The sequence below is a fragment of the Syngnathoides biaculeatus genome, chromosome 11 (genome assembly GCF_019802595.1).
Source record: "Syngnathoides biaculeatus isolate LvHL_M chromosome 11, ASM1980259v1, whole genome shotgun sequence".
Classification (NCBI taxonomy): domain Eukaryota; kingdom Metazoa; phylum Chordata; class Actinopteri; order Syngnathiformes; family Syngnathidae; genus Syngnathoides; species Syngnathoides biaculeatus.
This window is the reverse complement of record NC_084650.1, coordinates 24260949-24333037: the sequence shown is the minus strand read 5'-3', so window position 1 is coordinate 24333037 and position 72089 is coordinate 24260949. Positions and strand designations below refer to the sequence as shown.

Genomic DNA, 72089 nt, shown 5'->3' with positions numbered 1-72089 from the left:
GTGGGTCGGTACACGGAGAACAGAAGTCAGGAAAACAGGAGTGCGGGAACGAGGCATCAAGGACGACGATCTAGCGAAGGATAAGTCGTCCCCCAAGTCCTATATATACTGGGAGGCATCAGCTGGAACTAGGTGCAGGTGTGCTCTGACTAATTGGCTGGCCACGCCCAGCCTGGGCAGGAAGCCAGGAGCATGACAAAACTCTGCTGTTAAGAGGCACTCCCGCCTATTTCTGATTCGACCTTCAGGCTCTTTTCATCATTGTTTCTCTCGCCAGCCAGGCTTACAGGCCTGCCATCCAAATATGTATGGATTTGGGCCCTAGAGTGCCTGCCTGCGTGCGTGCGGGGGTTGGTTGTGGAAAAACTCAAGGACAAATGCAGGTAGAAGAAAACCTCCTACACATTTTACCAATCATCTCTCGGCCTAGGAATCGATGTGGCGTGAAGAGTGGGTCAAAGTCAACTGGGAGCAGAGTCAAAATCTCCTCTGATTAAAGTATCATCCACGGTATGAGACGCTGATATGCTCCCAACAATTTACTGTGGGGAATGTATTGCAACTGTGATGAGAAAATGATCACGTGTGTGTTTGTGGCGCAACATAACACATCTGACCAGGTTTGGGAGTGCCTTTCATTCTATGGTTCGCGTTGGACGACTGAAATGCTGCACTTCAGGGTATCAAAAAACAATGCAATACATAACGCAATGACATTTACATGCAATGGAATTCTATTCCCTTTGAGAGATTTCTGGTATTATAATAACAAACTGTAGTTTGTCTGGGTAAGTCTCACAGCACAAGCACATCAATAATCAACAAGGGCTACAATGTTTGCGTAGCAGACACGTATTCTCTTAACACAACTACTTGAAGTGCAAATATATGTGGTGTTATGTATTGAATAAGGGATGTAAAAAGGAAACAAACAGCATGCAGACAAAAGTATCATTAAGAAGGTTTTGTGTTCTGAATTTTGAAGGCTTCTCCTACAGTTTTTGTCCAGAGGTCACACAGATGCACTGTGACTTCTGATCTGCTGGTATTTTGAGACAAATGTTATCAGATTGGGTGGCTCAGTTGGTAATGGCCCCGTCACACCATGGCATTCTACGTTTGAGGAAACGTTGGTAGGTAAAAAGTTTTGAACATGCACAAAGGTTCTCACCGAGACTAGCGTTCATCAACGTTTAATTTTAAACGCTGCAGAACGTTCAAGAACATCCGTGGAACGTTTTACCAAGGTTTGCCGAGAGTTGCATATGTTTGCTTATCGTTAGTCAGTCGTCACTCTCGCTTTACTTGGTTGTTACTTTAATCGTTTGCTTTGCAGTGAACGACTCACTCGCAACCAGTCAACGCCCACTGAACAATCCCCTAGCGCACACAGCGTGTAACCAAAGTGAAACGAACGTCGTTTGGTGTCCATTGAGCGTTATTCGAGCGTTTCCCGAACTTCCATGCATATGGGTATAAAAACCGATGTTTTTTAAAAGCAAGGTCCATTTAATATTAAGCTACAGTAGAAGCACCTACTATGGAAGATCCAGAAAGCAGCAGTTCGTTTTGGCGGAATAACTCCACAAACTATCTTCAACAGCCCGATCCAAGATCCTGCAATCCTTTCTCTGCTTCTTTTGTCTCTTTGTCGGACCATCCTCACTGGGGTTTGCAAGGTGTTTAGGGTCCCCAGGGGGTGTCACATAGTGCGTGATTTTGCGGACGTGCTCTTCCTCCTGCTGTTATTTTTCCTCCAAACACATTGCTCGTGATGAAAGAGGCTTAGCTTTCTTACTAGCAGCGCTAGTTGCTGAAGTCCGTGCCCTGACTTTTTTTCTTCTCGGCGGCATAATGCTAACTGTTCTAACTTCCGACAACAACTGAAGTGACTATGAACTTTCCAACGTTTTAGTGCCGGTTCCACTGTAAAAATTCCACGCCAGCAAAACGCTCTTCTGTCGTTATTCACCCATTAGTCACACGCTCAACACACTCGTCCTACGTTGACAAATCCCTCGTCGTGCCCCAATGACGCGTTTGCACACGCGAATGGTTTTTAGGGGTATCTTATTTGGTCGCTGTTACATGCTTTTCGTGCATTAGACACACTTTAAGTCATGCGTTAGACACACGTTAATCACACGCCACATGTGTCATCCGTGTTTGAGAACGCTGAAAAATAGAACGATTGAAATGTTCAGAGGATGTTGACCAGAACGTCATGGTGTGACGGAGCCTTAAAGCATTGGCCTTACAGTTCTGAGGACCTGGGTTTGAGCCCTGTGTGGAGTTTGCATGTTCTCCCTGTTCCGGTGTGGGTTTTATCTGGGCACTCTGGTTTCCTCGCACATCCCAAAAAACATTCAACATTAATTGGACACTCTAAATTACCCCTACGTGTGATTGTGAGTGTCTGTTTGTCTCTATGTGCCGTGCGATTGACTGGCAACCAGTTCAGGGGGTACCCCACCTCCAGCCCGTTGACAGCTGGGATAGGCCCCAGCACTCCCTGCATTGCATTTTTAGGTGAGCAGAAAAAAACAGTGCATAGTTAATGATGAGTAAAGTTGTAATGTACTATCTGTTTGGTGAGGCATCTCCAGTCTGGAGTGTGCAAATCTTGGTAATCACGATAATAATTCTAAATATGTCAACTTCTGGTTGTGTCAACCTCCTCAAATGTCACTTACTGTTATGTGGGATTCATATTTATTTAGTTCCCATTTTATGTCTTGCTAACTCCATCAGCTTCCACTGGTGAGGAGATTCATCAATCAGTTCATATTTTCAAAGGTACTACTGGATTCCTGGTTTGGATGGTGGGCGAGCAGTTGTCTAATCCTGTGGGATTAGAGCCAGAGGCGTAGTACACCCACGACTCCTTTCCAGCCAATCCCAATGAAAAACAACAATTCTCGTTCACTTTCACAGCTAAGGGGAATTTAGAATATTCATTCAACCCAATCATTTGAGGGGGGAGACGAGGGATCAGGTACCTGCAAAAATGTGTCATCACTTTGTGTCATCACAATGCTGCAAATGACACTGAAAAGCAAGGCTTCCCATGTGTATTTATTCTAAACCTGATAACTTGTCACAATTTTCATGCAAATATGAAGCATATCTGGTAAAATTTAACAAAGGTTTATTATGCTGTATTAGAGTATATATACGTTGGTTTCCAAAATATTTTTTTAACACATGAATCTGACAGCATTTCTTCAGAGCAATGTTTATTGACATATTCTATCTATCTGGACATGAGCATCTGACCGAATTGTCTGTGATAAATTGTGACAATCATGAAGAGCAGGAGGATTTGCAGGGAGTGATTTTTCCATCATAAACAGCTTTAATAAATGAATTCTGTGGTGTTTGACATCCTTTTGCCTGATTATTTTCATGCTTAAATGAACCAGTTTGTGCTCCGTGGAGTTGATTTTCCAACACGTCCATCTTTAAGCCAGCCACCCACTTCCATTACCAGTAGAACGATACAACAGGGTTTGCCACCCCCGCCGTTGAAGGCCAGGAATGACTGCAACGGGGGGACTTTAAGCAGCTGGGTGTGAGTGAAAATAGGACTTTAATTAATGTAATGAATCTTTCTGGAGAGGTGCTGAAAGGCTGCCGTCGGTGTGGTCTCAGCGAGCGCCCATTCCGGCTCACGGCGCTCTGGTCATTCATCACCCACTAAACAATACAGTGCATGGTGGTGCGTATGATAAGCAACACGGGAAGAGCGAGATTCCGAGTGCGCATATTCATTGCAAACTACAGGGAATCACAGTTATCACCAAACTATTTTCGTCAATGACCAAGTCCTGATTTATGATTCATTAACAAGTAAATTGAGGGTACTGCTGAGTCTTTTTTTTTTTTTTTAACTGTACTTTACGTTACAGTTGTATTACTTTTTCAGAGACGCATGAGCATTTTGTCCTTGGACGACATGCTGATTCTAATCTGAAGCGCAGAGTGAAGTAAACGAACACATTCATCTTTCCTCTTGCTTTGAGGATTTATGTGTAGGGGTTTTATAGACCAAGAAATTAAAACGTGACAAACTGCAAGAGCAGCGGGTCTCAAATATTTTACGTCAAGTACCACTTAAAAAAAAACTACTTTGATCTCCAAATATCACATTATATACAGTAAAAAGAAAAGAAAATCAGAGGCTATGGTTATTAGTTTTTTTAATGATAAACAATGGTGAAAAATTGTTGTAATTGTATAACTTGCATGTATCAACCAACTTTTGAGAATCTGTCAAGATGTTCTGCACTCTTAATTTGATTGTAGTCTTGTGTGAGGTACTACAATATTTCCATGGGAGTTCCGAAGCATGACTACCTTAAGTCAGCTCAACTCACTTCAATCAATAGCTGGCGTCAGTGGTGTCATTGGGCCTATTTTACTCACTTAAGAGCCACTTATATGTGAAAAACCAATGATGTGGTTGCTAAAAAAAAACAAACGAAAAAAAAAAATTAAGGGTTTAAGGGTCCCAAAGACCTTGATTAAGATTGAATAAACCACAAATAAGCCTTGTGACACTAATGCCAATCGAAAATGTTATACTTTGGCATTTGATTCCCAGCAGAGTTATAGACTGATTTACCACCCTCAAAATTAGACATTCATCAATGGTTCCACCAATCAACTAGATGCTGATTGCAGCTTTGAATTTGATGTGGATTATGTTTTTAACTCGTAATGTAAATGTAAATAATTTTCTCCCATCCTATGCATATCGTCAGGCCAATCCATAAAAAGGGGAGAACATGCAAAAGGCACACAGGTGACACTGGATTTGAATCCCAGTCCTCAGAACTGGGAGGCAGATATGCTAACCAGTTGGAAACTGTGCTGCCCCCCATCATACTTCCTATTTTTAATTATACCTTATGTATATAACCAGATCTTGCATCAAGTCAGATTGGATAACCTTCAGTAGATAAACAACCTGAGTAAGCAGTACGCAGAATGGATGGATAGGTATGCGCTCGAAGTATTTTGTTTTGTAAATATATATATCTACTATAGTTATGACTTTACATTGCCATAAGCTAGTCTATTTGCATTTGTTACTAATAGAGACAATTGCACATCCCAATATGAACCGTTAGAAGACCTATGTTTTGTTTGTATCAAATCTATCAGTTCTGATTATTGTGGTGGTATTTTGATGTATCATTTCTACCCCACCACAAACAACAACCCTCCCCAAAAAGGGTATCGTTTCATCTAAATTGAATTCCAAGCTATTCTGTGTATCAAGAGTTCCTAAAACCTTTCACTAAAACAGTTTACCAAAACATTTCCCGATGTTCACGAGTTATGTCATGCTACACAGGTACTGTAAATACTTAAATCAAGGCTGTCGTGTTAATTCAGTACCAAGTGCCTTAATTAATCGCACCACTTAGTGAAGTATTAATGTTGGTTCTTTGTGTTGATTAGGAGCACTAGGTGGCACTATTCTTTCAACTTTGGGACCCAGAGTCCAGCCTACTAAAAACGACAGAAAACCATTTATTGTACTGTCCACTTTAATTTGACAGCCACGTTTTCTCTCCTTGGGAAAGTGGAAAACATTTTTCCCGCTCACTCAGTTGAACACCGTGGTGCCCACTCCTCCTTTTAGCCTGGAGATGGAGGGGAACTCACATGATACAGATTCGGGTACACTTTACTCACTGTGGTATCAGTGATATAAAAGAAAAATAATTTTGGTAGAATCTGCCCTTAAGGGAGTGGTATTATATATTTTTTTCATTCTGGAGTCTTGTAACGTGACTTTGAGACGTACGTAATATTCTGTTCAAGCCGATCGGACCACTGACTAAAATTAAAATGTCTCTCTAAGTCTTTAGGAAAGTTCAGTACCGTTTACAGAGCATTGCAACCAAGTGCGGTAAATCGGGTGCAATAATTGACATTTGCTGAACAAGAATATTCACAAATGAGCGACTGAACAGTGGGGATAGTTGTGAAAGATTTCTGTGATTCTTTGGCGTTGTCGGCCAATTCATTTTCCTGATATTACCCAGGCCTTGATTTAGACAGCCGTGTTACTTGAATAGTAATGCGTTAATGGGTTTAGGCCTCCGTCTGCCATGAAACAAGCGTGACGGGGTGAGAATGACACCCGACGATCAGGCCTCTTTAGAAAATTAATGAAAATAGCGTCCTCTGAAATGGATGCTGCTATTGTCAACCCTGTTATCCGCGCAACCTCGTCTATGATTTCAGCAATTTTCACTCATCTGCCGTCCATTTTGTCCTTGAAGGGGCTCTTGGCTTTTATTGGATTAATTTCAGAAGTCACAGAGATTGTCACAGTTTGGCATTGTGCTTGGCGCTCGAGGAGGTCACATGCTGCCTCGTTATGTTCATCCCGTATCCTTGGAAGTCGAGCACAAAGCTATCTGGTAAAAACCATTGATAATGCACATAAAAGAATGGTTATCATTCTAAAAACACAGTGAAACACCTGAAATTCAAACAAACAAACAAAAGCCTTTTTCATATATCCAGAATTTATGGGAAAAGCCATTGTGGATGATGTCATGTAAGATCCATGTAAAACGGTCAGACAAAAAAGAACAATAAAAAAAACCCACCTTTTCAGAACACATTCAAACATCTGTTTGAATGGGTAATGTTGTACCCAACTAGTTGTGTCATCGTTTCTTTCTTATTAAATGTACAAATGGTCTAAAAATTACAGCCGCTCTCTTTTTCCTAATAGTTTGAATTTGTCTTCAGCCAACATATTTTCTTACCCTGGGTTTTTCCTCACACTTTGCTATTGTTGAACAACAACAAAAAATTACAACAAAACAGCTATGAGCGGGTGGGATCTGACAAAAAAGTGCTTAAAAATCTGATATGTGAAGTCGTTAGGAAAAGAATGTGGTATTGCGTAGTCATTGAGGCGGTGTTGTAAAATAATCGAAGTTAGCAAGAGTTAACGTTTTGGCTAATAGTGGTAGTTTGTTCCAACATTCAAACGAGGTTTACGTCACATAAAAAGTTTCAGGTTGGGATACGAACAGATGAGTCTTGAACCTTTTACAAAAACATCAACTGTCTTTACTTTCCATCATGGCTGAATGGAGCATCTCCCTAAGTTTTTGTTATCGCCAGTGGAATAATTAAAATGCCAGTACCAGAGGACCTCGGGACCTGCGTCAGTTGATGTGATGAAAGCATATCAAATAGAAATGATGAACCAAGACTGTTATGACATTTAAAAACTTGTAAATACATTATGAGCTGGTGATAACCACAGGCGACTTTAATATGTCCACAGACCTCATGTATGCATACCCACTCATGCACTAGATTAGCCCGGAGAGTGATCATTTTATAGAAGGTCATTTTCATAATATTCTACTGTACTTCTACTAAATAGCATCTAAAGCATCCCCAAATGGTGAGATTCCCGCAGAGAAATAAAGATTTTATATGAATTTTAAAATAAGGACATTTTAAACTTGCTGCTACGATTGCATTGTTTATAGAATGCACTTGCACTCAAGCGTGAGGTTTGGTTGTAAACAGAAGAGCCAGGGGAGAAACAGTTATACTTCCTACAGTGTTTATTTACATAAAAAAATATATTGTGGAATTTTTTGGGGCGCTCATACTGAGATAAAAATTCAACGTCCAAACCTATTTGACAGCATAAAATAATTCCTGCTCGTTGAGGCAACCACAGGTAATGCAGTGCACACAATGCTGCTCTTATGTTTATTATCAATAAAATTATTATTTATCAGGAATACGCATTAGTGCATTTTCCAAGAGAATGGGTCATTTAATATTTTACCAAAAATTGTGTGAATTACCGACACTGTGCCCTCAGTCACAACATGAGCTGCCCACAGGTTAACCCTGAGTTGTCGTGCTAAAAATAGCACGTGAGTGGATCGTGTGATTTCCTACTAATGTTATCGATGTGACGATTTGAAAATGTAAAATGTAAAATTTGCAGCGCTCCAGAAATAAATCTGTGTCAGGATGACCAAAATACCTGCATACAGTACCTCATACAAAGTCAGCCTGTTAAAGAAACAAAACTTGCTACATTAGTTTGTTTACTGTGTTGCATTTCTCTCTGATAAATTTATTGTCGGGTTAAAAACTGTTGATCTAAGAACAACAAGAAGAATTTAAGAACTGTTGAAGACCATCATCGACTTCTTCTTGCGTTTGAGACAGCCAGATTGCAATATTTAATCTAGGTGGAGCAGCCATTGGGCTGCGTTATCATCAACTGTCATCGTAAACTAGTTGAGACTGAATAAAAAGTGCATTTGTTGCTGGCATTGAAGACGTGCACTCTGTTTTGCCTGCTTCAAGACGTGATTGTGACGTCATCAAGAATTCGTGATCACACTATTGACAGAATTCTTAACGCAATCAAGATCAGTAAACTGTCCTGCTTACCTCACTTGGTGTGTTTACACAATAAAGTAAGTTTCTTTCGGCTTGTCCCTTTCGGGGTCGCCACAGCGTGTCATCTCAGATGAACGCACATATGTTTGGCACAATTTTTACGCCGGATGCCCTTCCTGACGCAACCCTTCTCACTAGAGAGAAAAAAAATGCATTTTTGATTACGCTTATGTGTGACATGCTATGTACAGGTGCAGCTCAAGCAATTCTAATTGGAACGTGTCATGTATTTTTGAAGTTCAAACTCAGATTGTAAACATGTTGGCTACACAGAGAGTTATCATGTTGCATAGCAAACAGCCAGTAAGATTTTAATATGCAAATGAGGTTGGAATTGGCCTTCTGAAAAGTATTTTCTTGTTGAATGAATCTGTATAATTTTCACTTTTGGAATTGCAATGCTGAAATACAAACTCTCCTACAGTATTAAATTTTTTTGAGATGCACCGTTAAACACGTTAGTCTGACTGGAATGAAAATTCCCTAAAAGAGCCTAAAAGCTCCTGCACACCCGCAACATGATAATGAGGATGAGTGGTAGAGAAAATGGGCAGATGAATGGATGGATGGATGGATGTTTACACAATTTTACATGATGGTATATAAATTTACTGATTGCATTATGTTGGTGTTTGTTCATTACTCTATTTGTTAAACAACGATGGACAAACAGAACGGGAGCATTATCACTTCTAAGCTCCTTGGTAACTTGGGGTGGGCGTAATGATTGATTGATCAATTGCTTGATTGGAGTGTGGAAGTGAAACTCAAAACATTAGTTGAAGAAACAACATTCCTACGTCCTGCATGCAAAAATAGGACACAATGCGTCCTGATACAAGAAGTGTGTAAACTATAGTGCTATCTCAACCACACTTACGCAAAATGACTCAACATTTTCATCGTGGTAATATGGTAAAACCGTTGCTACTGCCATGGCTTTACTTGTTTGAATAATGGAGAGTGAAAAATGAAAGAACAAAGGGCACAGACTCATTTACATGCAGTAACAATATGAGCAATCATGCGGCCTTAAATGAAGATCCGCAAGAGCACATGAAGGTTAACATTGTCATCACAAATGGAGCAAACCTTCACCGATGCAATGATCAGCTAGTGTTTCAATTCCAATAGATTGTTGATTATAAGATTTATTGGGTTAATGACAGACATAATTATTTACTCACTGTTTTCAATCATTTTGTGGGCCGACCTCACCAAGGAGAGATTAGCCATTGTGCTCTCTGCATCAAACCGTCATTTATTAGCTGTATATACTATAATTTTCAGCAGTCATGGCTGTGTCAGAATTTCGCAGAACGTCTTTGTGTTTCGATTTGCGTTGCAGTTGCAGCCTAATAGCAAGCCAAAACAATATTTAAATATACTGTGGCTTATGTATGATAACGTAAAATCCCACTTTTGAATCCATAGATCATTATTAACAAGGAATAATAATCATCTTATTCTCTTCTTGCCTCTTCAGAATCACATCTCAATTTATGATTCTCTGATGATGATGTATGTACTGTATGTATTTTCGCACGTGTACTTGAATAAGTGATTATAGCGTTATCATTACATTTGCCCTTGCTACTTTGTTACATAGAATCAAATAGATTGGCATTACAGAACAACAGTCCCCTAATCTTCGAACAATCTGTTGTTCTGGTGACTGGTAGAGCACTGACAAGAAATCTTCCTAATTTGACCTTTGACCATTCTGTGTTAGCTTTTCAACATCAGTAATGTTTCTGGATCAGACGATATTCTGTAAAACTTGGAAGATCTTGACATTTTGAAGTAATGAGGACTATATCCAGTACCTTCCAATTTGACCTTTAAACTGTTTTGACCTGTTAATTTTGGGGGAAAAAAAAATCGTCACTGTCATCAACATCTACCCCAATTGGTTTAGAGGCAAACCGTTTTTGGGTGTCGTGGTGTCGCTTTTCTCTGTCTCTGGCGGTGCTCCAGAGCAGTCTTGCACCATTGAAATTGGATTGAAAATGATTTCAATATGTTTTACTTTGACCATTTTGTTAATTTTCTCCTTCTATTCTCCCTCTGAGACAAATTTTGCTTTTCTGATGTAGTGTCCAATGAATTTCAGTTGACAACTTTGAGCTCGCTTTCTTGATTTGCATGCTGTAAAATTCCTGCACTTGTGATTCTGTCAACATAAGGCAACATAACCATTTGTCGGTAACAACTGATTTCTGCTGCTGTGATCGTTTTTTTGTGTTTCCACAACTCCTGCCATTTGATGAAAAAGTCCGTCCAACCTTTATAAGAAAACTAGGAGGCTGATAAAAATGTTTGCACTCTCGCAGTCAATCGTCGGGGAGTGTTATTGAAGGCTGAGACTGCAAAACTGATTGATAGTAGCTTTTCAGTTATTATATTAAAATGCTATGCTATGAGTTACATTTCCTCATTTTATTTGTCAAGTGACATTAAAAAGACTTGTCACAAATAAACATTGGCATCCAGCTGTTGCAGCAATTAACAATTATGAATTATTATAATGACAAATCAAACAGAATAATCAAGTATAAGGATAAAATATATATTTTCCTTGGTTAAAAAGCATTTATGAATTTTCATTCATTCAGTCAATCCAGCGGGCGTACTGGAGCCTATCTCAGCTATCTTCGGCCGAAAGGCGGGGTACACCCTGAACTGGTCGCCAGCCAATCTCAGGCTTTCATAAATACATGGAGAAAATTAGACATGTCACTTAATAATGAACAACCAATTTGTTTCCTTTTTCAATAATGTTTTTTTTTTTTCAATTTACATTGTGAATATAGCAGGAGTGTAGTGAGGCAATTTCAAACAATTTTCAAACAAATCTGTATCGAATTCATGAGGGGGGAAAAGAGGAACACAGGTTTGTCATCTTTTTAGGAAGGTACAATTTTTGTCTGTGGTACCTCAGTTCAAACACTAGGGGGCAATATGTAAAAGTATTACATCAGAAAGAGCTGAGGAAAATGACAAGAAGAAGAATGCATTTTCATGTCGAATACACGCTAGCAACGCTCTGAGCTATTGGAAATAAAGTGTGTAAAAAAGACATGGCTGGCTTACGTACATGACTGTGTATTTATTTTCAGCTAAAACTAACATCCTTATTATTACATGCAAAGTTGTTGTTTCATTGGTTATAGGAATTTACACCATATTTAGGCATCACATTTATTGTTGATATACATTTTACTTGTACTTACTAAGTAAATTGCTTTTGTACTTTGCCCTTGTTTTGTACTTGAAAAGTACTTTGTACTTCTTATTTTTCTATTTTTGAATGAAACCATTACTTTAAAGAATGACGTCAACTGGTTGTAAACTGTTAAAAGAAGAGAAATGCCTACATCCATTACAGGTGGTTACTAATTGTGTACTGTATATTGCTTTGAATACATCTGTCTCTTAGATTTGGTCTCAGAAATTTGGCAAATAAAGTTGAATTTGTGAAAAGGTTTGTGGAAAATGTGGCCACAATTTCACACTGCACTACGTTACGCATAGTTGCCATGGACACCAGTAGCATCAGGTAAAGGTTTGTCAAGGGGAGTACTAGGAAGAGAGTGGTTGAGCAGCTGAGTGGTGTTCATTAGCTGAAGTCCTGCAACCTGAGCTATAACCTGCCTCTGTCATCTGGAGACACATATTGTTTTTAGCATGCTGTGTTCATGACACAGCATAATAAACAATAAAACGAGATTAGATGGTAACGCTATCGATACAGCACATATAATGAGACTGCACTTGGTAGACTGTTGTACAGTACCATAATCCCTCCCATTTACATGTTTTTTAGCTAATATTCTAAATTCAGTGCAAAGTAGACCCCGGGGTTTCATACAGGTGCTTTTCAGCAGCACGGCCTAATTCCACCATGAGGAAAATCCTGTCATTTGTGTAGTTTATGCAAAGCCAAAGCATAAAAGGAGTAAGTCAGCGGATGAATACAACCCTAAACATTAGCAGCCTTATGTTGCTGAAACTGAAAGGCCATGTGGTAATAGAGGTGACGTCCAATCAATTCTGGTTTAATGAAGGAATTTTCTCACCAAGCACAACAGACGTTTATAGAGAAGAAATGTGAACAGATGACACCCGGTGACATGACTTGTTATTAAGTGAGCGTCAAGCTGGGGCAATTACGACGGCTTAGCACTTGTTATTTACTGGCATATTATGTCATTTCAACTGAAGGTCACTTGAAGACCTATAAGAAATGCTAAAAGCCTTTTCATAAAGTGATCTCAAAGTACTTTAGGCTGACGTCGGTCATGTTGCGTGGGCTATGGAAGGTGAGAGGCAAAAAGAGTGCCGAGATCTTGGCTTGATTCCAAGACGACAGAGGCGGCAGAGTTAGAGTCTTTGGAGAAACAGGCTGCGGGGTAGCGGTGATTAATCCTTCCTCCGTTCTGTCGCTCCAAGTTTGCAGTTATCCCGTTTGTGCTAACATTCTTTCACAAGCGTTTGTGATCATGTCTTCCAGGATTGACTATATTTCTAAAGACTTTCAAGGGTTTTTAAAACATTTTATACATTACTACTACTTTTATTAATACTAAACACACGTTACATTTTATGAATAAACCTTTATTGTTGGTGTTTTTCCCAGGGAGACAAGAAAAGAATGTGTTTGGGTTGTAGGTCGGTGGGCGTGTTGAGTGATCGAGGATGTCCCTTGAACCTATTAATAGCTACCCGACAAACCCTCCAGGGAAATATCACATGCTCTGCTGGCCTCCTACACAAGGAAACCTGTGAGTGGCTCTCCAGACGTAGGCATCCCTTGTGGACAGAAAAGAAACAACCCACAAAATGAACATCATTTTATGAGCATGGTTGACTGCAATTGATTCGTATTATTATTTTTACTGTACATTTATGCCAATGGGGTAAATCCTTCTTGCAGTGGACAAGTAATCAAGTAATGTTGGTTATGAAGGTGGGGATTAATGAAGTCGCATGTATAACTTATTCCATGAGACTCATTGTTGAGACGATAAGATGATTCAAGCTGCAAGCCACACAGAAAGGCTAGCGTGATGCTCTATATTGGGCCAAAATTAACCTCGTATGTTATTGAGTAGTTGAATGAGTGGTAATATTTCGGTTAATTATGGGGAATTGTTGATATAATTTCATGACATGCTGTAAACCAGTGTTTCCCAACAACCAAATTATGCCATTGACTTCATTGGTCCAAAATATATTTAATCCAAATAATCTTTGTTTATCTTAAGTTAAATACATAACAATTAAATGAAAGTACAATTAAATTTTGTATTCACCTGTTTTCATTGGTGCTACAGAATAATAGCTTCATGATCCACGGTACAAGTCTGAATTTCTCTTGGAATGATTCAATTTGTGAGTAAATCATGATAGACATTATTTCAGAACACAATATTTACCCCCACCCCCCCCCTATTTTAATTTGGTGGTGTGCTGTGATATTTGATATTATGTCAATATGGGCTTTGGCTCAATTGTCGGTCGTAAACACTGTTGTAAGTGTTAGGAATTTGTACTCGCTGTGCCCATTTACTCAGGTAACATTTTCTGCTAATACAGCACTGGGATCAAAATCAGAGAGATATTCTCCCATCTTATTATGTCACAACGGTTATTAATAAGCCATTAAGAATCAACAATTAATTGCAAGTGTATTTTCCCCATACACAATCAAGGACACAAGTCCCCATTTGCTTTTGATTCATGTCTTTCCCATTGACTTTGGATATACACTGCACAAATTGGAAGTACATGGCGATGATTTGGCACAAAACGGTGAAGAGGCAAATGAAGACCAGGACATTTGAAATGTTTTACATGCAAACCTGTATTGAATTGACAAGTGGACTGGAGGCTGCTCTCAAATGATCCTCAGGAGAGATAACCTAACAGAGTGTTTGCGAGTCAAGGACACCTTCATTAGCAGTCAGATCTCTCTTCATCAATGTAAGATGTGTTGATGAGTTTGACCTAGGGCTGGTACATGCCAATGATTTCCTTCATTTCTCAAGGAAAGCACCACCTTGTCTCAGGAGTCCAGACTGATGGTTGCTGGATGGTTATTTTATTATTAATACATCTGAGAGGAAAAGTCTGTTTTCAGGCTTCAGTGGGGTGAAGTTATGCCCACTTGAAGTTCAATGAATAAGTAATAGCTCCCTCTGTATCCCCACATTGTATTTGGACTAAATAAGTCATTATTTGAAGTTAATAATATAGCCATTTATTTTGTTTTTTTATTTTATTATGACGTTTAGCAAAACACTAGTACAGTACTCCAATAGACTTACTGGTAATTAGAATATTCATTTAACACTGCACTTTACTACATGACAGGTGCCAAATAGAAGGCCCACGGGCCAGATCTGGCCCAGCACATGATTTTATGTGGCCCGTTGAGGCAAATCATGTGCATCAACTTCCATGATTCTTGTGAAAATCTTTCGTTTCTAATTATCATACATCATAAATGATAACGTTGCGCTATTATAAGAAATATCCAAAACTAGTTCATTAATTGTCTGTATAAATATGATTAGGTGATCAAAGGTTATTGTTTTATAATAGCTATTTGCTGCTTCACCATGTTTAGTTGAGAATCTGCACTCCCCAATTTGGCCTGAGTCAGTCGATCTCAGAGCTCTACTGGATTTGTATTCCATGAGGATTTCTTTCATGTATTCAGGACCAAAACCCATCCATCCATCCATCCATTTTCTTTGCTGCTTATCCTCACGAGGGTCGCGGGAAGTACCGGAGCCTATACCAGCTGTCAACGGGCAGGAGGTAGAGTTGACCCTTGACCGGTTGCCAGCCAATCGCAGGGCACATGGAGAAAAACACCCGCACTCACAATCACACCGAGGGGCAATTTAGAGTGTTCAGTTAATGTTGCATGTTCTGGGATATGAGAGTGCCCGGAGAAAACCCACACAGGCACGGGCAGGACACACAAACTCCACACTGGGTGGGGCGGGTGGGATCGAATTCAGGTCCTCAGAACTGTGAAGCCAATGCTTTACCAGCTGATCCACTGTGCCGCACACGAACTAAACCACTTGGTAATTCATAGAGCAGAAGCAGAACTTTGCAAAATGCTGACTTGAGGCCAGTATAAGGACTTTAGAATTGGAGTTATAATACATTTAAAAAATCATTTTAAAAAAAAAGTTAAAAAGCATGCTTGTAAATGCAAACTGATGAAGGCAATATGTTGGTTATGAAGGTGGGGATTAATGAAGTCGCATGTATAATTCGTCGCCTGGCAAAAGCTAAATCCTGACAACCTGGCCTGTGTGTCTTACCCGTCAGATCGGCAGAATCTTGCAGGTAATTAGAGGGCGCAGAGCCATATAGTACTGCCACTGTGGCTTACACCATGGATGTGTCTTTAACCAAGCAATTGTACAGGTACAGCTGGTATGCCTTGGGATTTTTCAACATTTCATGCTAATTGACTATATTCCTCTTGTGGTGTCGTCACCGTCTACTGTATTTTATGTTAGCCCACAGGCATTTTTGTATTAAATACAACTATTGTGCCAATTGGAAAGACAAACAACCAATCAACCAACTGCCATAATATCAGAATTGCAGGAAGTATTTATACAATAATGAGCCACTTATTACAGTTCCGTCTCAACTGGAATGCCTAGAACACTGTTGCCAATACATGATTGGATTAAAAGTTATGCTTGCGCGGGTTGCAGTTACACTACTGGTCCAAGTGTCAAATTAAACGGCAGAAATTACATGGAAATTTAACAGCCAAATTTCCATGTAATCCCTTTATTTATGGCACTTAATTTATATACATTTCCTTCTAATATGACTGTTTGGGTTTACAGAAAACATGAAACAACTCTCAAGCGGAGATGCCCATTTGCGCATCAATGACACCATAAGTGTCAGCAGCAGCCAGTGACAACACAGAATTAAATAGTAATAAAGAAATAGTAAAAATACCAAAAGTTGCATAGTTGAATTGACCTTTGCTGACTCTTAACCCGATTAATTTAAATGAGACCTCCACATTATTTCCCTGCCCGCTGTATGCAATTACAATACTGTCCTTATTTAATTACATGGCTCTAATGTATCATATTCCAACCAAGCCTGTTGGTAGTTTACGCATTTGCTAAACTTTAAACTTATAGCTTAATGTTTTTATTTCTGTTGTCTGGACAGAAATGGGTGTACACACAGTACAGAACAGTACATTATTTATCAGGATATTGCAATGACGTCACGCTTCCATTGATAGGGTACACAGTTCTTTGTCTGTTTACGCTGAAGTCAAATTGGCACATATCTGATACATAGAGAATTGGGTTTTAATCCACCTTTACACCCCCCAACACACACACATTAAGCATTGTAAAACAACTATTCAATGGCAGACATGGGTAAATTAAACACATGGCTTTGCTTTACAAGAGTTGAGTTGGCATACTGGGCATTTTTGAGACAGGCTGGCGACAGCGTCCTAACGTCCTTCCGTTCGCCTGAGTCACATCACGTCCCTGAAACGCCAGCTGAACCAACATTGGCTTTTTATTTTATGGCGTATTGTCCACCTGTGGTTTGAAAATGCGTTCCTCGAGTGGAGAATTAATTCTCGCATAGGCTATTACTGTGTAGGTGCCAAATGCTAGGCTTAGTTTGAAAGCAGTCATCTTTCTGACACTCAGATGAGTAATAGGGTACTTTGTGTAAAACTAAAATGACGATATGCAAATAAAAAAGGGTTTTTCCTTTTTTTATTTTGTTTGTAATTCTTTTATCTGGCTCTCACTGTAAGAGGCTGAAATAAACCAATTTAGACTTTGACCTAATTAATCCATCCATCCATCCATCCATCCATTTTCCTAACGAGGGTTGCCGGAGTGCTGGAGCCTATCCCAGCTGTCAACGGGCAGGAGGCAGGGTACATCCTGAACTGGTTGCCTATTCATATAGAGACAAACACATCAAGACAAACAGCCACACTCACAATCACACCTAATGGCAATTTAGAGTTCAATTAATGTTGCATGTTTTTGGGATGCGGGAGGAAACCGGAGTGCCCGGAGAACACCCACGCAGGTACAGGGAGAACATGCAAACTCCACACAGGGAGCGCCGGGATCGAACCCGGGACCTCAGAATAATGTGGCCAACGGTTTCCAGCTGAGGTACCGTGCTTCACCTAATTAAATTCATATCAAATTAAATTATGTATGGTACATGAAAAGATTGGTAGAAAAAATGCTGCACATCAAGCACCTGTAGCAGGGCACAACTCACTGTCACGGCTTCCATCTTGCTTGATTTTATTATTTTAAATCCCTGCAGCTCCTCAGTCAACCACGGAAAAAAAAGGGCCTTTACACCTGATGCACACTGCGCAATGTGCTCGATCTGGACTGGACTGGACAATTGTGTAGAGTTGCCAAGTGGATCCCCGGTTAGCTTTTTAGTGTTTGATGAATTCACTATCTTGTACTGTATCATGTCCCTTGAACCATAAAAATATACAAACTCAATTCTAATTAGGTTGGGATGTGTTAAAAATAAATAAATGAAAAATGATAATCCAATGATTTGCAAATTATGTTCAACCTTTCTTTAATTTCATACACTACAAAGAGAAGATTTTTAATGTTCAAACTGATAAACTTTATTGTTTTTAGCAAATACATTTTTAGCATTGAGATAGTAATTCAAATTTTGGAATTACGGGGGAAAAAAAGCAAAGCACGTTGTGTGACAGTTCAGTCAGATTTAGTTGTGTTGCTCGGTGTATGGCAGCCTGTAGAGGCCATGATTGTGAAAGTGACAAGTGGAGGTAGATCCGCTACAATGGAAAGGGGGCATAAGGGCTATATACTCCCGTTAGTGTGCAGGTTAGGTTAGTGTATTTTATGTGCTTGGATTTGTGTCATCTGGTTTGTCTTCATCATAATGTGGTGTTATTTATTTATTTTTCATAAAATGCTCGGAAAATACTTTGTCTTTTGGTCCTGGTGTGTTTGTGCTAAGCTAAAGGTAACTGAATGAGATTGAATTTACAAGAAAATCCTACCATTTGAGGCTGTGTGGCTCCGTTGGAGGGCCAAGTGAGTAAGTGTGGTGGCACCGGTGGGGGCGGATGCGCCAGGTGAGTGGCGAGTGTTCGGATCATGGCGGCCGCACTGGACAGGGGGGACCCAGCACCCCACCCCCATCCGGTCGATGTGCTGACCGACTGTCCTGTCGTCGAGGATCTCCTTTACCCAGTCCAACCACACGTGCCCCTGATCCCCCACACCTGACCCCTGAATTTCTGATTCCACAACTAGTTATTAAATGCGATGTGTAAATACGATGAGGCGGTTAAATATCTTTATGCTTTCACAGTCATAACGGCCCTCTGAAGGAAACTGTAACTGCAATGTGGCCCACGACAAAAATGAGTTTGACACCCCTGGTGTAACCGCTGCGCCATGGCTCCTTTTAAGTGAAGCAAAAAGTGTAAACACAGCACATGCCTAATCAACTTCACGCCTTCCAATCAAAAGTCAAGTTGACTTGCATGCGATGAGCACTGTCACTGTCGGCATCTTTTTAAAACTTGATTATGCTGACTAACAGAATGGTCGTGATCCTGCCCTGACATCTTCCCATTGTAGGCCGATACATCTCTGCTACATTTTGAATTATTATGGTAATAAAGTGATTAAAATGCAAAATGGTAATCTAATCATGGATATGTGAGACAATGTGGAGTAAGTGTCAGAAATATTCTATCCAGATGAAGTAGGCAACTGCCCTCAGGTCACAAGTCAAGATGACATTGATGTAGACCTCTGTCACATTCTGTCTCTTCTCTCATCCACCCGCTATTTTCAGAAATATGTTGAAACAATAAAAGGATGAATATTTCTGAGCCCAAAGGGCTTCCGTTCTTCACACAGATAACACTTCCTTACTCCTGGTCAATATGTGCGTAATATACCATGAAATTATATTTCATCCACGATGACAAGAAAGTGCTTGTCATCATTTCTGAATGCCATCGAAACTGATTTTGTTTCACACAAGCCATTGGCCTCACGTCTACCAGCCACCATACATATAAAAGTAACTATTAACACAATATATCACCACAACAAAAACTTGCAGTTTTATCATCCAGCAAATTGGCTACATTTAGACTCAATTCTCTCAGTTGTTGCCATGCCTGTTGAAAGTAGTACAGTATAGGCTGGATTTACACGCCATTTAGATGGCCAAGCAGACTAAGAAGAGTTCATCCATGTTTTTATCCCAAGTAAACATGGTTACTGTAATGGTCTTCTGACTGGACTGGCCCAACAAATTAAACACCACACAGGATTAAACACCTGCAGCTCATTCAGAACACTGCAACTTGAGTACGGACCAGAACATATACAGTAATGTATTACAGTACTCCTATCCTAAAGTCTCCATACTGTCAGTCTCCCAGGCTGGCTCTCAGTCAGCTTCATAACAGAAACTAAACGAAGTGGAATCATGCGTATTATTACAGAATACCAATTACAAACATTATCTTTGTGGCCATAGCCACTGGCTTGTAGTTTTGTCACGTTATCAATTTGTATTTACTGCTGCAGCTTTAATGTAAATTACACTTTGCTGTAAATAAAAAGGAAAAAGTCAAGATTAAACCCACGTCACTACTGAAGCACTTTAATGATAGCCAGTAGAAGAGTATCAATAGTAATCATCCTTACTTGCCATAGATGAAATAATTTAATAAGGCTTGTGATGCTGGTTGTAGTTTTCAGTGGTGTAGAATAGCACAGTATTACAATAAAACATGTCCAATATTAGTAGTAATAATGTTGTGGTTTCATTGCTATTTCAAATATTAGGACCACATCTTTTAATGATCATGCACAGTTTGACAAATATGATAAAAATACAGTATTGATGGTTGAATGAGGGATACAATATTAACCATAGTATAATTATATATTTTTAAAAATAAATACTTTTGTTCCAGTGTTGATGGAAAATGAGCATTGTTATTATAATGGTGGAATATTTGATCCTATGTGATGGATATAATTCCATTGCACGAGTTATTAGAATGTTTTAGCACTACACTGAAGAGCACAACTGAACTATAAATTTTGATTGGCCCACAGTTGTGGCATACAGATTATGGGTGGTGTGTTTTTTCAGTATCCATTAGAAAGCCTCACTTGAGGACACTGTTTAACATGTCATGATTAAGCAAGACTAGCAGGCTACGGCTAATCCTCAGTATTATTCTGGCTATGCGTGAACATTTAGAACATTTTATTTCCAGCATTGTGCAAAAAAAAAAAAAAAACTCTACACAGCTTGGAAATACAATATTCCATAAAATCATTTTGAGAATGATTGAAAGAGCAGAAATAATGTTGTGGGTCCTCTGTACGTAAAGTCATGTTAACTTAATGGTGTGCCAAGATAGTGATCTGTACTCAATTAAAGTTATGAACCAAAGTAAAAAAAATAATGTGACCACATCAGTAGGTTAGCGCAGTGTTTCATTGTTTGGTCCTGTTATTCCATAAAGAATCATGCAGATGGAGAAACATTTCCATTCATGACTGCAGGTTATAGGTTCAAGACTACAACGATTCACTATTACTACTCACTTAAAATATGTCAAAAAGATGCGAAGGATTCAAAGGTATCATGCTTCTTCACACTAACTCTGGAAGAAATAAAACCAATGGCATAATCTTCCGCTGGGTCCGTAGCCACTTGATACAATGTCAGACTCACCTCCAAACAGCCAATAAAACTTCTGCTGATCCTTCTGCTTTTTAACATTTCATTGAGTAGTTCAATTGAGAAACCCTATTGTTCTGTGCCAGCAATTACAGTTTATTGGATCAGACGGTCAACTTCAGAAACCTTTTTTTTTTAGTTTTATTGCCAATCACACATTAATGAAACAGATGGCTCATTGTGAAATCAAACTGCAGTTCAGCTAAAAAAAAAAACACTATTAACGGAGTTGGAGGGAACGCTGCGCATGAGGTGACCTGCTGCAATATTTACTGCAGACTTCATTTCTAATAACAATTTGAGTGTTTCATTTGAGCATAAGCTGTTTGAAACATGTTTTTGGCAGCCTGATCAACGTCCTTCAGCAGAAATACCAACAACTTATTTGGCAGTTTGTCCATTTGATTGAAATACTGTAGCTCTACTATTTTGTTTTTCTTTAGGAAAGATGTGAAAGTTCTTCAACAAAAAAATAAAAACAGAATAGAATAATTTGCAAGTCATTTTCAACTCATATGCAATTGAATACACTACAAATACATGTTCAGACTGATGCATGCATTTTTGTTGTTGTTGTTATTTTTTGGGGGATGTTAGGTGTTTACTGTTGTGAATGATCTGTCTTTTTTTCCTTAATCTCTTTTTAGTACAAGAAATGTGAATATTATTCAGTTAATGATGTGTAAAATTGTTTTGTTAATGCCTGTTGTCTAATTTTATGATGCAATTCGAAATTTTGGACTCACCCCTTTGACATGTGCAGCGGGTCGTCCCACAAGATACTGTAAACGTATCGAGCGTACTGGAGAGTTAAATTCCAATGTCTATGGTGGGAGGCACCATCCCATCATGGAGCTGGCATCACATCTGGCTATTGCTGACTGGTTTGTGGAACTGCTTTCATGCAGAGATGCATATTAATTGGATTGGATTCTCTTTTTCACTGTTAAGTCAGTTTAGCATTGGTTGGTAGCTTGCATATTGTGCTGTTTTAGTCTTTGTGTTCGTTCATGTTGGAGCCTTGTCCCATCATGTCTCTACTGTCTAGTATATGGGTGACCAAACATTTTTGCCCAAATATCTTCTTTTCATCAGCAAAACTCCTGCAATCTACCTACAGGGGTGGGGGGATATTATCTGCACATCACCAGTGACACGTCAAAAAAAGCAAGTAAGGGTCAAACCAACTGTTTGCCGATTGATGGGCGCAATCGACATATTAGGCTCACCTAAATCAAGCTGCAGGATGAATGATAGGCAGACTTCTTTTTTTGGGGTGGGTCACGCGGTCATGCAATCAACCAAACTGCCTTCGATAACGGTCGCCACATTGATCACCCCTGCTCTAGTATAAGAAATCCCAATCATTATTCCATAGCATGTGTTTTTTGAGGCTTTTTACTTTAACTTCCAATATTTTAAAACTAATACACAAATAGAGGTGGGTCGTCGTCCAATTTAGCGTATTGTCTTTTACATTGAAGCACTTTTTTGAGGTTACATGTTCTTTGTGGCCTTAAAGGCTCAGTACAGTACACACTTTTTGATAATAAATATTTTTTTAAAAAGTTGAATATTTGATAGTTTTAAATTATATCCCGGCTCATCACGCGTATGTGGTTGGTCATGGTGGCAATGTAATTTTGTCTTTGTTGGGGGGAGACAAAAACATTTTTTCTGGAAAGCACTTATTGATGGAATATTCAAGAAATGCATAATTATATCCTTCATATTCAAGGGATAGGACTTTATTGCATTAATCCCGATATATATATTCTTTTTAAATTAACATATTTTGTGTTTGAAACAATGTAGAAGCTTTGTGAATGCATGATTTGCTGTTACACTGACGCATTCGTCTGAGCTCAGCTAACACAATGGAAGAATCGAGTTAATTAGTGTTGCCAGGACAGATGGGAGGAATAGACAGACAGACAGCGGAAGCCTTTAGTGCAAATTGTACCGAAAGGAGTTTTCATACAACTGAAGCACTTTAGCCCTCCTAGATGTGATCCAACTGCTCAACTGCCACGAGCAAGCCAATTAAACCATTTAACTTTTGGTCTGTTTTAACATTATAGGAATATTTTCCATTAGTTTTTCTACTGTTTTGTATTGAATGGCAATTTTCCTGTCTGTGTCGATTATTTGATTGAGCCGTCGTCTAAAATATATTTCAATTAAATTGTGTATTTTTTGTGGGGGCAAATATTGTTAAGCAATTAAAGTGTGATTAATCGAGATTACTCATTTACAAAGCTTCTAATTAATTTGATTTATTTTTCAGTCTCGTCCCACCCCGCGATATATACATTCACATATACACATCTAACAATCTAGCGCCTGCCCTAGGGAAAACTCCACAGGCCCCTACTGATATTAGCCACACTTTCTGTCAGCGTAGATTAGCACAACCCGCATCCAACCCTATCGGGGAGGCCATCTGTCTCCGTCTTTGATTTAGTAATCCAAGCTTTGAAGATAGACATCGGCATTAAAAAAAAAAAAAAGCAAAAATTTGACATCACACTTGAACTCTTATCAGATAAATCGGTCATTTGTCATCAAAATCTGAAATTAATTTAAAAAAATTACATACCATTATTAACATACAGTACATGTTCGTCATACATTTTGGGAGGGGATTAGTTATAGATGCAATAAATATAGCACATTTCTGTCCTCACGAACAGCACAGCTGCATTACAGGTATACACTGTGATATATGTAAGATCAAGGCAAAAAACTATTAAAGAGAAATATGATCCATCCATTTTCCACCACTTACTGTATCTGAGGTTGGGCCACTGGGGCAGTAGGATTACAAAGAACACCGAGCGTGTCCTGGATCACCCACGAAGTCTCCTCCAGGTGAGACGTGCCCAGAACACCTCACCAGGAAGGCGTCTAAATCAGATGCCCAAGTCATTTCATCTGGCTCGTCTCAGTGCGGAGGAGCAATGGCTCAATACTGAGTCCCTCCCAGATGACGGAGTTTCTCCTGCTATCGCTAAGGGAGAGCCCCGACACCCTGCAAAGGAAACACATTTCGGCCCCTTGTATCCAAGCCCCAGACAACTTTGTTCCTTGGATGTATTGGACACACAAACCCCTCCACCATGACAAAAGTAACAGTTCAAGGAGGCACGTGCCAGTGTTTCTCTTCGTAATTACTAGCCTAATTGAATTCATATTGGCAAATTGCTGTTTGTGTTAATATATGTTAACGCTGACTAAAAATGACAACTTTTCACTTCATTTAGTTGTTATTGAAAGTCTTAATATCACTGGGCAGCAGACTAGCGACTGCTGTTGGATCCTTTACCCAGCTATGAGTAAAAACAAAAACAAAAAAAAAACAAAAAAAAAAAAAAGAAGAAGAAAAGCCTCCAAGCTCCTTACAGGAACACTGCAGCCAAGTAAGGGTGGGGGTGCACTGCAGCACAGAAGGCTCCATTCAACAATGGTGATTCAGAATTCCCTGTATTATCTTTCAACAAGAACAAAGGTTTCTCTCTTTGTCTCTCTCTCTCTCTCTCTCTCTCTCTCTCTCAGACATTTGAATGAATGAGTTTTGCTATTATATCCCATCATATTAAATGATTGCATATTATTATGACCTTTGGATGCAGTGTTTATGGAATAATCCTTAAAAATGCCCATGACTCTCCACCAGATAATGGGAAGTGAATAAGTGGATGGATTGAGAGGAAAGTCGATGGATTGAGTAGATGGATTTTTAAATGCCTCACTAACCATGATATTGCTCATTTAACAAGACTCCATTTTGTTGAATGGTGACTATTTTCGGGATCTATGAATCCTGACTACTGTTTTTAATCATTGTTACTCATATCTGTGGCAATGATTTCCATGGAGTTCATTGCACCAAAATATACATGGTATTCATCCAAACATATCAACACAACACTTTTGTTTTTGCTCCCATTTTTCGTGAGTTGGACTAAACAATCTAAAACTTGTTCAACATGTACAAAACGTGATTTCCTTCAAGTAATATTGTGAAAAAAAATTTGTGAGGATTTCTACTTTGTTGAGAGAATCCATCCCACCTCACAAGTGTGACATGTTAAGATGCTGATTAGAGAGGATTATTCTTGCACAGGTACGCCTGAGACTGGTCACAATAAAAAGTCACACTGAAGTGTGCAATTTTGCTTTATTGTAGAAGTCTGGGGGACCAGAAAACCGGTCATTTGCCTCATGCAGTGCAATACATCTCCTTGATTAGGTTGTTAATTGTGGCCTGTGGAATGTTCGTCCACCCCTCTTCAATGGTTGTGCAAAGTTGCTGGATATTGGGAAAAACTGGAAAAGGCTGTCATCTACGCCGATCCAGAGCATACAAATCATGCCCAGTGGGTGACATGTCCAGGGAGTATGCTGGCCATGCAAGAACTGGGATGTTTTCCGCTTCCAAGAATTGTACAGATCCTTGCAACTTGAGGCTGTGCATTATCATGCTGCAAAATGAGGTGGTGTTTGTAGATCCCGTCACAGTATTTGTGTGCATTCAAAATGCCATCAATAAAATGCACCCGTGTTCATAACATACTCCCACACGCCCACACCGTAACCAAACAACCACCACCATTAGCCACTCGATCCATAATGGTGACATTAACAAACTGCTCACCCACATGATGCCACACACACTGTCTTCCATCTGCCCTGATCAGTGAAAACCGGGATTTGTCCTTCCAGAAAAAAAAAAAAAAAAAAAAACTTTCCAACATGGCCGTCACCATCGAATATGAGCATTCTCCCACTCATGTCGGAACGAACTGTGGTCAGGTCGAGATCCCGATGAGGATGATGAGCATGCAGATGAGCTACACTGAGATGGTTTCAGACAGGTTGTGCAGAAATTCTGCAAAACAATTGGTGCAGCAGCAGGTCTAGGTGGCTGGTCAGGGGCATTGTGCTGTGATAACATTTCATATTTCAGAGTAGTCTTTTATTGTGGTCAGCCCAAGTCACAGCTGTGCAATAATCATGGTGTCCAATCAGCATATTGATATGCCACATCTTTCAGGACGGGTGGATTATCTCGACAAAAAAGAAATCCCCCCTTAACACATCTTTACACAGATTTTTGAATACTATTTGCGAGAAATGACCTTTTGTGTATGAAGAAAAATGGGAGCAAAAACAAAATCACTCTGTTTATATTTTTCTTCACTGTACAATCCATCTCTCTTAACATTAAAATGCATCTACGTAGTATAACTTTGTTACTGGAGTTTCGTGACTGTCATTCTCCAGACAGATGGTTGATCTAGGATTTGTGTGGCCATACAAAGCAGCACCAAAGCCCTGACATTGACATAATAGTGTGGTGGCATTCTAAGACATAGTTTAAAAGAGTAATTGAGATCTCATTGCTGATGCCCATGGATCCAGTCTGCAAAAGCCCCCACTGCTGCCGCGGTCATCTGCCCTGCTATCAAGCCGGACTGGGTCCAAACTGATTGCGGTTGCAGACCCTCTTCTTTCTCCAACTGACCTTTCATTGTCGTCTCAGTAATGTGGGGAAGTGGTGGAGAGAACCTTAGTTGTCCCCTTGATAATAAAACATCACTCATTTCTTTTTAAACTAACAATAATCATTTGGAATGCTGTTTTTTGATTAATGATAAAGATCAGGGTGTTATGGATTCCTTTTCTATTCATTTCAAAGGATCGGACTGAGCACTTTTCGCAATAACTGATACAATTTGTGTGTCCTTTCAATTACTGTTGTCCAGTCAAGAGTGTAGCCCTGTTGCCCAATGTCACCTGGGATAAGATCAAGATAAACTCTATTGAAAATGGACGGATGATACAATTTGTATATGCTGTATTTATGTGCGTGCAAATGGAATGCAGTCTGACATATACTGTAGATCTATATCTTGTTCAAGGTTTTCCCAACTCATTTTCAGCTCATGACATGAATTTGCTTCCATGCCGAAACTCAAATGTACTAAAATCAGCGGTTTACTTCACACCTGGGCCTTCAGTGGAGAATTACGTGAGCTAACCCACTACGTAATAGCACCGCTAACACGTGATAATTTTGAAAAATACTTTACAAAAATTGCAATATAATCACAGTATGTATTTGATTACAAAGAAAGAGTGGCATTTTCTGTCTTTGTGATAAAAAAACACTTTTACTAAAACAGGAAACACAGTTCACACTTTCGTTGTCTTGCTCAAATGTGCCACTCGGGAATCCTTTTCCAGATTAAAACTAGCCAGCCAGCCTTGGTGTTGGCTGACCAGTCCTCACGATGTACAGTTTTTCTTGAAAAGTTTTTATTTCAAATAACACCTGACACTCATACTTCTTCATCATCAATTGTGCACATAAGTCAATTTAGATTAACCAATCACAAGACGTAAAAATGCCGATCCTACTCTAAGTCTTCATGTCGAGACCATTTTGTGACTCTGAAATCTGATTTAGTTAAATGGGTCAGCACTATTGATTGTGAAGACCCAGAGCAAATTATATTGACATAACAACACAAAGAAGCTGTAAACTGATTGGACCCAAAAATAAATAAATAAATACATCTGGCTGATCCACTGCAGTAAACTGCATAGGCAGCCACCCTATAACACTATGAAATTAAGATAATAGACTGCTGGTCATAGATAAATACAATTTAATGTACCTGTAAATTGTAAATGTTGGCCAATATTTCTGACAATATTTTGGTCAGCAAAAGAAGGCCTTGCCAACCTTGAGTGATTAGATTAGTAATTTACGCTCCTGCTCCCCATGACCCAGAACAGGATAAGTGCTCTGTAAAATTATAGACTTGCAAATCTAATCATAATTGCTCAACCAACAATTGTTGCTAATTTATCATCTTAATTCCCACAGTGTGTTTCCTAATAAGATGGTTTGTTTGTTGATTATGAAGTTTGTTTGATGTGATGGTCCTTTCCCAAAACGCCGTGTCCGACGTTGCAGCAATTATTTTCTTCAGGCATCTGCTGGGAGGAAAGATTACCCATGGAATGTTCTCTATAGGGGTTGCTTTGGCAGCTGCATATCTAATTACACCTACAGGGAGAATCTCTTGGATATCAGAACGCTCCAATTAACAGTCATACTGGACAATTAACAGACACTGTATGCACACCACAGTGACTGAGGATTAAGTTTCATTAAAAATCTATATGTCAACGTGTCACATAAATTGTAGTCCTTTTTAGAGTGGTATAAAAGCCCCATAGTCTCAAAGAAGGCGTTCTGGGGATCGGAGAATGCATATAAAGCAAAATCTGCTCTTCAACCTGTCCTTCACACAAGTGTTTAATTGCATGAAGATTTCAAGAGACAAGCAAGATCCAAGCACTTTTTTTTTCTAATCATTTCGATAAAATATGTAACTGTTTAAATGGGCCACACGATTCCATGCCATCTCCACATTTCACTATAATGGTTAACCAATACTTACCTGACCAAAATACATACCTTCCTTCCTTACTTTGCTTTTTACAGCTGTGTTGAAATTCAAATCATATCTTCAGTTTTCTGTATTTCTTTTGAAAGTTGGCGTATTACATTTTCAAAAGGTCAACTTGAATAACAGCCCAAGGGAATACTGTTTAAGTGCAATAACATATGAGCGCTGTTCTTTAATATACAGTACATTCCTAGTGTACATGAATACAAGTAAGACATTCAGACAATGGACAGAATTGAGAATGAAATGATTCAGTGTTGCCTCCAGCCATTTGCGTCACTGAAATGCAACCTTCTGTCACAGCTTTCAAATTTATTGTGTTGTTTTACGATAGGCCTTGGTGATAAATTGATATATAGGCCACAGATAAACAGAAAAAAGGCAGAGCATTATTTGATGGAATTGCAAAACCCCCCCCCCCAAAAAAAAACATTAAGTTGCATGAGAATGATTTCTAAAAAGCCTTTTATGAGAGAGTGAGAAACGTATGTATGGGTCTTTACTTGTTTTTTTCCGGAGATGTCATAATAATCCATAATCCATGTGAATTGATGGCAATATGCACGTGAAAAGTCTTACCTTTTAACTTTCAAAAGCATACAATAAACATTTTGAGAATGTGTTTTATAGTTTCTCTTTTGTGGCAATCTATCTTGCTTTAGTTCCATTTTAAATGATGCCGTTTGTGTGGAACATGTATTTGTATTTGCATAAAACAGAAGTTAGCAGACTTTCTGATTCGAGAAACTTTTCTGGCACAAATTTCCCTAACTTTTTTTTTTTTTAAGCGGGGGGGTGTTTAATCTCTATTTCCTCTGTTTTATGAGCCTTAATACATTTTTATTTCATGTCCTCAATTTCTGGCATCATCTCTAATGGATGTAGTCTCTCTACTAATTTCAATGCTAAACGAATCCAACCAACCAAAATAAAGGGGAAAATAACAGTGGTCTTCACATTTGAAATGAATGAAAATCCACAATTTATTAGGTATTGTAGCATGTATCAACTTTGGGAGCTGCTTCTATGTTTGTCAAAAAGGTGTGAACACTAATTGATGTGTTAAACCATACTTTGATAGACATTTGAATTCAATCCAAAGTTTGTCAAGGCAGCGGGATTTTTGTAAGCCAGGGAGGAATTGAAATTGCAAACCAAACACAATACCTGATTGCTTCACGGTCAATTAAGGCTTAGTGCAGAGCTGATGAAATCAATGTTGTTCTTCCGGAAGACTTAATGGAGAATTAAGACATGTTAGGATAAAGTCCACCATTAAAAACTTTAGGGCTTTTGTGGAAGTGTGTCTAAATAAAAGGGGCAATAATAAGCAGTTCATTTGGCAATAAGTAGATGTGAGGGTGAATGGCGCTTGGCTTATCTACATGGGAGCAGCCTGTGATAGTAGCGCAGAGTCGTAGGGTCCTGGGAGACTAATGACACAGTAGGATTACTGCGCGCTCACTCGCTTGCACCAAGGACATTTGCCAATAACAACTTTATCTGTCTCCTCCATGCGCCTTGGGTTCTGGCATTCGTAACTGTTGGAAATTAAGAAAGGCTTCGTTTTGTCACCAAGCTGGGGATTGCTGACTGTTGTTGTAATTGGGGTAAAAAAGGATTTTGTGTCGTGTTGCCATGTCCTTATCAGTTGATTAATCAGGCGGAATTGTCAGTTGAAAAAAACATTTTAGGTACTGAAGAATTGTCTTTGTGTTTCTACAACGGCGGGGGTCATCTTTCACGCCGACGCCATTATTGCGCCACCCTCCGACTTGTTAATGGGGTCTGAAAAGGGCTAAAGATTTAGATTTGCATAGATTTACTAAAGCTATTATAACTTTCCAAATCGTTTCACATCTCTTCAAAATGTCCCATTATCTACTGTGGTAATTATGTGGTGTGAATAATTTTTTTCAGTGCAAAAGACAATGGGACATTCATTAACGGGATAAAAATCTACTACACTTTTGATAGTTGACTCATACTTTCAATTATTCATCACAAAACAAGTGTAGGTCATTTATATTACTGATGTTTAATAACTCCAGTAGGTAAAAGAACAATTTTGGGCTATGGAATGGTTTGGATCAGCGGTGCCTCCTATTAATAAGAAGATGCTGCTCATGGAATTATTTGCTTTTGTCTGCTGACATTGTGTGAACCAGTTTCACACTGACTACAAATGGATCTTGAAAGTTGACATGATCTTATTTAGATTATTTAAAATATTGTTCTGAGGAAGCAGAAAAATGACCACTGGTACTGGTTTGGTCATGGTCACACCTTGCTTCTATCCCTCTGCTAGCATCAAAGAAAAACACTAAAACTATGATGAAAGACCAAACACGCACGCACATCTAACCCAAAACTGTAGATAGGGACTCAACAGTCTTGTGAGTGTTGATGGGCTTTTCAAGACTGTTTGTAACTTTTGAGACCTTTATAATGCATAGGGCTAACTGCATATATTTACAGTATACATATTTTAGTATAGTGAATTTTCAGAACACGATACGGTTTAAATCATACTTTTCTCAATGACCCGAGCAGTATCAATTTCAGGATCTTAACTGGAGGCCTTGAGGGTTTCATGATCTTAGCTCAGGGGTGCCCAGACTTTTTTATCCCAAGAGCTCATCCTGCACTTTCTATTTTGGCTTCAAACCAGACCTTTCCCACTCAGAAAAGAGAAAGTCTCATCCAGTTTAATCACTTTTTCTCCGATTATTCACACACTCCGACAGTCATTGCATCTTAAAACAACAGCATTTCTTTTTTTAACTTTCTCCATTAATATCCAAAGTAAACATGTCTAGCTTGTCTTTGTCTACGTTGCCCAGACGGTGTTGCTAACTAAAGCAGCGATGGTGGACGCTGTCATTATCAAACACATTGATGGGCTGCGTAAGTACTGTAATATTTTCAATTATGAGTGTACGTATTCAAGAGCAAGGGGGGGGGGTGTAAGGTAAACTAGGAAAAAGAGGGTGGCGGAGCAGCAGTCGTTGTTAGAGAAAGTTCTGTGCTGCCTAAAAGAAACCAGTGGATTCTTCTTTTCATTTTTTGCAGTTCTTAGGTGAATTGTGCCATTGGATAAAGCAACCAGTCATCCCTCGCTCATTGAATTACATTGCAAAATGCCACAAACTCAATAGCTGTATGTTATACTTTCATTTTGCACTGGATGATTTTTTTTTTTGCACGCAACGCAGAATATCTGCGAAGATACTGCATCAGCGGTGCACAGTTTAGAGGGAACATTGGCTGACGTCTTTTTTTTTTTTTTGACACGCTGTCCCACGATCAACCAAGACTGCCTCGCGATCGATCAGTCAATGCATTGAGAACCCATCTTAGCTGTTTCGATTATTACGTACTTCAAGATAGATGACGAATGTTCTTCCTGGTATTTGCTGGGCACATCCACCTATCTTGGGGGGATACTAGCCCCAGTGGCCCAATCCCTATGAGCACCACGACTGTCTTCAGTATCCACATTTTCTCTATTTCTTCCTCCAGCCCTTGGTATTCCACCATCTTTTCCGTTTCCTGTTCTGGCGTGTTCTAATCTTAGCTGAGTCTGAGCATAGCTGGGGTTCATTCTTAACGACATACCAGCCATTTGCCGTATCCTCCATTATTAGAGCATTATTTGCCATGACATAGTTTTTGATAAAACTCATATTCTCAGATAACGTGCCCACATGTTGATCATGTGATGTATATATCCTGGAGAGTCAGTGGAGTTTTACATACAGGTAATTGTTGGATAATATTTTTTTAATCTTGATGTGAAATTTCTAATTATCTCTGTCCTCATTCCCAAACTACTTTTTTCTTACGATATCTATCAGGATCCTTAACGCATTACGGTGAGAAATAATGGTATTCTCATTCCCTTTTACACCTAAGATAACATGCAGCTGCTGCACCTTTAATTTACCAAGCCAATCTGTATGTGAAAACAAATGTTGGCCCTCTCGGTTCAAATGGACCAGATGCTCCTTACGGTGCTGCTGCGCTGGAGGGAAAACCTAACATTAAACATGCACTTTTGAGTGGTGTTTAATACAAAGGAGCCCTTTTTTTTTTTTTTTACCTTGCCATCTTTTTAACTTGATTTCAAATACTGACCCTATCTTGGAGTTTGCACATGATACCTGGGGTCATGTGGCATAGCAATGTTTTGAAACGCGTTCATTTGGGTTTAAAATGTTTTAAACATACTCATCTGGCTCGTCACTTTCTGGCAAAGATGCCCCATGTAGACTGTCTCGTTCTTCTCAGACTAGGTTTACAACTCAATTGCTGCCTAGGGCTCTTCTGTCCAAGTTGAGCGATATCAAGGATCTCAATGGAGGGGACTGAGCCTTTTTCATGGTTTCCATAGCAACAGTTGAGAATGTAGGTTCCCCCTTTACAGTTCTTCTGGAAGGGAATTAGACTTGAAAATATAGTATTAGATTGGTGAGTCTATAAAACTTAGTCTAGATTTACACTTGCAGCTTCTGACTTTGACTCAATATCAAATACACTTTCAAGTGAATGACCAAACAACACCATAGCATTAACATCATGTCAACACAATGTTTATTTTGCAGCGGAAAAGTGGGGCCTGTAGATTTTCAAAGGATTTAAGTGACTATGTAAATGGTCAGACTGCTTTATTCAGAGGCTTCATAATCTGATTTAATTTGGTTTTTGAAAACTCAACCACAAACATATCGATCAATCTTCTGCCACTTATCCGGGATGGAGTTGCAGGGGGGAGGGGGGGGGGTTAACTTTTGGAGGGTAGCCCAGACGTCCCTTTCTTCAGCCACTTTGTCCAGCTCTTCCAGGTCACTGGAGACATAGTAGTCTCTCCAGCATGTCCTGGAACCTCCCTGGGGCCTCCTCCCAGTGGGACATACCTTGAACCACTCATCAGGTAGACTTTCAGGAGGCATCCTAACCAGATTTGTGAAACATCTTATCTGGTTCTTCTCAATGAGGAGGAGCAGCGGCTTTTGTCTGAACCCCTCCCCGATGGCCAAGCTTCTTGCCCTACCTTGAAGAGAGAGCCAGGATACAGTTCTGAGGAAACTCATGTGGGTGGCTTGTATCAATGATTTTGTTTTTTTCGGTTATGTCTCACAGTTGAGGGTGAGAACATAAATTCCCTGGAATATCAAGAGCTTCACCACGACTGAGTGGTTTACAGCACAACATCTCACTTCACCCTAGGGTCCAACACATGCAGCCGCAAGACCAGACTCCAAAATGCATACTGTGCATGCCCTGTTTGCCCTGGGCGACTGCCAAGGGCATTAAGGCCCATCCGGTTTAGCTCCTCGGATCACTGAGAAACACAAAAGCCTTCACCATGTTTAGGTGATGGCTCAAGGAGAAGGAACAAAAATGATAATAATAACAATTTGCCCCAAACTCTCCGTTGTGCAGGCGCTCCGTTCATCTTTTTTTTTTACAAATCTTTTATCAACCATTGCAGTGACATTTGTGAATATCTGATTCATATCAGATTTTTATCTTCATTTGGATGAAGCCTGATTCTGATATGAACACTAAGTACCAAGTTGTTCTTTTTTTCTCTTATCTTCACTTTCACTGCGATGGGCTGGCAACCAGTTCAGGGTGTACCCCGCCTCCGGCCCGTTGACAGCTGGGATAGGCTCCATCGCTCACTGCAACCCTTATGAGGATAAGCGGCTAAGAAAATGGATTGATGGATCTTCACTTTCATGACCCACATCCCAATTTCACCACCAGGTAGCAATAAAAGGTGTGCAATGATTAAAACAAAAAGAACGAGCAATGAGTCTCATATGTGGTATAGCATTGGTGCAACCTTCTGACAGAATTATGCAAAACACATTGCAAAAATTGACACTCCCTGAGTGATTCCATAGGGCAATATGTTAATTTGCAGCCCGTTTGTCATTAGTTTTTCCAAGGTGATCAAGGATAGGGGCTTCGAATGTGGTTAGGCTTCCTTGTCACAGCATGAATACATTCCTTTCAACTGCTGTGACATAAAATATCTTTAAAATGATAAGAAGCTGAGAATATGCCAGTGAATAAAGTCCTGGGGGTTCACACAGTAATGTATAATCTTTTCATTGTCTCAAAATGAATAGGCAGTGCAGAGAGAACCCAACGTTTCTCTATGGTTGATGTGACATTGGTGGGCTTGTAGCCCTCTTTGCTTTAGAATAATATTACAGTAGCAATCCTTCAAAGACTGGAGTATGACAATTGAGACGGCGTATTAGGAACCATGTGTGATAGCAACCTGTCAAATCATGACAGTGTAATAAACGTATCAAACTGGAATCCATTCATCAAAGTAACCTGCAACCTACTCTTCTCCTTTTTCTTTCGGCTTGTCCCGTTAGGGGTCGCCACCGTGGGTCATCTTATTCCATATAACGCTGTCTCGTGCATCCTCCTCTCGAGCACACACTGTCTTCACGTCCTCCCTCACAATATCCATCCTCCTTTTCTTTGGTCTTCCTCTCGCTCTTTTGCCTGGCAGCTCCATCCTTAGCACGCTTCTACCAACATACTCACTCTCTCGCCTCTCAACATGTCCAAACCATCGATGTCTGGTCTCTCTAACCTTGTCTCCAAAACATCCAACTTTGCCTGTCCCTCTAATCAGCTCATTTCTAATCCTATCCACCCTGTTCACACCAAGCGAGAACCTCAGCATCTTCATTTCTGCTACCTCCAGTTCTGCTTCCTGTTGTTTCTTCAATGCCACCGTCTCTAATCCGTCCAACATGCCCGGCCTCACCACTGTTTTAAAAACTTTGCTTTTCATCCTTGCGGAGACTCTTCTGTCACATAGAACACCAGACACCTTCCGCCAACTGTCCCATCCCACTTGGACCTGTTTCTTCACTTCCTTACCACACACACCATTGCTCTGTATTGTTGACGCTAAATATTTGAAGTCATCCACCCACGCTATCTCTTCTCTGTGGAGCTTCACTCCTCCTCCTCCGCCCCTCACTATGCCTATATATTCTGTTTTACTTCAGATAATCTTCATTCCTCTCCTTTCCAGTGCGTGCCTCCATCTTTCCAACTGTTCCTCCGCCTGTTCCCTGCTTTCACTGCAGATCACAATATCATCTGCGAACATCATGGTCCAAGGGGATTCCAGTCTAACCTTTTCTGTCATCCTATCCATTACTACCGCAAACAGGAAGAGGCACAGCGCAGAACCCTGATGCAGTCCCACCTCCACCTTAAATTCTTCTGACACACCTATGGCACATCTCACCACTGGTCTGCTGCCCTCATACGTGTCCTGTACTATACTAACATATTTCTCCCCCACACGAGACTTGGACATGCAGTACCACAGATCCTCTCTTGCAACACACTCAAACATTAAAAAAAATGAAGTCTGATTTCACATTGGCAAGGAACAACAATGAAATGATGGAAAATTTGACAGAAAAAAATGCTAACAGTGAAAATGTAAAGATGAGTCGCACCATGCTGCATGAGAGCGCCAGCACAGGATGTCTAAAATTTGTTTCATATTTTGTTATAGTGGTCCGCATGATGTCATTTGGACATCGTCTGATGCATGACTGATCTTCGAAACTTATAGTCGTGTTTTTATTTTTCGGCATCTTTGGAGCCGAGATATTATTTTATTCAGAAAAAAAAATTGTGGTGTAGCTTTTCCCTTACAATCGTATGTTTTCAAGACGGTTAATAACAGCAGCAACGCTATTAAGTGTTGTGAAAGTAGATAGTTGTTTTATAAATGCACCCAATTTAAACCTCAATAAACCTACAATTACATTTTGTTCGAGATGTATGTGAAATAAACAACTACGGCTAAACCTGTGATTCATTCACTTTTTAAGTTGCTAATTGTCGAAAACTTTCAAAGAGAATAACGAGGTGGGTTAAGCACAAAAAAAAAAAACTGTTTGGGTTTGTTGTGGGTGACAGAGGCTCAATCCTCACGACTTAGTGCAATGCATGGAACATTAACAGACAGCAGAGCGGAAATAGAATTTTAACTTTGCAATTACTTTGTAAAACAGTCAAGTAAATGAAATAATTCTCAGTAATTATGAACTATTCAAACAATTACATTATTTAACATAATGGTCACAGCTCTGCGTTTGTTATTATCAAAATATTTATTTTGACAGCAATCAGTGCCTTTTTTGTGATTCAAAAGCAAATTGTGGTGTTCATCTGTAATAGAAAAGTGACAATTATACTACAATCATTTTTTAATTAAAAAAAAAAAAAAGATCACAGGAATCAAGTGGTAATTCCCACACAGGCTGAAAAGCAAAAGTCCAAGAGAAAATATTGATGCTTATCTGTAGATATATTGGAGAATCAGAAAATAATAATAATGGTGTTGATGCGCTAAAACAATGGACTACAACTTTGACTTGGGTGGGAAATGTACAAAATATTGATCAGAATCTAAACTGTCCCTATCTCAAATCCATGCTTGTAAATTATAACATCATCATATTGTGACAATGTTCTAGGTAACTTTTATGTATATATAATCTTTAAAATTTCAATGACATTCTTGGAACAGATGCCACGGTGCACGACTGGTTAGCACACACGTCTGCCTCACACTTTTGAGGACCCGGATTAAAATCCGGCCTCGTTTGTGTGGCTTTTGCATATTTTTCGGGTACTTCGGTTTCCTCCCACATTCCAAAAACACGCATGCTACGCTATATGAAGATCCTGCGATTGTCTGGCAACTAGTTAAGGGTGTAGGCTGACTCATACCCCGAGTTACCTAATTTGTGACACTGTAAATGGGCCTAAAAATGCAATGGCTGTAATGATAAGGCCTTTCATATGAAGTTAACATTGCTCACCATGTTCTTAGCGATAGCCCAAGGGTAGTGCCGCTACGATTATCCAAACATTACTTGCATGTAATTGAGTTTCAAACACTTATACAGACACATACAGACACATGTACACACACACAAATGTAAAATATCACAACTAAACTAAACTCAAAAAAAAAAAAAAAACAGTTCTTCAAAGAGCAGGGCAACGGAATTACCCACTGGTCTACTGTAACGCTGCGTGTCTGATGAAGAGTAAGACTTTCCAGTGGCGAGTTATTATACTTGAAGGTGTGGGTGATTATCTCATATAAAGCACAGCCCCAGAGAAAATTTCCACTTGACAAAGTTAACTTTTTCTACACAACTTCCTCAGAGGTTTGAAAGATTTAATGTAAGGCTCAACAGTGTGTATGTATTACTCGTATTTGTCATAAAAAATACCATACAATATAAAAGTGCAAATTGTGCTCAGTATCATTTGTGCCAATTAGAAAAATAAATATATACTTTGTAGCGGATTTGAGCAGTAGAACTGCTCATGGTTGAAATACAAACACAATTGAATATACTGAAGATCCCAAACTTACCGGCTCGAGTAAAACCTTACTTTTACGGTGTGTTTTGTCCTTTTAACCATGCTCATTTTTTCACATTTTTACATACAACTCAAGGGTCCGCCATCATCTCAGAACAGTCTACTCTGTTGGCAAACTGTCTGTCTGTTTTGTAATATTGTAGTTGTTTACCCTTTCCTGATTCCTCATATATCTCTAGGCATTGTTCTTTCAACTCAAGTCGATCCTCTTTATCTTTATAAAGGGAATTAAACTGGCAAACTGGCCCTATCCATTTACAGCGTCTACTTTGTATTGATTTCCGAGTTTTGTGGCAGCACTGCAACAGTTAGACTTTCTGGCTATGAGGACAAAAGCTTCTCCGAAAATGATAGTTTGGGTCACAAATACATCCAAACAATGCATATTTTACTCTCGCCAGGACTCAAAGGTCTTGTCGTAACCAAGATGAAATTATTAAATGAAAGGAAATTGAAATATAAAGGTACATGTCGATAATTCATCAACAATTTGCACATGTGACTGCTAGCATAATTTCAACTGCTCACATTTCCCTGGCTGACAGAGTTTACTTGCAAAATTGAGCCAGAAAAAATGGAAAGCTACCCTCATGCAAATAAACACAATGAGTACATGGAGACACTTAAAAGGATATGTTGCTTTTTCCTGATACGTTATGTATTTATGTAAGGATGGATGGACACTGGATGGATGTACAGGTATGTACAAATCCCAATTCCAAACAAGTTGGGGTGTTATGTAAAATGCAAACAAAATAGAATTCAATGATGTGCAAATTCTTTTTCATCTTATATTCAATTAAATACACAACAAAGATAATATTTAATCTTCAAACTTCTTCTTTTCCTTTCGGCTTGTCCCGTTAGTTGAGTTTCAAACACGGACATAAACCTTCTCTTTGGTCTTCCTCTCGCTCTTTTGCCTGGCAGCTCCATCCTCAGCACCCTTCTCCCAGTATACTCATTCTCTTGCCTCTGAACATGTCCAAACCATCGAAATCTGCTCTCTCTAACCTTGTCTCCAAAACATCCAACTTTGGCTGTCCCTCTAATGACCTCATTTCTAATCCTATCCAACCTGGTCACTCCGAGCGAGAACCTCAACATCTTCATTTCTGCTACCTCCAGTCCTGCTTCCTGTTGTTTCTTCAATGCCACCGTCTCTAATCCGGCCAACATGGGCGGCCTCACCACTGTTTTGTGAATTTTGCCCTTCATCCTAGCAGAGACTCTTCTGTCACATAACACACCAGACACCTTCCGCCAGCTTTTCCAACCTGCTTGGACCCGTTTCTTCACTTCCTTACCACACTCATCATTGCTCTGGATTGTTGACCCTAAATATTTGAAGTCCTCCACCCTCACTATCTCTTCTCCCTGTAGCCTCACTCTTCCCCCTCCACCTTTTGTCATGATCCTGCCGCTTCAGCACGAGCTGTGCGGGTGTCCGCACAGGTGCGCTGATTGGAGGGTGCACACCTGCGCCTCATGCAGCCTGATTATGCTGTGGATTTATATGACCGCGATGACAACTGGCCGGCCCCAGTTCGTATGATCTTCATGTCCCATTCGTGTGCTCCGGTATCCCTGATTGAACCTGTGTGTACCGACTTTCGTCCGTTCTCCGACCAACCTTGTAAGCCAGACTCCTTCGTTACTTCTGCCTGCTTTGATTGTTCTCCTGTGTACCGACTCCTGCCTGTCCACTCACCTGCTCTCTTCGCCCGACGTCCCAACTACCGCTGCTGCACCGGACTGCCTGCTCGATCCCCTACCTCTGCATATAATAAACGTGTCTCTTCTTGAACTACCTTGCGTCTTCCGAGTTCCTGCATTTGGGTCCTACTCTCGTTCCGATGGGACGTGACACCTTTCTCATTCACGCACATATATTCTGTTTTACTTCGGCTAATCTTCATTCCTCTCTTTTCCAGTGCACGTCTCCATCTTTCTAATTGTTCCTCTGCATGCTCCCTGCTTTCACTGCATATCACAATATCATCTGCAAATATCATGGTCCAAGGGGATTCCAGTATAACCTCATCTGTCAGCCTATCCATTTCCACTGCAAACAAGAAGGGGCTCTTGTATGACTCCCTGTATTTTGGGGTTCCACCACCAAGTCTCCTTCTCCCCTTTCCGACCAAAAGACACACCAAGTACTCTCCTGCCTGTCTCTCTGATTACCTTGGCTGTCGTAGTCCAGTCTTCCGGGAGCTTCTGCTTTCCATCGAGAGCCTGTCTCACCTCTTTCCAAAAGGCTGCACAAGATTCTTCCTTTCTCAGCTTCCACCACATGGTTCTCTGCTCTACCTTTGTCTTCTTAATCTTCCTACACACCACCAGAGTCATCCTGCACACTACCATCCTCTGCTGTTGAGCTTCACTCTCCCCTACCACTACTTTACAGTCAGTAATCTCCTTCAGATTACATCATCTGCACAAAATATATTCCACCTGCGTGCTTCTACCTCCACTCATGTAGGTCACTATATGTTCCTCCCTCTTCTGGAAATAAGTGTTGACTACAGCCATGTCCATCCTTTTTGCAAAGTCCACCGCCATCTGTCCCTCAAAGTTCCTTTCCTGGATGCCGTACTTACCCATCACTTCTTCATCGCCCCTGTTTCCTTTACCAATATGTCCATTACAATCTGCACCAATCACAACTCTCTCGCTGTCTGGGATGCTCAGAACTACTTCATCTAGTTCCTTCCAGAATTTATCTTTCAACTCTAGGTCACATCGCACCTGTGGTGCATAGCCGCTAACCACATTATACATAACACCCTCAATTTCAAATTTTAGTCTCATCACTCGATCTGATACTCTTTTCACCTCCAAGACATTCTTAGCCAGCTCTTCCTTTAAAATAACCCCTACTCCATTTCTCTTCCCATCTACTCCGTGGTAGAATAATTTAAACCCTGCTCCCAAACTTCTAGCCTTACTACCTTTCCACCTGCTCTCTTGGATGCACAGAATATCAACCTTTCTCCTAATCATCATGTCAACCAACTCCTGAGCTTTTCCTGTCATAGTCCCAACATTCAAAGTCCCAACACTCAGTTGTAGGCTCTGTGCATTCCTCTGTTTCTTCTGACGATGAATCCGGTTTCCTCCACTTCTTTGTCTTCGACCCACAGGAGCTGAATTTCCACCTACGCCCTGCAAATTAGCAGTGGCGGGGGCGGGCGTTGTTAACCCGGGCCACGACCGATCCTGTATGGGATTCTTTAGATGAACGCTCATATTTGTTTGGCACAGTTTTTACGCCGGATGCCCTTCCTGACGCAACCCTCTGCATTTATCCGGGCTTGGGACCGGCCTACAGATTGCACTGGTTTGTGCCCCCATAGGGCTGCAATATTTAATGTTCAAACTAATTACCTTTATTGTTTTTATGCATCTATTCTCTGAATTTGACTCCTGCAGCATGTTACAATAAAATTGGGACTGTGAGAGTTGCAAGATAGTCAACAAACAGGTGTTTGGAACATTCCGCAAGTGAATCGATTAATTGAAAACAGGTGAGTGTCATGAATGGAAAGGGTCAGTTGTTCTCTACCAAGGATGGAGGGAGGTTCACCTCAAATCCCTGCATTTACGATGGAAGACTGAAAACCAACACTGAATTTCACTGGCCTTTTATCCCTCATGTGGCACTGCATTAAAAGCCAGTATAATTGTTTAAAGTATATCCGCATGTGCCACAGGAACACTTCAGAAACCCATTGTCAGAAAATGCAGTTTGTGGTAGTCCAAGACTCTAACATGGAAAGCAAAGGCATACAGTGTAGCAACAGCAGCCAGAATGGCTGTCGTTGTCTGGGAGACAATGGAGACACCGGACTGTTGAGCAACTGAAGTTTTACATCAAACTAGATTAGGAAAGAACCTTCAACAATTGAAGAGTTTGTTTTCAAAACGAGACATAGGCATTTTTTTCAGATTTACGAAACTCGCGCCAAAATTATCCATTCGGAGCTGGATAATTTTGGCGCGAGTTTCGTAAATCTGAAAAAAAAAATGCCTACGTCTCATTTTGAAAACAAAATCTTCAATTATTGTCCTCAGTTCCCAAACACTTTTTGAGAAAATATGTTGTAACACAGTGGGAAACATGCGTCCCATCTTTTTAGAACGTGTTGCAGGCATCAAATTCAAAATGAACAAATGGTTAAAAGAAAAAATAAGTTTATCAATTTTCACATTACCTATCTCGTATGTACTGTATATTTGTACTTGTTTATGCACGTTGTTTTCCAATAGTTATTACCAACGCTGTTAAGGGTAATGATAAAAAAAACACTTTTTTTGTCCTCTGGAGGCTATTTTTAATTGGTTCCATGGATCATGACAGGAGTTGTATGAGCTCTGCCGCCTACATTGTGCTCTCAATGCTATTTTTTGCCAAAACGATTTTAGCAAAATTATTATTAATGTGACAGCAGTGTTTACATGTGTCAGCATGAATTATTGACATTTGGACAAGCTCAGCTATAAATAGGGTTATTGGGGAAAGTTTTTGCCTTTCCTGTTCTCCTACTGGCCATTTTGCTTTAAATGCAGATAAAAAAAAAATAAAAATAAATAAACAGGCTGGCCCATTGACATTTGTTTCTCAAAGTTGTGCGGTGAGATGTGTCATATCATTGTTAAACATCCCACAACCCGCATTTTTAAAACAGCTCACTTATCCAGCACACAACAACATTTATTATTGACCATTAGTCATTTAGTATGAATGGTGTCCTACTTGGGTGCAACTTTTGCAGTGACACTGTTGATTCAGTCTCAGGTAATTTGCAGGTAAAAGAAGAACAGGAGGTGAGATTTGGACTTCCGTTGTAGCACTCCTCAAATCATTTGTTGTTCTTTTTTAACTTCTCAAGAAGGTAGTGGCCTGGAAGTAGGAGTCCAGAAAATCACATTAATTAGCCATAAAGAGGGGCCACGGTGGAACAACTGGCTAGAGCGTTGGCCTCACAGATCTGAGGACAGGGGGTTCAAATCCCGGTCCCCGCCTGTGTGGAGTTTACCTGTTCTTTCCGTGCATGGGTGCATTTTCTCCAGGCATTCCGGTTTCCTCCCACATCCCAAAAACATCCGTTAATTGGAAGCTCTAAATTTTCCTTAGTCGTGATTGTGAGTGTGACTCTCGTCTGTTTCTACATGCCCTGCGATTGGCTGCCAACCAGTTTAGGGTGTACCCTGCCTCCTACCTGATGGTAGCTGGGATAGGCTCCAGGACTCCCGTGAGCTTTGAGAGGACAAGCGGCTCAGAAAATGGATGGATGGATGGATGGATGGATGGATGATATTAAGAAACGTCAGCGGTGTAATCGTTAGCACATCTACCTCACAGTTGAGAGGTTTCAGCTCTAAATCAGAGCTCAGGGTTTCCTGTGTGGAGTTTACGTTTAGCTCACATGTGTGTTAGGTTTAAATAAATGACTCTAAATTACCAATCGCCGTGATTGTAAATGGACTTTTGTCTGTATGTTCATTGTGATATACCAGCAAAGTCAGGTGGAAGAGACTCTCGCTCACGCGTGCATTTTGAGGTGTCCCAATGTGTTGACAGTAATGGCAAAGTGCTGGTACTTCTTCTGCATTTTTTATATTTCTGTTTGAAAATCCTGATTTATGGAAGGGTGAGTCCCCAATGGACAACTGAATTGACAGTAGGTGATTTATTAATGCTGCATAATTCGATAGTATGCCCTGTGTCATTATTCCTTATTCATTTCCTTTCTCACTGCCAAAGTATTCATCGTGATTTGCCTTATCACTCATCACTATTTCATGTATCTTTGTTTGTTTCTCAGTCAACTCTCTACACTGGCTTCTCCTACACACTTCAGTGGACTTGTTAAATGGAATATATCAGAGATTGTGATTCTGGATGTCCAAAAAAAAAACATTAGGTAAAGTGAAGAGGACCTCAGAAAAGCTGCATTCGCTTTATTTTGTCTGTGGTGATGTCATTCTTTTTTCAAAGTGTGACAGTGATATATACTGTATCGCAAAGTGTTCCATCAGACTTATTCATCTAATGAAACATTTTTCACGGCTGAGACCAGATTTATCAATATGGCATCTGGTTGGCCAAGCAATTTCACTAAACACAGGATATCCACCTCTAAAAGTGAACAAGCCCTTCCTTTCCCCCTCAACCACAATTACAGCTCCACAACTGAATACAAACCAGTGCTTTCACTGATTGGAAACGCTGAGCTGCGCTTGCTCAGTGTTTACGGATAAAAGAACATCCATTTGGCACTACAGGTTGCCACATATTAGATCAGTAGGACCCAGAAGTCCAGTGCACCAAAACAAGGAATTGTAGGCAAGAATAATGCCCTTGAGCAGTAAGTGTAGCGTATGCTTTCACACTCTTCAAATATAACGGGCCCACAAAATGAATTAAATTCCTTCAAAATGCTTATCGGTACTTGTTAAGATGAGCACTTTAGAGGAACCTGTCCAATGCAGAATAGCAACACAGTACTTTTTCATACAATAGGGTACCAACGAGAATGTAATATCTATCACGCTATATCCATGAATGTCATCCACATAAGAGCAAAGATTCCAATTATAGATCTCGATTTTACCTGTTTCATTCTGTTTTCCCTTAGACTGAACTGAATGCAGTTTGTCCTTCTACAAACAAACAGAGCAGCACACTTCTTTTTTTTTTTTCTGACCAGCTCTATGTGGTAACAGTGGAAGCCGGAGTGCACATTTGAAATCATTTTATTTTTGAAAAAGAATTCTATTCAATGCTCCCTGTCTGAAAAAGTGCATTTTCAAAGTGTGACTGTACAAAACCAGCATTTTAACTCATGTATGATTTCCACACCTGAGAAAGCCTTCTTTTGAGCGCAAGCTGTTTTCTTGGATAGTTATAGATTCTCTTCTAAGCTTTACAAATCTTTGTGAATTTTTACCTGCTAGAGGAGTGACCTAAACTGCTGGGTCATGACCAAAAAATGGGTCTCCACAATAAAAAATAAAATGGCAACATAGTAATAGTCTGAAATAAATAAAAGAACACTTAAAATGCCCCTTATTTTAATACATTAGGCATCTTTGGGAACAGTACGTTGTTGATAGTTGCGATAGTGTACATATTGTATAAAAACACAAAAAGTACAACATGCTGTTTCTCTTTGAGGTACAGGTAAAGTGTCAACCGGCGTAGTTGGCCTCTCCTGTGTTGTGACAAGTGCCTGCTCAATGATAGCTTGGTTGCTCCAATATATGCCTCTGTGCATACATTAATGCACCCTGAGACAAAGGCTGGTAGACCCCAAAAGCCACATAACCCAAAAAGCAATCTGGTGTTTGCGGTCAAGTACAGTGAGGAATGCACAGATGTCTCCTCACACCTCAAAGAGAAACAGTCAGGACAAAAATGTGCATAATCTGGACCGAGAAGACAGATGGTTTGAAAGAGGACAGAGAGGTCATTTATGTGAACGTAGAAAGATGATTTACGACACCACATATTGCCCATTTAAAATGCCTTCCTTTTGTCCATATTGCAGAGACTCAGTAAATCTCCCTCCAACAAAAGACAAACAAAAACACTGCCTTTTGGCCGCGAGGCAGCTCCACAACACTTACAACTGAATGGAATATTAATGAGGGAGTTTTCTACCCAAAGACTCTTTTTGACAGACAGTGGACTCTCTGTAATGAATCTTAACAACTGTTGTTTTGGACTCCAAAAGAATGATACCAGCAGTGTTTTGAGCCACACCTCCAAAACCAGTATAGTACCTATTCTTGCGTGTCCTGATGAGGCCTTCTTGGGTGAGAGACAAAACATCCTCTAATACAGCCAGAACAGTCCAGTTACAATCATTTTATTGCCCCGAGAACCTTACACCTAAACACCAAGACCACTTTACAGGCACTTACTTCAAAATATGTATTTCTAACAAATAATCCCACATTTTTTCAACATTTACAGACGGTTAATTAAAGCCTCAGACTTTGTTAGTCACATGACTCATAACAACTCCAATCTTTCTGGCCCTTTGCTACTTGTTAGTCTTTGAGGGGTCAGAAAACGTGAACTGTTTGATTCTATTAAGCGCAAGTTCAAGCTCCAAATTAAAATGCAAATTACCTCCACCATAAATGTGAGCAAGAGTATAGTTAGAGATAAGGTAAATCCTACTCTTTCTATTGGCAGCACTTATTGGTACTAGAGCCTTTTACTGTAAAACCTAATTTAATTCAGGGGAACAAAGTGTCTCATAACTGTCTCACATTATGTTTGGTCCAAATGACATGCTTGAAACAAAAGAAGGGGGGAAAAGTTGAAAAATAGTTGTGGGATTTTTCATTGAATGTTTAAAAAATGACCCTGGGTCATTGTCACCTTGGCTGGTGACAAGTTCAGGGTGTACCCAACCTCTCTCACAGACTCACGTGGTATAGGCTCCAGCACACCCACAATCCTAGTGAGGATAGGCGGTATGGGAAGTCGATGGATGGATGGATAGAAAAAATGTCCAGGACTTGACATAACTGCATTAGAATTGCCTAATTAGTGGAGCATAATTGACTCGTACTGTACTGTATGTACTGTAAAGGTCCCCCAAAGAAATGTATTTCATTATAATCCAAAACCCAAATCCAAATATTGTAGTAAAGTGTGCAGATTTTCAGTATATTATGCAGTTTCAACGTACAGTTTCTTTTTTCTCCTCAACTGCTTCCCCAGCAACCTGGTTTGACTTTACTGAAGAAGAGGGAAATAAATTGGTAAAATTAAAACTAAATGGGGGGGGGGGACCTCTGCAGCCATCTAAACAATTAAAACACTATTACATAAAAGTATCCTACCAATACTTGATATTCTCTTTAGTATCTGAAAGTTACCGGCAGATTTAAAATTTTGATAAGAATTAGTCAGTCATGCATTACACCTTCTAAGGTAACTGGAAATGAAGGGATGGAAATGGCTTCAGGCATGCTTATAACTATATAAATATTAACAACATCATGTTACAAACAAACTACAGGAGTCTATCAAATAAACATTGTAGAAATCTAATGAGCATATTTACTCAACACAAAGTTGTACCTCTTTTGGTATATTCTATTCGAAGGAGAATGAGGTTACAGTATGGTGAATAGCACAATTTGCTAAAATCATGTTTTTTCTTTTTTATTGTGAAGGTTCACAGCCATTCAGATCATGGTAGTCTGCAAAGGTTGAATCAAGGCAACTGGAATCTTGTTTGTTAAATGTGTGTGTTTTTTTCCCCAAAAACATAAAAAACTGACAGATCTCAAATGTCTAATTATGCTTCTGCTATTGATGTCACATCAACATCACAAATATAATAAATTTAGACCTTAAATATGATAAATTTAGTGTCAACTGTATTGATAAATGGACCCATTTTGCCTGCTCTGTTTAGTTCTTTTCTTTTATCCTTTCTACTAAAATCATCTTGTATCATTTCTAAATTTCCCCTGCTACAGGAGTTCAATTCTACATATTATTCAGGTTAAAAGGTACTCCCTCCTTAAAAAAAAAAGATGTAACCTACATACAGCATGTATCACAAAGGAAACAGGGCTGCTTTATAAACTCATGAAAAGCAACTGCCTTAGCAGCATTTGAGACTATTTTTACTACTACTTTTATTCAATGTGTTCAAACAAAGTTGAGAAAAAAACAAACAAAAAAAAAACAACTGATCTACTCAGTGGTTCATGAGTGGATTTTTCTACAGTTACTACACCTCTGGCTGTGATATTACATGTACATGACAATAGGGTTATTACAAATAGCGGTGTTGTCAAGAGGCAAATTGGAGCAGCATCCGCTGCAGTGATGCGGACTCTGGTTGAGTGTGTCGTAGCGAAGGGGTTGAAACCCTAAGGCGAAGCTCTATTCCCACCTTCCCCCTGTGTATATGCGCTCTGGGTTGTGACCAAAAGCACTCGATCATGGACTCAAGAATTGTATGGAACTGGAAGTAGTGCGCCTGTATCTGTAACTGCAGTTCAAGTTTCATCATTTTGAGAAGCCCAGTGATTCGGAAAATGCTCGGAAGTGAGCTGGTGCTCCGTCACAGGAAGAGAAGCCAGATGAAGTGGCTCAGGCACATGGTTAGGATGCATTATAGACACCTCTCTCATAAAGTGATCCCCTCAGAAGAGTCGGAGGAAGTGGCTAGGGAGAGGGAAGCCCTCTTATCTGCTTACTGTTCAGTTGACCCAATTCTGAATAAGAAGAAGAAAATGGATGTATGGAAGAAGAGACGGAATGATGAACTGGTGTTATCTTTTGTGTAGCTATGTGAAAGGGTCTGATATCTCCGGTCGAGTATCCTCAGAAGGTGTCGATACTGTACGCACCATTGTCCACCGCAGAGAATATGGCCAAAAATCATTTGCTGCAGTCTTTACATTTTTTGGGGGGGGAGTTTGAAACTGTAATCATCCTATGTTTAAACCAACACAATACACAATATTTGTTACATGGGAAAGCTGAAAACCAACAAGCAAAGTTGTTATATGATGATTATGATCTGCCACTGCATTGATGCAGATTCGTTCAAATTCACATCTTGATGCATTGATTATATTGGGCATAATTGCAATTTATATGCTGAGCATCCCAGCATTGTTAAGAAGCATTTGTATGCATGTATGTATTAGTTGCTCTCCGTAGTGTAATATTAGCTGTGTGAAAATGAGGTGAATGTCAGCATCAAGAAGATAACAGCTCAAGTGTCAGTGTTAAAGCAATTATTTGGCTCTCTCCAAACATTCATCACAAGATAATGGCAAGATTAACAGCTCATTTTGGAAAGAAGCTCACGTATTCTAGACAGAAGTTATTCATAAATGTAATGCAAATATAACGTGACAATATCACAGTCAAGACAAGTGTTGTTGCTTTTTCAGGCTTTGAACATTCACAATGTTCCAAGTGTGTTCATGTGGACAAATTTTTATTTTGGGTGAGGGTATCTACCTATTTTGGACCCTGTAGATCAGAAAGTTCTTCCTTCCAGCTGATGTGAAGCTTTCTGACAAAGCACCACGCAATAATAATAACAGTCTGTATAGACCAGATGTACATTCTTAATAGAGCTGTCAAAATGTCACAAATCTGTGGCTCAGCAGGCGGACACACTCACATGCTTTATTTGTGATTGCACTTCTTGGTCATACCTGTGCAGTCTTCCCTCACTTTGTTTCTGCCCCTGTGGTTTCCTGCAGTTTTCTCAGGGAGAACGCTACACCTTTTGAGCAAATGTTACAAAGAAAATGAGGTGAATGTCAACATCAAGGCGATAACAGCTCAACTGTTAGCGTTTTGTTATCACTCTGCAACCCTCCACAGCAGCGCAGCTGCATGAGCAGAGGTCTTATCACTCCTAGAGTTAAAGGTGAAAGATCAGCAGAAGGATAGGATTCGAAAGCAGACGGGCATGAGCACTTCAGCCCCTCCAACGTGACCCCTCGTCTGACTTCCGTACCGAACGGCCAGTCTTTGTGTTTCTATACAAGGAAACGTTGCCATAATCTACACTTTAGTCATCCCAAGGATAATTAGTGTGGTGCCCTTCGACACAGCAGGTGACGCATACTCTGACAGCTAAGTGCATACTAATGAGGGCTTAGGGCACTTTGCTATTATAGGTCACTTCTAAAGTCTGGGCTTCCGTTAAACGGATGGGGGAATAAACATCCACCTGTAAAAAATCTGTGATTCAGAATTCACATGCTATGTTACTCAAGGCTAGAAGTGTAAAGTTGAATTTTAAAATGCGAAGCTCATAGAAATTGAAAGCCAACCCAGGCCGAAAAGGTCCATCAAAAAGTTGAAACATTCGCATACAATAAATGTGCTAATATGAAGGCGCATATAGTCATCGTCCAAGTATTGGAGTGAATCATGATGGTGCAATTCCAAGTAAAATGTTGTTTTTATGACTTATTGTGCACCAGTTGAAGGAAAACTGCTAGCAAGATCTGAAGGGGGCTAAACTTCACTAATCCTTACGGGCCCTCGAATCTCTGATGAAGACATGCATCTCACTAATATAGACGAGCATGATTTTCAAAAGGGGCCTTTCATCTTTGTGGGATAAAGAATGTATCACGTTGTGATAATTAGTCACACAAAACACACTTCTAGCTTCAACAAAATAACAAATATTAGCACAACTGGATGTTAGCTCTTCTTCTTTTCCTTTCGGCTTGTCCCGTTAGGGGTCGCCACAGCGTGTCATCTTTTGCCATCTTAGCCTATCTCCTGCATCTTCCTCTCTAACCCCAACTGCCCTCATGTCTTCCCTCACCACATCCATAAACCTTCTCTTTGGTCTTCCTCTTGCTCTTTTGCCTGGGAGCGCCATCCTCAGCATCCTTCTACCAATATACTCACTCTCTCGCCTCTGAACATGTCCAAACCATTGAAGTCTGCTCTCTCGAATCTTGTCTCCAAAACATCCAGCTTTGGCTGTCCCTCTAATGAGCTCATTTCTAATCCTATCCAACCTGGTCACTCCGAGCGAGAACCTCAACATCTTCATTTCTGCCACCTCCAGTTCAGCTTCCTGTTGTTTCTTCAGTGCCACTGTCTCTAATCCGTACATCATGGCCGGCCTCACCACTGTTTTGTAAACTTTGCCCTTCGTCCTAGCAGATACTCTTCTGTCACATAACACACCAGACACCTTTCGCCAGCTGTTCCAACCTGCTTGGACCCGTTTCTTCACTTCCTGACCACACTCTCCATTGCTCTGTATTGTTGACCCCAAGTATTTGAAGTCGTCCACCCTCGCTATCTCTTCTCCCTGTAGCCTCACTCTTCCCCCTCCACTTTTCTCATTCACGCACAGATATTCGGTTTTACTTCGGCTAATCTTCATTCCTCTCCTTTCCAGTGCATGTCTCCATCTTTCCAATTGTTCCTCTGCGTGCTCCCTGCTTTCACTGCATATGACAATATCATCTGCGAACATCATGGTCCAAGGGGATTCCAGTCTAACCTCATCTGTCAGCCTATCCATTACCACTGCAAACAGGAAGGCGCTCAGAGCTGATCCCTGATGCAGTCCCACCTCCACCTTAAATTCCTCTGTCACACCTAAGGCACACCTCACCATTGTTCTGCTGCCATCATACATGTCCTGTACTATTTTAACATACTTCTCTGCCACACCAGACTTACGCATGCAGTACCACAGTTCCTCTCTTGGTACTCTGTCATAGGCTTTCTCTAGATCCACAAAGACACAATGTAGCTCCTTCTGACCTTCTCTGTACTTTTCCACGAGCATCCTCAAGGCAAATAATGCATCTGTGGTACTATTTCTAGGCATGAAACCATACTGTTGCTCGCAGATACTTACTTCTGACCTGAGTCTAGCCTCCACTACTCTTTCCCATAACTTCATTGTGTGGCTCATCAACTTTATTCCTCTATAGTTCCCACAGCTCTGAACATCCCCTTTGTTCTTAAAAATGGGAACTAGAACACTTTTCCTCCATTCTTCAGGCATCTTTTCGCCCGCTAGTATTCTGTTGAATAAGTTGGTCAAAAACTCCACAGCCATCTCTCCAAATTGCTTCCATACCTCTACCGGTATGTCATCAGGACCAACTGCCTTCCCATTTTTCATCCTTTGTAATGCCTTTCTGACTTCACCCTTAGTAATCATTTCCACTTCCTGGTCCTTCACTCTTGCCTCTTCAACTCTTCCTTCTCTCTCATTTTCTTCATTCATCAACTTCTCAAAGTATTCTTTCCATCTATTTAGCACGCTACCGGCACCAGTCAACACATTTCCATCTCTATCCTTAATCAGCCTAACCTGCTGCACATCCTTCCCATCACTATCCCTCTGTCTGGCCAACCTGTAGAGATCCTTTTCTCCTTCTTTCGTGTCCAACCTGGTGTACATGTCTTCATATGCCTCTTGTTTAGCCTTTGCCACCTCTACCTTTGCCCTACGTCGCATCTCGATGTACTCCTTTCGCCTCTCCTCAGTCCTCTCAGTATCCCACTTCTTCTTCGCTAATCTCTTTCCTTGTATGACTCCCTGTATTTTGGGGTTCCACCACCAAGTCTCCTTCTCCCCTTTCCTACCAGATGACACACCAAGTACTCTCCTGCCTGTCTCTCTGATCACCTTGGCTGTCATCGTCCAGTCTTCCGGGAGCTTCGGTTGTCCATCGAGAGCCTGTCTCACCTCTTTCCGGAAGGCCGCACAACATTCTTCCTTTCTCAGCTTCCACCACATGGTTCTCTGCTCTACCTTTGTCTTCTTAATCTTCCTACCCACCACCAGAATCATCCTACATACTACCATCCTATGCTGTCGAGCTACACTCTCCCCTACCACTACTTTACAGTCAGTAACCTCCTTCAGATTACATCGTCTGCACAAAATATAATCTACCTGCGTGGTTCTACCGCCGCTCTTGTAGGTCACTATATGTTCCTCCCTCTTTTGGAAATAAGTGTTCACTACAGCCATCTCCATCCTTTTTGCAAAGTCCACCACCATCTGCCCTTCAAAGTTCCTTTCCTGGATGCCGTACTTACCCATCACTTCTTCATCGCCCCTGTTTCCTTTACCAATATGTCCATTACAATCTGCACCAATCACAACTCTCTCGCTGTCTGGGATGCTCAGAACTACTTCATCTAGTTCCTTCCAGAATTTCTCTTTCAACTCTAGGTCACATCCTACCTGTGGTGCATAGCCGCTAACCACATTATACATAACACCCTCAATTTCAAATTTTAGTCTCATCACTCGATCTGATACTCTTTTCACCTCCAAGACATTCTTAGCCAGCTCTTCCTTTAAAATAACCCCTACTCCATTTCTCTTCCCATCTACTCCGTGGTAGAATAATTTAAACCCTGCTCCCAAACTTCTAGCCTTACTACCTTTCCACCTGCTCTCTTGGATGCACAGAATATCAACCTTTCTCCTAATCATCATGTCAACCAACTCCTGAGCTTTTCCTGTCATAGTCCCAACATTCAAAGTCCCTACACTCAGTTGTAGGCTCTGTGCATTCCTTTTTTTCTTCTGACGCTGGATCCGGTTTCCTCCTCTTCTTTGTCTTCGACCCACAGTAGCTGAATTTCCACCGATGCCCTGCAGGTTAGCAGTGCCGGGGGCGGGCGTTGTTAACCCGGGCCACGACCGATCCAGTATGGGATTCTTTAGATGAACGCTCATTGTCGCTCTTTGTTTGGCACAGTTTTTACGCCGGATGCCCTTCCTGACGCAACCCTCTGCATTTATCCGGGCTTGGGACCGGCCTACAGATTGCACTGGTTTGTGCCCACATAGGGCTGCATTAACTGGATGTTAGCTACAGCTGCTAAATATACTGCTACTGTATATGCTCGTGTATCTTATAAATAACGGGCTGTTACTCTAACACTAAATATTAGCAGTGTGAGGTTTCATTTTTTTAGACTGCATGACAAAATCAAAATCAAAAAGAGGTTATAAACTTACTTGTCAAGTAGATATGTTGCTAATTCTTTATTTTTTTGGATCCTCTCAGCTGTCTGGTGTCCCTTCACTCTGATTCTGTTTGTCAGTATTATGCGTAGTTGTTGGCTAGAAAAAAAAAGGATGGGCATTTATTTTTTGGGTGGGAGGTGGTTAAAATGCATTATCAATAAATGCTGTACTAATACATTTTTAGGGGGATATGAACAATGTTGGAGGTTAGGAGATGGACTAACTTCTCAATTTTGGGCTCTGATTAATTTTAATAGTGAAATTAAATAATTTTTTCTCTTCTCATAGCAGCCTTTTGGGGTGTGTTTACATATTGCTTATGTCATATTTAAATTCTATTTTTCCCAAAGAAAATGCCCTCTATTACAGTGTTAACTAAACAACTGTAATAAAAAGTTAGGAGAATTTCTTGCTCGTAGGATTGTGCTATTACACCAGTGACTGTGCAGACATGGAAGGCGAGCCAAAAACTAATCGCCGTGATTAATTATAGCAGCCATATGGTCTGTGTCAATTGCAGTTAGACTGCTTGTGAGGTGCTGGGAGGCTTGCTGACATTTAAACAAACACCCTGAATTCAATACTCATTTTCAGCTAAAGTCTTCTTTCTGTCACACATATCCTTGACCTCGTACATACAGTTTGACAAGTCAACAGCGGTCGGTTAGCCAATAATCTTCAATGTCATTTTGAATTCAGCCATATTTTGTTTTTACAAATTGCAAAAGTAATAGAAACAAAATACATTCGAATTCTATCAAGAACCTGAGACCCAACCTTGGGCATTGGTCACCAGCGAGGTTCCTCCTCCTCACAGCTTCTTGGACCATTGCCTCCATTTGGTTTCAGGAAAGACCCAGCTGCCAATTTTTTGTTTGATTGACAGCCTCCAAGTTGTTTTGGTCTTACTCAGCCTGTCTTTCCTCGTAGAATTCACATTAGTTCCTGGTGTGCATTTTTTGTTGTCGTTTTTGTAAGTGTGTGTCCTATCCGAGCACAATTGCCGTCTCTTAATTTTTCCACGTACTCCTATGTTTTCTCCCAAGGTTCATCATTCGTATATTCTTCAAACCATGCCCCAGGCATCTGTTAATAAATGTTTGAAGTCTTTTGTATTTTTTAGTGGTGCAGACCGAAGTATGGATAGATTTTGTTTGTTGTTTTTACTGATGCTGTCTGTGAATTTGTAAGTTGTCTCTAAATGGAGCTGCCGTCTTGCCAATACTGACCCCTATGTCAAGTTTTGTTTCTGCTGGATTGCTTAAAATACTAGCAAATATGTGAAATAGTTAGCATCAGTCGAATTCTGTCCATCTCATGGAAATTTGTGATAATGCGAATCAATAATGCATAGTTCTTTACTTTTTCTTTTCACTCAATTCCAATTTTCTGCTGTTCTGTTGTTTTTGCTTCTGTGTGAATGAGACAGAAGTGCTGCATCATCTACAAAATCAATTTTCTCAAGCTGATGGTTGAGAGGCCACTGAATTCTTGTTTCGTGTCCTGCTATAATCCAGTCCAGTGCTATCAGGAGGGGAACAAAGCAGCATACTTGTCTGACTTTCAGTTATAATATTGGCAATTTCTATGAGGGTTCTGTTGTAGCTCACTTGGCAAACCAAAAGCTAGAACGCTTAATTTTTGTTCCATTTAACATGTCATTGATTTTTTTTTTTATGTGACAAAGCAGAAGGACCCACCACCAACCTTAAATTATTGACACACACACAAAAAAAAGAGATCAAGGGATAGGCTAAAGAGACTGTAGTACCTTGCACTGTGGAATTTTAGAATTTATCACCAAAAAAGGGAAAGAATTGCAGAGTTACTTCAATTAATCTGACATGCATGATTTTGCAATCTGGGTGGGGGATCCAGTACCTGAGAAAACCCATGCAGGCACGGGAGGAACACGCAAGCTCCATGCAGGTGGATCCGATTTTGAAGTTGGATCCTCAGAATTGCGAGGCAAGCAGCATGCCACTTATTTATAATATATAAGTATACTTGTATTTGATGGTGGAACAATATTGTACCAGGAGAGATAATATATTTCCAAATATTGATATTAATGATAGATAGATAGATAGATAGATAGATAGATAGATAGATAGATAGATAGATAGATAGATAGATAGATAGAGATAGATAGATAGATAGATAGATAGATAGATAGATAGATAGATAGATAGATAGATAGATAGATAGATAGATAGATAGATAGATAGATAGATAGATCTCAGGATGACAACACTATTCACCTGTTATTTGTATTTCAGTTCGTAGGGCCGGCCACTCATGTAAACAAATGGATGAACCCCTCTCATGTGAAGCAGTTCAGCATTTAATAGAAAGCCCTTCATCAACAATGATGATTTTTTTTATGGGATGGAAAAATGATTCCAAATGTCCTGAACTCGGTTTTCCTGCTTCCTTTTGAGCAAAGAAATGATGCCGCACAGGAGCTCTGTTAGGCTGTAACTCAATTCCCCAACTTCAGCATAAACAATGACTCTCCGTTTACATAGTTAGAATACAGTCCTATAAAAACCTAATTATTGAGAACCATAGAGTTCTTTAATCTTGCACATTGATGCGTTAAAGTTGCACTGAACATATGCATAGAGAATACATGCTGGAGAGAAAACCGAACAAACCGCTCTTGGAGATAAACATCACTTTATAAGGCTTCAAAGTGAAAGAGGGTCTTCTCATAGCATTCATCAAAGGAGCCATGTTAAGGCCCAATCCATACAATTTAGACTTTATCTGATGCTTTTAAACTTGCTACCAAACTTGAGTGATAGTGACACTGCTACTCACTGAGAACCTAATTAAAGATGTTTGATAAAGGGGGAAAAAAAGCATACTGAAATTTTTAAGATTCCAAGCACACTGTCCATTTGTTGTTTGATTAAAAAACTGAGCATGTTCTCACCGGCGAAGCATGATTATACAAACTGAACAAGGTACTTTATTTCTTCTTGATTCACATAATCCCGTGTAAATATTTAGGGTAGGCATGGCAGAAAACCTATTGGATTACCTTGGAGGACAATTATTGTCATTAGCATGGTTGAATGCTTTTCCTGAACATTCTAAACTCCAATTTTTGACGCCAGTGCTGCATTGAGCAGAATGATGCCACCCGGTGCCCATATGTGCTGCCACAGCAGAAGTTCTATAATGTCCTAATTCAGTAACATATCTATACAACATGCTTGTGAAAATTTCACCTTTACATGTAGGTTCAGGATTCTGAAACCCCACTGGAAGGAGAGTATGTTGTCCCGTTTTAGCTGGCGATATTCCATTTAGAATTTAAAATGATTTACTTTAAACCAGGATCCAAGGACAATGGTAGAACTCAGGTTAGTTCACACCTGTATTGGTGCCGTAAATCCTCGCCAGCTTGGTCCTGCAGCCTCTGTTCTAGCTATCTTACTGGCTAGCTAGCTGGCGCAGCTCACTTACCACACTGTGTTGGATCCTATTCAACATTATGCTGTTCATTCTGCCGTGATTGTCGTCCACTGTCAGTTCTGACTTCTTTCTGGTTTTGGCGGGAGTGTTGTCATGTGTGAATGTGATTCCGAAAAGGTTGTTTGTTTTTTTTGTGCCCTTCGATTGTCTGGTGACTGGTTCAAGGTGTACCCCAAATCTTGCCCAGAGCCAGCTGGGATAGGATCCAGCACGCCTGCGGCACGTGTGGGGATAGATTTTGTGTCAGATTTACGACACACAAAAAAAAAGAGGGCTGGAAACTTCATGCAATTGCTATTATGGATGTAAAAGCTTGTGTACTAAAACTGAAAATGCCTCTAAAATTGTTATTCTTTAAAAAGAACTGTAACACAATATATGAATGATTCAAAAGAAAACAATCCTAGTTTCTTTTATTGAAGTAGCATTTCTCCTGGAGTTGTTGAATTCAGCTTGGTTTGCAATATCTGCAGCAAGCCATCTGTACCTGCTGGAGAATTATTGTCCATGTGGGATGTTTATGGAATGTTTTGGGGTAGTTTTTTTGCCTATAATTTTGTATATTTGTATATATCTTCACTCCCCTATCTGCCTTTTTTTTATGTCAAATACTTACAACATGGTTCTACTTTCTCCATTGAGTTGAAAGCTAAGCTGCTCACTTCATACAGCCCAACTTAAAAAATATTGAACCAAGCATCCTCAGCAGGGTTGACAATAACTGAACCCAGTGACCTACAGTAATATACAATGAAATGACTGAATGTTTCATCAGTCAAGAGTGCAAAACTGTTAGGATGAACGTTCTGGTTCTATTGAACAATACTCCATTTTTTCCAAACCAAAATTGATAACATCTACAGTACAACAGCTATGGTGGCATAGTTTTTGCTGCACCTCCAACCTTCTTTCCTCACCTTAGGTCTCTGTCCTCCACAGATCTTTCTAGACACCTGACCAGAATGAAAGCACTTTGGAACCCCACCTCCTCCCACACATGAACACAGACACACAAAAAGCAATCTCCACCGCTGCTCACTCGACCCTGTCCAACTGTCACAGAAATAAAAACGGAGCTGCTAACCAATTTCCTCAAACTCAAGTGCTACAAATTAGAAATCTTCATCATTGAATCAAACTCACTGACCAAATCCAGCCACAGGTGCACCCCCAAGATTGAAGGCTCCTCTGTACCCACAGCACCCCACATACAAACCCTCATTTGACCAGACCCTCCCCTTCAATTAGCACGTCAAACACCTGACGAAGACCTCAAGAACATCACCGCTGGCTTCCTCTGGTGCACTGAACCTCATTACCTATCATCTGGACTACTCCAATTGTTTCCTCTACAGCAAAGGTGTCAAACTTAAGGACCGGGGTCCAGATACGGCCCACCACATGAATTTATGTGGCCCGCGAAGCCAAATCTCGAGTTTCCATTTTCATGACTCTTGTAAAAATCTGTCCCAAAATTTCAAGTTGTCATAGATCATAAATGATCAAGTTGAGATTACAAGCATTTTTGTGTTACCAAACATGAATAGCTGAAAAACACATTACCCCACCCTTGATTTCTGATTTGGATTCTGGTTCATATATTGACAAATTGATTATGTAGACATGATGAGACGATTAAACATTTTTATTAATTCATAGTCAAAATGGCCCTCTGAGGGAAACACGAACTGGCCTGTGAGAAAAATGAGTTTGACACTCCTGCTCTACAGTCTTTCTTCACAAACCATCTCGCCACCTGAGGGAGATGAAACATATGAGCTGCACATACTTGTGGGGTTATTCCTTAAATGGGAATCATTTATTCTTCAGAAAGTTCTTCCCAACTCTGTTGTGGAAGTTCCCATAAACATAAGGTAAACTTCAGAATGTCCTACTTGCAGTACTGGAAGCACAGCCATTGCAGCAGACAATAACTAAGACAAACATTAATTTCAAAGCACATGGCGCAAACCAATGCCAGTTATGTTGATTCTTAAAAGGAAGAAGGGATTAAAGCCAACTGTTTATCCTCACAGGCTAAACCATAAAAGTCTGAAATCCTTTGAAACCTACACAAAAAGAAAAGAAGGGTAATCATAGCTTTCTTACACTCACAATGTGTGTGGTTTGACCAGATCTCTTGAAGTTCAAGAGTGAAGCAAACTGAAAATGGCACATACCTAACTGGTTTGAAATGTTATCAATGTAATGTCTGCATGCCCCCCCCCCAAAAAAAAAAAATTAAAATAAAAAAATTGTATCAGAGGACCCATTTTGCCAGACCAACTTTTTCTAGGGCACAGGATGTCACATTGTCTCTATGGTGCCTCAGGTAACGTGAAATATGAATTAAAATCATCCATTCATTCCTGAGTTCCAGACGTTTTTCTGCCGAGAGGCCTGAAATCAGGACACTCATACGACAAAACAAAGGCTTTTTTTTAATGAATTTTAAACTTTTATACTAAGACCATGTTAGAGTCTCTCCGTATTGAAGTCTAAACAGCCAAAATATTGGCACTTTAAATTAATTAAATTAAAAGTTTAAATTTTGTATCACTGTAGGATTATCAGCAGGTTCGCAGGTGGTGATGCGCACTCACAATATAAAGCACACACCAATTTCAAATGTTCCCTTGAACACATTTTGCATTTTAGGAAGAGAAGAGCGGTAGAGTCGGATCGTATTGTCGTTTACAAACGACTTGTTCAAATGTACAAATCTGTTGAGCGAACGTACTGAAGGGAATTACTTAATGAACATCATGAATCATGCCTTTCTCAATTCAGTTGAGCTCAGCTGCGAGCACGTACCCTGGCCACACTCACTCATTCTGTCGACTGTAGTTTGTCAAAATATGTCTTTACATGGCACTGGTCCATGGTGCGTAAAACTTCAGAGACCGCTACAGTATGTGAAGTGTATGAACACTGCCAATGCGAAGCTGAATTGGCTGTCAAGAGCCACACAAATATGCTAACCTCAATTGTGTCAAATAGGAATTTTGTCTTATCATAAAACAGTAAAGTATATCTTTTGAATAAGCTGCTACTTGTGTAGCAATATTACGAGGTATAGAGCTCGTGCACCTACGTCATCAAACCACGTCACTGGTCAAACAAACCATTCTCCAATGCTAAGTCGGTTGGAGACAACGCGAAAATACGTCTTATACCACGACGCCCAGAGTTTTGTCTGATACCGTTAAACATTTAGAAGGTGATAATAAATGAAGGTACATGGAAAAATGAGAGACACTTGGCATTAAGGACCCATATTTAATGCCGATGTAGATGTTTTCGCCGATAAGAAATTGGACTGTTAACCAGCTTCCTCTTGTCTTGGACAAATGGAACTACACATGTATCTGGTGAGTAAGTCGTCGAGATTTACACAGAAGAGTTTGAAAGCGTATAAAAGTCTGGATGCATACAAATACTTTGTTGCCGGATCTGTTCTCAATCAAGAATAATAAATCCCACATAGTTATGGAGCCACTCAGTTTTTTTCAATAGAAATAACAATATTTAAATAAATGACCCCTGGTTTTGCACAAACTCATATTTATTAACTATGATTGGGGGAAAAAAAAGACAGCGAGTTGGCTCCTCCATATATGAAGTGTGTTGCGGCCACACGTTAAATCGCGGTAAACCTCTCCGTGACATGTTTTTTTTTTTTTTTTTTTTCAAATATGCATTGTTCTCAAATGAGTCCAATGCGTATTCAAATAAAGAAAATAAGCCGCTGGGATAGACTTCAGCCCCCATACATGGAAGCACGTTGCGGCCACACATTGAACTTGAGTAAACCTCTGTGTGACCAATGGTTTATTTTCTTTTTTTAAATACACATTGGACTCATTTGAGAACAAGCATATTGGAAAAAAAAAGTCTGTCAGTGAGAGGTTTACCGAAGATTAATGTATGGCTGTAACACGCTTCGTGTACGTTGGAGCCTGTCTTTTTTTATTTTTTTTTTTAATGCAGTTTTTTCAAATGAGCCAACTTGGCATTATAAATACTTCTTGGGAATTTGAGATTGAGAAGAATAATTCCTACCTGAAATGAAGTGATCTCTACACATTCGTGTGTATTTGGTTGGGCACCATCCATCACTTTTAATTGCCGTAATCCATCGATCTTTTCCCGTCTTTTTAGCTGGTATTCCATAAAATGTTCTATTTGAATATCTGTCTATGTCATGCTCCTGGCATCCTCCCCAGGCTGGGTGTGGTCAGCCAATTAGTTGGCACACACCTGCACCCTGGTTTGGGCTGAGTACACCCGGTACTTATAGGACACGGGGGACAACTAGTCCGCCGCCAGATCGTTGAGCTTCATGTCCCGTTCCAGCACTCTCGTATCCCTGATCGACAACCTGTGTGTACCGACCTTCGCCTGTTCTCCGACTCACCCCGTAAGCCTGACTCCCTCGATACTTCTGCCTGCTTTGAACGTTCTCCTGTATACCTGACCTGCCGTGTACCGACCCTCGCCTGTCCCCGGACCATCTAAGTAAGCCTGCCTCTTCTGCTACTGCTGCTCTTACGGACTGACTTGCTGATCATAGACCTCGGACTGAAAAAAGGCTTTTTTACTCTACCTGCTTGCCTCTGGAGTCGTGCATTTGGGTCCGCCCTCGAGCCTCGTCGTGACAGTCTCATCTGTTGTAACAACCAACAGCACAACGAGTCTTCGGCATTGTGTATATTCTGCTCCAGTTCAATGTCCCCCACTCTGTCTAGCAGCTGTTTTTGATATATGGCAATATGGCACAGCGAAAATTGTGACGTAACATGCACGAGCTCTCCATGTTGTTATATTATAATTAGTAAAGAATATACAAATAATATAATCACTCATTCATGATGCATCTAGCTGCCTTTAATTAAATTTTTATTCAAGTCGACTTGGCCATATGATGCTAGCTAGCAAGAGGAGTAACAAACATGTGACCGCATTTCCGTACTGCTCTTTCTTTGGTCCCAAAGCAACAATAAATATTGGAGAAATAACAAAAAACAATCTTGTGAGGCACACGCTATGAACAGACACTGTCTTGAGTATGCGTGACTCGAGCTGGGCACCGGCTCGTCTCAACACTGACCCGTGGGCCTTCGGAATAGCTCGGCTCGAGTCTGCGACCCTGTCAACATGGGTTTTGCTTTGCCCAGCCGGGCGTTCGGACGCCGAGAATTGGGTCGAAAACCGAGGCATTTTTTAAGCAGATTTTTTTGGTCAAAAACCAACCAACCAAGTCGTTTGAACTCTGAGGTTCTACTTTATAACTATTTCCATCAATCCATCCATTTTCTGTATCAATGTACACATTACACATGCAGTGGTTTGCAGACAATAACTCTAATTTGGCAACACTTGAGACAAGGTGTTGCTCTTGTTCGCTTGTGCTGCCAAGTCATGGTTAACAAACTAAATAAAGTCTGATTTACATTTTATTTTGACTTCAAGACTTTGCGAGGGTCTGTTAGAGACTGTACATTTGCCAAGATGTGCTGCTCTAAGTTCATCCATTAGGTTGATGGGTCAAGAAAAAAATGTGCACCAAACAACAACCTTTGCCTCTGGATCTAGTTTGAGAACCAGACCAAAATTGTTATATTCACCCTTCATTATAAGTCAAAAGCAAACGAACATTCGATCGCATGATGCACTTCACATATATTACATACACATACAACAAAATAATGTACATTTTAAAATGTAGCTATTTTTTTTGTTCTATTTGTTTATACAGCCCTTTCAGTCTTGGTGAATGTACACCACTGAAGAAAGGATTTGGGTTTCAGACTTGTGCTCTTCCAGACAGCTGCTCGAGACGAGAGTTGGTTCAAGCAGCGCCATGTGTGTCACGACATTGATGAAGGCAACAGCAGGGGCCACACACTCAACGTCCCATCTCCATGGTGCAACATATTAAAGTCTCATTTACTGACAAAAGACATTCAGGCCTGCTGTTTAGTCCCACCGGTGTACCAACAAGTGGTGGCAGATAGGCAGACGTCCCCCTTCATCTTACTCACTGCTCATATTAGCTATCTAATAGAAGCTTTATAAGGAAAAAAAAAAATCAATGGATCGAAGAAAAGCAAACTGTTTTATGCAAGTGCTAAGACTTTTTTATGTGGGAAAACACACAATTAGTATCAAGTGCAAGCAATATAGTTTGTTATAAATTTGGTTTCACGTTGCGATGTCGTATGCTATTTTGAATGTGAAAACAAGAATAATGGAGAAAATCCTTCTAAAAAGCAGCCAGTCTTGTGATAGTGCAGTCAGTGCTTTTAAAGCTGTAGGCAGGGATAAAAGAAATAGGTTGTCTCTTCAATGAAGGGGATTTCGACACAGAAACATCCTAATCTGCTGTTACTTCCGTTGTAAACAGGCGTGTTCAAGACAGCTTTGTCAAAGACAGCGCCATTGCTTTGTGCTGCAGCTTCTTTTAACACATTCAAACGGCATTTGGCACATTTCTCAAAGGATTTCCCATGCATGGCTATCTGGGCTTTACTGTCCAAAACACAAGCTCTTTTCATTTGCATTCATAAATACTGTAACTGCATGTACAGCCAGAAGATACCGAAAGCGTTGCATTTCACATGTGGGCTTTCAGTCGTGTCTTATCTCAATTAGCCCCTCTATTTAGTTATGACAATACCACTGGTCGGACAAATACCATCAGTGTACAGAGAAGGTCATTGCATCACAGAGGGAAATCTATTAACTCTGTAATAAAAGCAAATAGCATTGAGCCCCACAACTGCAACATACATACTGTAATTCAGCGGCTCTCTAAACAATAGCAGGCACATCAAAGTAATACCATCTGCAGCTGAAAAAAAGGAACACATTTTTTACAGAACGACCTTAAAAAAAACCTGCAACATATCATTCTTAGCAAAAATTAATGATTTGTAGAAAAACCCTCATCTTTCTTTTTCAGTCCATTTGCCATCAGAGTTTCTCTGTTTGTGTTTCTTTTTATGTGATGTTATTTTTTCTTTTACCATCAGTCTATATTTCTTGTGGATTGGTCAGTAAATCCATGAAAATGTAAGTTCATTTATCTTAACTATTAGATTTATCTGGTAGCCAGCCCGTAAAAATGTGTTGACCTTCGAGAGAACCTTTGGGCCAACAGTCAAAATGAGGTTTTTGTTAGTATTGTACTTCTCACAATGTTTGATGTCCCCGTTACATCATACATTTCCTCATTTTGTCGAGTCAGACTTTTTGAACCATAGACATCCATTCATCCATTTTCTTCACCGCTTATCCTAACAAGGGTCGCGGGGAGTGCTGGAGCCTATCCCAGCTGTCAACGGTCTTGAGGCGGGGTAAACCCTGAACTGGTTGCCAGCCAATCACAGGGCACTTTGAGACAAACAGCCACAGTCACAATCACACCTAGGGCCAATTTAGAGTGTCCAATTAATGAACCATAGACATATCAAGATAAAAAATAGTCTGATAGATTAAACAAAATATGGATAACAATGTGGAACAACTCTTCTAACTAAAACTTATTCAAAGTGTCTGCAAACTAAGGATCCATTTATTATTCATCACATTTTAACACATGGGCACTTTATGCATATCTGGCCCGACATTGCATTTTCAAAAAGGTCAATATAAACTGTTAATTCTATTTATGTGAGCCAATATCAATGACACCATCAGCCTCCTTCTGTTCAGTCGATCATAGCATATGCTCCATTATTTCTACTTAAATCACGACTCCCTCGCCAGCTTCCCCCTGAAGTCCATAAACGTTGTCTTTGTGTCTTTTATCGGTCAGTTTGGCAGTTGTTGAGTACATTTAAAGCTCCACTGTCACGCCTATAAACATTCTAAAATAGATATTGTAATGAAAAATACATTTAACATTATTCACTTCAACGTCTATTCGAAAAATGAAAATGAGCGGAGAGCGTGTCATCCATGCGCAAAATTGCGGGAGTGTCATTCGACATTCAAGTGGTTCCCATGTTGTCTGCGACGTCATCAGCAGATTTTACACTGGGACATTCGCCAACGTAAACACGTAATGGCAAGTAGCTATGGATCATGGAAGCTCTTCAAAGAAGAAAACATCTCACAATCAAGTGAAATGACCTGGGTAATATTACCCTATCATTTCGAGCCATATTTTGATGATATGCAGATCATTTCTAACTAACAACAGACTCCCTGACATATGTAGCGTACTTGTTGACAAGGCCGACGGCAATCCACAAGGCCGTGCGGAGGACGTCCTTCCGCAGCTGCTGCGCGGAAGCCGTCTGATGGGCACATCGACACATTTAGTACCCCTGATTTAAGTATGCATATTTTTGTTACACTATGAGAGGATTGCGTCCCGCCCCCCGACCCAAACTATTGTGTTTTTTTTTTAGGATCTCTGTACACATCGACCTGTAATTAGAAACCCATGAAGCTCTCGTCCTCTGCACCTGTGTAATCAATTTTTCACGACAAACCGGGTCTTTTTTAAAACAATGAAGAGTAAATCCGTCCTCCCGAGTGTTCAAACAATATCCAGCAATACGAGCCGGCATTTTGGCTAACACGAAGGAACAAAGAACTACCTTCCAGTAGTTAAAACTAGTATAAGCAGACAAGTCAGCCTGAGTGCACTGCTGCTGTTAACGTTACTTCCTGCTTCTTCTCAAAAACAAATCCCTCGAGGTGATTTTCATGGCGGGTGTTAGAAACAGCCATATACGTCAAAATCATGTTTTGTGGTGAAAAAATGAATGGGTTCATTCCAGCTGCCTTTTTTTTTCTTTAATAACATACTAAAAATGATACATTTCATGTCAGTGGAACTTTAAGTGGACTTTTCCCCACAGCATACAGTCTGAATACATCTACTGTAATGAAAACAAGGATTTAGTTACCTGGCCTTTAAGATCGTGGGCACTTTGAATTACATTTAAGACCTCATTTGGAAAACATTCCAAGCAATGATTCCCTGTATATATTTAAAAAAAAGATTGAAGAGTTCATAAAAACAAACATGCTGAGTCTTCCTTATTTTCCATCGGAATCTTCACAATGAATCACCAATTTTTGGTTAAATATGAGGTGTACAGAACATTGGCAAAAATAGTACAGTAAGTCTAACATTCACTGGAACTGGCTAGTGACCAACCCAGGGTGTACGTTCCAGCTCACCTGCATCCCAAATTAGGCTATATAGTATATAAAATGTTTGGCACGGTGGTTCAGCTGGTAAACCGTTGGCCTCACAGTTCTGAGGTCCCGGGTTCAATCTCGGACCCGCCTGTGTGGAGTTTGTATGTTCTCCCTGTGCCTGCGTGGGTTTCCTCCAGGCACTCCGGTTTCCTCCCACATCCCAAGTACTTGCAACAATAATTGGACATTCTCAATCGCCCCTTGGTGTGATTGTGAGTGCGGGTGTTTGTCTCGATGTGCCCTGCGATTGGCTGGCAACCAGTTCAGGGTGTACCCCACCTCCTCCCCATTGACACCTGGGATAGGTGACAGCACTCCCCGTGACCCACGCGAGGATAAGTGGCAATGAAGTGGATGGAAGGATTGTATAGAAAATGGATGGATGGGATCAAGTAATTTCCCTCCACTTTCATAAGATGTTTTGCATAGTTTCCAACTGCATGACTTTGGCAAACAAGACACAAAACTGAGAAGAAAAAAAAAAAAAGAATGAACTCACTCAGCGAACTGACTCAACTGCAGAATTTGGTCAAAGGGACTATTGGAGGGTCATGATGGTGCTCGGTTGACAAAGCAATTATCCCTGCTGGTGGAGGAGATCAGCTTGCTAAAGTATGCCTGTGAAGTCTGCATGTCTGACGGAGCTTTCATGGCTAACACGATCTTGGCTTTTCATCCTCTCAGGCCTCCTTAGATCGTTATTGGGACTTGAGTTCACAGAAGCACTATATCTCTGAGAGGCTGCACTGCTGCACCTTGGGAGTTCCTTAAATAATTGTGTCAATGACAATACTCATTACTTCTGTTTATTCAGTGGCAATTAGAATAGAGTAGATGCTATTTTCCGTGATGCTGGTCGACATCTGCCAAGAATGATTTATTTCCACTCCCCGACATCCGACATCATTACCATTAGTAACCACACAGACAGTGTCCTCGGTAACATTTTAACATTCACTACGGTGTTACAAGGAGAATGAGATGTTAAGATGTCTCCATTGTGATGTAACTAAAAACTTCCATCCATTTTTTATACCACTTGACCTCACTTGGTTTGTGAAAGGCTGGCATTCAGATCTCCTAAAGCTATCTTGGGTTTATGTTTGAATGCACAAAATCCTAAAATGACACACAATGCACAGTATGCATTGTCAGCAGCCCGAGAAGCCCCTGTAGCATGGGTCCTGCACCAGTTCAGTATTCAGTTCAATAATGCAGAAGCAGGCTGAAATAAGTTCTGTTTTGGCTTTGGAATGAACCCAACCATTTTTTTTTTTTTTTTTTTGTGGTATTGCACATCACTGTTCATTAACACATAAAATGTAAATGTCAGTTTGTGGAGGAGAAGTATGGCCTCAGTGAGCGCATCAGCGTCCTTGGCTTGTTATAGCCATGACTGACAGGGACTCAAATGGGTAGGAGAGCGAGGCATGATGCAAGTGGAGCAATGTGTGGTGTGCAACACGAAAGATACATCAGTGTATCACTTGAATTTCCCAACGAGAGACACCAGTACTACAATACATTCAAAATTAAAATGCATTAAAACTGAGCTGAGAAGGGAATAGTGTTGTGTGACTTTTCAAGAAGAGGTCAAACAGGATTTTGGTGGACTTGAGGGGCTTCTATAGGACTTAACCAGAACTAGGTAGAGTAGCAAAACGTTTTACTCAAGTCAGTCTACAGTTATTTGACAATAATGTGAGTCAAGAAAATGCAAAAAGTAGTCCTCCAAAAAATTACTTGACAGAAAAAAATGTATACAGCAAAAAACTACTCAAATAATGAGTACATTGTGAGTGCCGTGCTTTTTAAAATCAGAGCATGAACATCATTAAACTAAAAATAAGAAAATGAAAAATGTAAATGTGCAAGTTCTGAAATTGCTCTGTGTATGTTTGGGCAGAATTATGTTGTGCTGGATAATTGGAAAGAATACTTTGAGGAGTTGATGAATAAGGCAAATGAAAAGAAGGAATGGTGGAAGAGGCAGGTGCGGTGGACCAGGATGTAGCAATGATTAGTAAGAGGAAGTTAGAAAGGCACTACTAAGGATTAAAAATGGAAAGGCAGTTGGTCCTGATAATGGAACTGTAAAGGTACAGACGGATAGGAGTTTCTTACCGACTTCTTCAACAGAATACTAGTGAGAAGATGGCTGAAAAATGGAGGAACAATGATGAGCCACACAATGAAGTTATGGGAAAGAGTAGTGGAGGCTCGACTCGGGAAGAGAAGTGAATATTTCCAAGCAACAGTATGGTTTCATGTCTAGGTAGGGTACCACAGATGCATTATTTGCCATGAGCGTTTTTGACAGAGAAGTACAGAGAAGGTCAGAAGTATTTACTTGTGTCTTTGTACAGTTGAGCTAGAGAAAGCAAATTAATGAATCCCCAGAGAGGAGCTATGGTATTGAATGTGGTGGTCTGGGGTGCCAGAGAAATATGTTAAATAAGGACAGGACAGTGCTGTGGTAGGTGTGACGGATGAGTTTAAGGTGGGACTGCATCACTGATCAGCCCTCAGTCGATCCTTTTTGCAGTGGTGATGGATAGGCTAGAAGATGAGGTGAGAGTGGAATCCCCAAGCTCCTTGATGTCCGCAGACCACATAGTGATCTGCAGTGAAAGCAGGGAGTAAGTGGAGGAACAGTTAGAAAGGTGGATGCATGCACTGGAGAGGAGAGGAATGAAGATTACCTGAAGTAAGGCAGGATATATGTGCGTGAATGAGAGGGGTTGATGGAGAAGCGTGAGGGTACAAGGAAAAAAGATTGAGTTGAGCAGTTTAAATTGTTATAGTTAAGAGTCCAGAGCAATGGTGAGTGTGATAAGGATAAAAGAAAAAGGTCTAAGAAGATTGGACAGGGTGGATGGTGGCGGCAGGTGAGTTATGTGATGGAAAGATCTCTGTAAGGATGAAGGCCAAAGTTTCTAAGACAGTGTTGCCAGCCATGGTGCATGGATTAGAGACTGTGGCAATTAAGAGACAACAAGAAGCAAGATGGAGGTGGCACAAATAAACATGTTGAGGTTCTCTCAAGGAGTGAGCAGGTTGAATGGGATTAGAAATAAACTCACCAAAGGAACAGTCAAGGTTTGGTGTTTCAAGGACAAAGTTAAAGAGCAGACTTCAATGGTTTAGACACGTCTAGGGGGGACGAGAGTGAGTATATTGCTTGAAGGAGCTGCTAGGTAAGAGATTGAGAGAACTTGAGGATGACCAAAGAGATTGTTGATAGCTGTTTTCAGGGAAGATATCAGGGCAGCTGGTGTTAGAGAGGAGAATGGAAGAGATGTCCTCACATATGCTGTGACGATCACTAGACAGGACGAGGCGAAAGAAAAAGAAGCTGTTCGACTAAATAAGGTCAGCCAAAAGATATAAAAAAAAATCTGGAAGAAATGCCATGTGCCAAAGAAATTAAAGAACAGACAAGAATTAAAGTAATCTATATCTTTCAGTCTGGTGGCACAGTGACCAACTGCTTAGCATGTCCACCTCACAGTTCTGAGAAACTGGGTCCAAATTTGGCCTCGTCTGTGTGAAGTTTGCATGTTCTCCCTTACCCACAGTTGGCTGGGATAAGCTCCAATATACCCACGACTCTAGTGAGCATAAGCACAGTAGAAAATTGACAGATGGACAACTATCAGTCTCTTCTGTGGAGTGAAAAGTAACACAGACAGTAAAAAGTGGCCTCACAAACATCACATGACCAAGACTGAGAGCTCAGGATATTAGGCTCCCTATGTAACCTGTAGTAACTCGCAGAACTATGGGATTGACTACATGATTATTTGGAAAATATTCAGGCACGTTTGGGTTCAAACCATCATGTTATCAACCTCACTTCTCTGTCAAAAAGTCAAAGTTAAGCCACTCGCCACAGGGACCATTCACACCGAGAACGCTCCAATATGCCAGACGATGCCAAAGCACAACAGAGGCCAATCTTCAAAATGAAAGCCCCACCAATAACACAATCAAATTCAATCACTAATTAACCCTAGAGAACCCATGGGGTCACAAATTTAAAAGAGGATTTGGATGTCTTGAGTTCTCTAGGGTTAAATACAGTATGTTAAAAAACATGATTAAATGCTGGATTGCGGAACTAGCTTGCCAGCATCAAGTGCTACTAGCTTGTTGCCAGAATGTCCAGGAAGCTTGCAACTGCTGGCGGACTAGTTTTCTGAACCATTTTAATGGGCAAAAATGAATCTGCACTTAACTTTGGTGCTGACAGCCACACATAGTAACAGTGTAATCCATCAAATACAACAAGCTAGGTAGCAGCTACATTAACTGTAAGGCCAGAAAGAGCGACTTAATTTCCACACGTAATGATGAATACCACAGGAGTGGCCCCCAATGGCATGTTTTTAAGTTTTTTTTTTTTTTTAAATGAACACTTTGTAGATTTAAGTAAACTGCATCAGATATAAATACATTTATTCAGATTAAATATAACGCCAATATAAGAGAGCTTTGGTTTAGTTCCCTTTTTAATATATTTGGGGGGGACGGAAGGGGAAATGATAAAGAAGCCAATACTTATTCACAGCTCTGTATGCGAAGATGGTCTTTATATTAGGTAGTAACACAGCTGAATCCGTCATTGCTTGCTATGCTATGAACTGTTTTGAAATAATGGCTGCCTGTCATAACAAGCCAAGTGAGATGGGGAAAATGGCATCTTTGTAGCAACCCACTTCGAGGATTGTCCACCCAGTCTGACAGATCCCTCCTCCTCCTCTTGCAGAGAGAAGTAGCTGGGAATACATCAACCCACATCCCTGTGGCAGTGGACAGAGCATGAGTTGCATTTTAATTGTACGCACTCTGCCTTTGCACATGCATTCACCTCCAGGTGCAACCAAGAGTATGAACGTTTTCCCATCAAAATTTATACCAAGTCAGAGCGATGTCTGATTAAAGATGCCAGGTTTAAAAAAAAAAATAAAAAAGGCAAGGTCAAAAGATGTCAAAGAGATCTCACTGAACAAGGAGAGGTGGGCTGCATGTACTAGAACTTCCCCAGCCTTTATTGAGACCAAGAACATATTTCATGTGAGAAAAATGCCACGCCACATCAACAAACAAAAATCAGTACACTGAAATACCATGTGACATCAACTGGAAGATTATTTGTTCTGCTTGTCACTAAATGTCCCTGGCATAGATAGATGAACATAATTTTTATAAATAAATACATAGTTTTTAAGACCACTTAAATGAATTTGTATAGTTTCTGCCTGGCATTCACCTGAGTTGAAACTGCTGCTGTGGTGGATGTCACACAAATAAATCAATGTCAACAAAGGGTTTTAAGAGCATCCCAGAAGTTATGTAAAGTCAAAATAAATTTCACGCATCACAGTCAAAAAAGGGTGTAACAAAGGGTGTAAAATTTGAAAGAAGCACAGAAATTATATCAAGTTAATAGTCCCTGTAAAGTGAAAATAAATATGATACACCACAGAGAAGCGTGTTTTTAACAACGCTGCCAAATTTGAAAGATTAAAAAAAAAAATGGGCAACTCTATACATTGTGGCTGCCCTGTAATTGGCTGGCAACCAGATCAGGGTGTACCCCGTCTCC

At 40.2% G+C, this 72089-nt stretch overlaps 2 long non-coding RNA genes across 2 annotated transcripts; one reads left to right on the top strand and one right to left on the bottom strand.

Moving 5' to 3' along the window:
• Window positions 1–49402: 49402 nt before the first annotated feature.
• Window positions 49403–61512, bottom strand: LOC133508940 (uncharacterized). The gene is made up of 3 exons (XR_009797193.1): window positions 61325–61512; window positions 53771–53875; window positions 49403–49522 (listed from the first exon to the last, which is right to left on the bottom strand). It is a non-coding gene; the product is annotated as an uncharacterized LOC133508940 (long non-coding RNA).
• LOC133508941 (uncharacterized) lies at window positions 60519–63255 on the top strand. The gene is made up of 3 exons (XR_009797194.1): window positions 60519–60633; window positions 61619–61780; window positions 63021–63255. It is a non-coding gene; the product is annotated as an uncharacterized LOC133508941 (long non-coding RNA).
• The last annotated feature ends 8834 nt before the right edge of the window (window positions 63256–72089 follow it).